General features: G+C 47.3%; 2 protein-coding genes and 2 long non-coding RNA genes across 7 annotated transcripts; all 4 read left to right on the top strand.

Annotated features, from left to right (window-relative positions):
- Positions 1 to 251: 251 nt before the first annotated feature.
- LOC144115965 (uncharacterized) lies at positions 252 to 44,415 on the top strand. 4 transcript variants are annotated; one of them, XM_077650608.1, is made up of 6 exons: positions 252 to 961; positions 9,404 to 9,664; positions 22,986 to 23,084; positions 27,009 to 27,156; positions 30,394 to 30,639; positions 42,788 to 44,415. In XM_077650608.1, the coding sequence occupies exons 2-6, from the start codon at positions 9,426 to 9,428 to the stop codon at positions 43,118 to 43,120; spliced, it is 1,065 nt and encodes a 354-aa protein (XP_077506734.1). In that variant the 5' UTR covers positions 252 to 961; positions 9,404 to 9,425; the 3' UTR covers positions 43,121 to 44,415. The 4 variants fall into 4 exon arrangements, with proteins under 4 accessions (XP_077506734.1, XP_077506736.1, XP_077506733.1 ...); XM_077650610.1 differs by lacking the exon at positions 252 to 961 and adding an exon at positions 4,768 to 5,096; XM_077650607.1 differs by lacking the exon at positions 252 to 961 and adding an exon at positions 7,282 to 7,389.
- Positions 44,416 to 48,406: 3,991 nt separating this feature from the next.
- Positions 48,407 to 49,179, top strand: LOC144115964 (uncharacterized). The gene is made up of 2 exons (XR_013311626.1): positions 48,407 to 48,574; positions 49,111 to 49,179. It is a non-coding gene; the product is annotated as an uncharacterized LOC144115964 (long non-coding RNA).
- A 5,806-nt stretch (positions 49,180 to 54,985) lies between these two features.
- On the top strand, positions 54,986 to 57,142 carry LOC144125761 (uncharacterized). The gene is made up of 4 exons (XM_077659437.1): positions 54,986 to 54,996; positions 55,046 to 55,168; positions 55,278 to 56,022; positions 56,624 to 57,142. Exons 1-4 carry the CDS (start codon positions 54,986 to 54,988, stop codon positions 57,140 to 57,142), a joined length of 1,398 nt encoding a protein of 465 aa, XP_077515563.1.
- Positions 57,143 to 58,744: 1,602 nt separating this feature from the next.
- On the top strand, positions 58,745 to 59,812 carry LOC144104340 (uncharacterized). Its single transcript, XR_013308507.1, has 3 exons — positions 58,745 to 58,960; positions 59,188 to 59,242; positions 59,793 to 59,812. It is a non-coding gene; the product is annotated as an uncharacterized LOC144104340 (long non-coding RNA).
- Positions 59,813 to 60,948: the final 1,136 nt, after the last annotated feature.

Below are 60,948 nucleotides of genomic sequence, written 5' to 3'. Positions count from 1 at the left end.
GCTGCACGGCGGCCGTTGCTTGTGCCTTTGTGCGCTTGCCCTGCTCTTCGCACCACCGCTATGCGCGAGTACCCTGTGGACCTCTCATCGTCGCTTGGTGTGCACTTCGTGAGAACCTTCGTGTGCCTGCAGCCCTATCCGCGTCACTGCTATAGCAAGGTTAAACCGCTACACGTGGTTCCTTTGTCCTTCGTACAGTTCCCTCGCTGCACGATGGATGTCGCGCGTTCACCCCTTCGCGCCACTGCTGCGCGGTGGAACCCAACTGACCCTCTGTCTCCATTTGACCTTTCTGTCGTGCAGCGACCGTCGAGCGTGCACACTTCTTCGCACCATCGATGTGAAGTCATTCCCCGGCGATCTTCCACTGCTCGCGCTACGTTTCCAGAGTGCGGCGTCCACGCGCCTCCGAGTCTATGCTATTTACCATGCTGTCCGACCTCAGGGAATTGTGGCCACCTCTACATGCGCCTCGTCGCGCACATGCCCGCCTCTAGAGATGTTGAAGCTGCTGCATCACACTGGGCTTATACGGTGTCTCCGTGCTCTGCTGCTACCTGGGCGAAGTTGGTGGCGACGACTCTACAGTGGATCGTGCTTCCTGAATGCCGCAGCGACTCTATAATGTCTATGAGGGCTGGTGTCGCTGCAGAAGATGAGGTCACCAGCTAACTGTAGCAGATACCAACAGATTTGGGCCTGGAGGCCCCTCTGCTCTTGCGGATGTCGTATGGACTTACCTGCCATTGCATGTCCCGCCGCACATTTTTAGTGTCCTGTACCAGCTGGGGTGTGCGGCGCTAAGTGTGTCATTCGACCCATCTCTCCCACATGTCCTAGATTATCACTCAGGAACCACAATCCCTCCTACCGTCTGCCTTTATACGCACCCAATCCACCCACAATCCCGTTCTCCAATCTCGAGTTGCGAGCAGTGCTCGTTTTAAAGGGCAGCAGAACTGTGAGTCTTTTTGCCCAGTATTGTCACAGCTACTCCTGCTGTCTTGTTCGCATGCATGTGTATAAGCCATGGCTTGATTCGCTTCTTTTATCAAATTAGTCTACAGAATCTGCTGTCGCTCTTGCTAAGATAATTGACTCGCCGTGCTTATGTTGTCTCCTTGCCTACGAAGGCGAGAAGACTACATAAGCACGGCGAATCAATATCCAGACAGGCGCAGAATGTGCGCACATTTTATTTAGACTGGACCAGAGCTGTGCTTAAAGCGCCATTACTTTTTTTCTCAGAGGCAAAGCTGACATGCTCTCGCCAAGCAGAGGGTGCATTAAACGTCCGAGTCAGAACAATATCGACGCATTTCTATGCGCGCGTTTCGCTTATGTTGTTGTTGTTAGTGGCTATTTATCAATAAAGTAACAACGGAAAGAAAAGATGTTGCTAGCCGCGGCACCTGCTATCGAAACCTGAAGCACCTGAGCTGCGACTAGCGGGAATAAAAGGACAGGGAGAGGGAAAGAAAGGGGGAGCGATAGTAAAAAAGGATATGGGGTAATATACACTATGTCGGAGCGCTTAACTGTTCTGTTTTTGTGCTGCAGGCTATTGGTGAATAATTTTATGGTTTATAGAAGCTATTGCGGGATGAACGAACAATCGGGGTGCCACACAGTCTGTGCAAGGAGGCGGGAAAGTTCACAATCTGCTTGTGGCTCATTATTTACTTTAGTTTTAGTTTACGGTGTTGTGCCATGGGCGATGCGGTCAGGGCCGTTTTTGTTTTTCTTGGGCTTCCCATGATCAATGGAGATAAGTCTGACCGCATATCGCATTAAAAAACGAAATGATAAAGCCGCGTGCCAGCGGTTTTGAATGCAAACGAACAAATGGTGCAAAGATTCACGGCAATATAAAACGAATTGAAATGGGAAGCTTTATGTACAAGGAGTGATCAATTGCATTAAAAATGTTTGTGCATAGTTTGTTTAAATTCTGCTAATCATGATCATGTACATGGGTTAGACAGTAGGCTTCTGCTGGGACACGAGTGGTTTAGGTTACTGATATACGAAATGCTTTACAACTGGCTACGAAGCCAAGAGCTCAGCTCCACTGTGTTTTGCATTAAAAGAGTCCTAGAGCTGAAGTGTTTCAATTGTCAGAAATCCGACCGAAGTGCAAGCAATTGGAGACTGGGGGGAAGGGGGGGGGGGCAGCACCGCCCCCTCTGGAAAAAATTCAAGGGGGCACTTTGTTGACCTAAATCGCGGTGAGGCGAAAGCCTTCAGTTCGGTGTTGCTGCTTGTGTCACTGATGTGTGGTTAAGATGTTAATTAAGTACACAATTGCATGTGAACCTTAAATGCTGGAGACACTGGAGGGCCTTTGGGAGGCATCCGTCTGATTCAACGGCTTTTCTGCAAACACTCTCCAGCATCCTAGACAAGAACTACATATACGTTGGGAGGAAGTAGCTTAGTCATTAGCACGCTCAGCTGCGGAACGGAAGGATGGTTGTTCAAATCCAATCGTGCACAGATTTTTTTTCTTATCGAGTTGAAGAGCGTAACGGACGGACGGTATGACGCCACTCCCATTGCCGTGGTTAAAGGCTTTCGCCTTAAAATGTTGGGTGGGTGACCGCCCCATTGCCCGCCCTGTTCCGGGGTCCCTGGTGCAGGTGGCATAGTGCAGGTAGCATAATGTGTTCAGAAAAGGATGAGAAGAGGTGTCGGGTGAACAATACTGAGGACACTCCGGAAATGTTAAAAATGCCAGCAAAATTAGGCTAAAATGAAGTCTGTATTGGGCTAAGAGTCGAACAGCACCAGGTCAATAGCAGATATATTGGAGCTGCTATATGTTACAAACAGGTGCGCTATCGCTTATTGCGAAGGAGTTGTTTGCATCCATCCAGAGATTGCAGCCACCTGGATTCTCAATCATGATAGCACACCAACGCAGTTATCACAGCAAGTTAGAAACTTTCTCCGCAAGAAAAATCTGGCAATGCTTTCCGCACCCATTGTAAAACCCGGACGAGGCCCCAGAGAATTTATTTGCATTGCTTAGGCTCAAGGTCAGCCTGCAAGGACATTGTATGAGGACAATTGCAAAGGTCCAATTGCCGCAACACGACCTCTGCAGTGAATCTGAGGTTAAGGTTTCCTGCATCGCTAAGAATGATGGGATATGCTACATTTGTTGTACTGATGCTCGAGGGTCCTACCTTTGAGAATATTGAATGCATTATAACTTATCGTCCACAAAACAGTTTTCCTAAAATTAGAATCCTTTCTTTTTGGAGTACATTTTCTACTGCACATGTAGCTCTCCTTGGAAAAAAAGAAAGGAATTAAATTTGCATAGTAATATATACGCCACTAGTTGGCAGTAACTGATTCTGATATAAATTAGTCTACAATAAATTACATTTTAACTGCAGTATGGGTATAATTCCCCAAACTATTTAATATGCCAACTGCCTGCCAGACCCTTTCACAGCAACTTTGTGCATGGCATCAAGACAGTATTTCACTGAACAAAACACCAGGAAACAAATTGTTTGTGTGTGACTAACAACAGAATTCTCAAAATTTCAACACAACTCCAAGAAAATCTGTTTCCTTCAGTCCAGAAAGCAGGCAGCTAGAGTTTCATGATGCATATCACATCATTCACTGTGTCATTTCAGCCCAAGTAACCCTAGAAGGGTAGTAGCAAGTGGGGACAACGCTTGGCAATTACATGATAAGGAACACCTGTTGCAACTTTTCATGTGCAAAGACGTTCAGGTCTGACTTAAGATCAAGACAGCAGCTCCAGCCACAGTGAAAGCCTTATCACGACTATTTGCATAGAGTTCCCTCAGCAAAACAGGTCCATTTTTGCACACTTTAGATGACCAAGATAATGAGCGTGCGTAATCTGCATAACAGTAATCTCGACGTGCAGATCACAAACGCATCACGGGAATCAGACGCTGTAACAGTTTTTGTTCGAAAAGTGTGAAGTGAAATTCCTTGGTGTAGCTGCCGATTTGATGGGCTCTGCTCTTTTCAAAGCTACAGTTGACGCTCTAAATCTGGTGGTTAAGAAGCCACAATTAATGACAGCTGTCAATAATTATGTGCAAGCTCGCCATAAAAGGACCGTCACGATAAAAACCAATATAAAGCACGTATCGGCACTGCCCTTTGAGAAAAGGCAAGGACAAGAGCCCATTCTATTGCACCTAAGCAAATGTGATGCAGGGCGCTGAAGGCGCAATGCAAATTCACAGGGCGATTAGAATTTTTTTCTTATCTAAACAGAGCATCCTCTACGCAGTTGATACGCACGGCGCTGCGGACGCCACAACGCGTACTCCACAGGGGATGACGCGGGTTCTTCAGGCCGCTAAAAGGCATTTCGCTGCTCGTCACGAGGAAAAATAGAGATTAGCGACTTCGGGACAGACTACAAGGGTATGCCACGACGCCGCTTCCCGACTGTAGTCGTCAGCCGGTGCAGCCAGATCAAAACTACTTCAGCGGATGTGAAGATTTTTTTTTCCTTGCGCAGTTATAAGCGCACTATGCTGATGCTTACCAGTCTCCTAATGCGGTATTTATCTGCGAGAAACCTATCGAGGCTAATTTAAATTTCCTTTTATGCTACTACGCGGATCCAACGGTGACGCAGCGGGTCAATACATATTGCTGCTTCTGCAGTGCGCAGGCATGATGCAGCCGCCGCCAATGCCGCCGCTACCACGCGAAAACTCTATGCATGCGAAAGTCGCTGCTAACATCAGCGCCACCGCATCTTCGTGACGTCGCAAGGTGAAGAAGGTTGCGGAAAATTAATTTGAAATGCCTAAGGAATCACCTCACAAAAACCAAGAACTTTTAGCTCTACTGGGGCTACTTAAAATTTTCGCCTTTGGCTGGGCTAATGTGGCTACTACGATACAGTGTAGAATATTCTAGTTCACCATAACTACGGAGCCGAATTTGGCTGCTTGTAGTTAGGGCGATATGGTAACCCTGCATGCCACTAAATTTGCGTATTTGCGTGCATGAGCGTTCGGCGTTCGGGTTCGGACTTGGTTGGTTCTCGTGCCCACGCAGGAAGTGAACTTCTAGTGCACTGTACTGTAAGTAAGCTTCTGCTGTAGCCTTCTGCTAGTCCTTTACTACAGAAGGTAAAGCTTGTCTGTCTCGAAGCGAGTGGTAACGATTGTCATTCACGCTTGTGGGCCGATGCTTGACCATGGGTTGAACAAGCCCGAAGCGCGCGAAGTCTGTGCGCGTTTACGTTAAAATTCCCGTAACAACGCTAAACAGCACGCAACGGTGAGGCTAGTGCTTGGCTCCGACGTTTCATTTTGGTACGAAGAACAGCACAGCGGTGGCTGTACCCGTGCACAGGAGCGTCGCTCTTTTACCCGTGTTACACGGGCGTTTTCAACGACAGTTCAGTTAACCGCCAGTTGAGGATTTCAACTGCCGTTGAACTCAACTGGAATCGCCAGCTGTTACACGAGCACTTCGCGTTCAGTTCAGTTAGCACTCTAAACCACATGTCCTCGCATCTAGAGCGAAGTTTAAATAAGAAAAAAAGCAGTGTGCAAGTTTTTCGGTCTGTAGGTCGCCATCTTGTCAGTTGGCCGTTCAACTGGGACCCCTGATCTCAGTCGAACTCAACTGCCGTTGAGATTTCAACGGCAGTTAGCACTGCCGTGTAACACCGCTAACGGCCGTTTAGTTCAACTGTGAATCAACTGAACTGCCGTTGAAAACGCCCGTGTAACAGGGGTATAATTACTGGATTGTCCTGGCTCAGTGTGCTTCGAACTCGCAAATTTCTGCCGCAAAGCAAAAAGTACACAAAAATAGTTGTCACTATAGTAAAGAATATATACACTACGATCATTTACAACAAGAAAAAATGCACACACTGCTTTTTTTCTTATTTAAACTTCGCTCTAGACGCGAGGACATGTGGTTTAGAGTGCTAACTGAACTGAACGCGAAGTGCTCGTGTAACAGCTGGCGATTCCAGTTGAGTTCAACGGCAGTTGAAATCCTCAACTGGCGGTTAACTGAACTGTCGTTGAAAACGCCCGTGTAACACGGTAACACGGGTATTAGCTGATTGAGCAAAGTGGCGTTGAACTTCAGATTTTTACTGACAGTGCATGTGTTTTATAGCGAGAACGAAAATTGTTTTAATTGAAACGGAGTCAGACGCTGCGATTTCAGTCGGTGCGTAATCTTAAAGGCAGAACCACAAGGCAGCGTTCCTTCGGCGTCGCATCAGCGTCTCGGCTATCATCGCCGGAGGCGAAATTTCGACGCTATTTGTATTTAATACCTTCCAAACGCCGAAATTTTGAATCCGGTGACTCCAGTAGCCGAGACGCTGAAGAAACGCGCTGCGTTAACGTCGTGAAACGCTCACGTGCACGCTGTGAGATGCAGTTCTGCCTTTTGTAGATTAGCTCATTGTGTGCTTGCAGAAAAAAAAAAGAAAGTTGTTGTTGTTGTTGACCTCACACAATGGCACATACCCACAAGGGGGATTGGCCATAACCAGGCGGGGACTATTTAAATGACCAGTTGCATGTGGCAAGCATGGGATGACCTACCAAAATTTGGATCGCACAGTTTTCGTAGCTGAGGTGGTTGCAGGAGGTTAGGGGGTTCGTACAAACTAAAATTTAGGCAAAGAAGGGGTAGGGATTACTATAAGAGGTTGTAAAAACCGAAATACAGAAGCTGATAATGGGATGGGCAGGATGAAAGCTCATGAAGGTAGACGTTTTGATTCTAGTAGATAATTTTGAACGGCAGAGCAAACATTCCCATTGGTATGGCCAAGCATAGAAGCGCCAAGAGACAGAACAACCACAGAAGACAGGCGCAAACTGAGATTCTGTATTGGAACTTCTAATAGTCGCCTCCTAATCGATGAGTAGCGACGGCAAAAAAGAAGAAAGTGCTCTATTGTTTCCGGCTCCACACAATACGGACACAATGCGGAGATCGATAGACCAGGCCTGTATAGGTAAAAATTTAGTTGCGGCACTCGGCAACGAAGCCTCGTGAAGGAAACTTCAAGATTGCGCGATCGCCAGACTGAGCTTCTCCATGGGAACAGTAGGTGCTGGAAGTCGTCCAAGGAAGTAAGCGCTGATGCGCCCAATTCGTTCATTACAGTGTACCGTCGAAAGCGTACGTACGCTTGCATATGTCGTGATAGTTATACTAGCTTCATTGTTTGTCATTGGAACGCTGAATGTTTGTGCGCTGCATAGGAACTTTTGTTTTTTCTCGCAGGTTGGGAAGGGACGAGCAACATGTGTTCATCCCTTCCTAACATCTGTGAGAAATTATTCCTGTGCGGTTCCAAGCAACGCAGGCAGCAATGAAGCGCTAGCTCATGCAGTAAGCGATTTATTTCAGTGGGTTCAGTGTTTATTGTTGAAACAAATAGAAAGGCATTGCCGAAAATGAAGTAGGAGGTTTCGAAAACGCACTGAAAACATTTTGGAAGCACTAGTTACGAACATACTTTTGGACTTTAATACGTGCAGATTGGATAATAAATGGGCCAGTGACCTGACACAGCATTCGGCATTGTGGGTGCACTTTGAGCAGGAGTCTGGCACACTGCTGTCATGTTGACTGTGCCCTCTAGGTATGGCACAGTCACTGCCTTTGTGTGTGTTTTTGACCTGTACCATGATTTCTGAAAGTCTGTTCTCGAAATTGCTGTCGTCTTTATTGCACTGCTCTGACTAGTGTGCTTCAAGAATACTTTCAGGCTGCTGTTCTGTCTTTTAAGTTTTTGTATCACTTCTGCTTGAATGAGTACATTGATGCAGGCATGGGGCCCAGAACATAAGCTGTTAAAAAAGTTAGGTACTGCACCTGTTCATATTCTTATTACACATCACCAACATAGCACATTCCCATGCTGGTGATGTGTCATCAGTACAAGTGCAAATTGTGAGGGTGCAGAATGTCCACAGCCATCAGACACTTTATTTTAAGGAATGTTATCAACATGCTGTCCATCTGTTTACTTGTCCCTTTATATTTATCTACATACTACCAGTTATCCTGTGTTTAACTATCCCAAGCAGCAGCCTTGCCAGAACTTCTTATACAAAACATGCTGACAGTAAGCGATGAAACCCTTAGCGGTCTCTACCGTTATCTCGTAGGGATTCCGATGTTGAGATTTTATGTTGCTACATGATGTTAAGTGTTGATAACTAGAGGCTCAATATGTTGAATGCAGTTGTAGTGACTCTCAAGTCAAATTTTGTAAGCACTAAATACTGGTGGTTGCTGACAACTATATTACAGCCAATATCTTGCAGATTCCTGTCCATTTAGAATGAGTCACGTGCTGCTACTTTCATTACTAGTGGGGAGAAAACCACACAGCACTGGTGAAACCAAGGTCTGAATCATTGACCTTTCCACTGCAGTGGTGGTTTTGTGGTATGAGCATTCACCTCTCATTTTGGAGGTGTGAGGGATGGAGCTTGCTTTGGATGATGGCAGTGCAATGGGCATTTATTGCACTTAAATCAATGCTATAGTTTTTACCAATGTTGTTCCTATTTCTACATCTCATTACGACATAGGCTGTTTTTTTCTTTCTGTATTTACTCAATTTTCTAATTCGAAAAATGTGGACGTGTCAGCACAGTCCTGGCATGTCCTTTCAAAAAAGTCTTTTCATCCTGGTTTTTTTCTTTGTGATGGCTGTAAACATTAGTTTCAAAGTTGGAATGCACATTTCAGGTGTCTGGAATTTCCCCAATTGTGAAGAGATAAACCTGCTTAAGATTTTGCTCCATCAGAGTTCACATTGGGTCAGTTTAGTCAAGGAGTGAGCAGTTCTTCGTGTTGGCTGCAGGGGAACAGTCATTGCCAAGGCACTGTGTGATGGCACTCTGTTTGCTTGACGGCAAGGTGAGTGACCATCTTTATTGGGAACCACAGGCAGCCTAAATTAATCTGGAGCCCTCCACTACTGAGTCCTTCATAGCCACTTTGCAACTTTGAAGTGTTTGATCCTGCCTGCTGTTGCCACGGTGGTTCAGTCGTTATGATTCTCGGCTGCTGACCCGAAAGACAAAAATTCGATCCCAGCCGTGGCGGTCGAATTTTGATGGAGGTGAAATTCTAGAGGTCTGCATACTGCACAATGTCAGTGCATATTATAGGACCCCTGGTGGTAAAAATTTCCAAAGCCCTTCACTGTGGTGTCCCTCATAGCCTAAGTTGCTTTGGGATGTTAAACCCCTATAAACCAATCCTGCATCCATACCATAACTTATCATACCATATTTATTAGGAGTGGACTTGGAAGAATATTTCAGGCTGCTTAGCCAGCTCACCCATGAGATGGCTCATCCTGGTGGTACATTGCCTTTTTCTGCAGAGCCTGTGCAACAGTGTGTGACATGATGGAGGCATCGCCTGACTCCCTGCCCCGGGTTCCTGGCACGTCTTCTGCTGAGTCACTCGCTGATGAGACCAGTATGCCCCCTTCTGAGCCAACAGCCAAGAAAGCGAAGGCATCCAGAGCGCCACGGAGGTCATTGGTACCGAGACTGCGTTCCAGCCGTGGGCGGAACTTGAAGCTGCCCGTGCGCTTCAAGAGTGAAGGCTTGAAGGATGACTATACGAATTGGACGGTCAAGTGAGTCTAGGGTGTTTCTTGCAGACTACTGCATTCTGCAGTAGCTGACCTACTCTATAAGCCTCCAATCTTTGCAGCTGTGGCTTCTTTGAAGGATATGTAATGCGATGAGCTACAGCAGTTCTTGTGTGTGAATGTTCAAATAATTGGGGAATAATACTAGCTCTTGGGTTCACATGAGACCTTACCACGCGCACTTCTACAGGTCGCTTTGATTTGGCAGCACTAACTGCACTAGTTAGTTCCATGAAGTTCTTTGGCAGTGCTGCCAGCGTGCAGCATCAGTTCAGGGAGTGCAGCTCGCACTGGTTGATTCCAAATTAAAAGGTCAAGAGCAGGCCTGGTAGTCTGTGAGCCTATGAGTCGCCACCAAATTGCAGCCAGCTGCGTGCCGCCGACATCTACTGCCTCCAAAATCCCGAACCAGGGGAATTTTCAAGCAGCAAATTACTCTGAAGTGTTGCCATGAACCAGCCGTACGAAATTGCCATTTCACTGAAAAAAAAAAGATTTAAAATGTTGTTGCATATATAATACCACGTGTGTTTCAGCGAACACATTAAAAAATTTTCAAAAGCAGGCTTTTTGCGGTAAAAATATGGCTTTTGCGGAAAAGTATTACCAGTGTTGGCGGACACCATAAAACCGGTGAATCGTCTTAAGTAGTAAGGTGGTTGACTAATTTTTAATAATTAACTTTCTAAATAGTACAGTTAGGCACCTAGCTGCAGTTAGAGATTCGTAGCCGGTTGTCAGTAATAGCCATATGAGTTTTTAGAATTTCGAAAACGAGATTACCCTTGGCGCTGTGGCGCGACAAAAATTTGGCGTTTTCACTAGTTACGTGCACTGGAGGGGTTCCTTTGCCTGCATACTTTCTAAAGCACATGTATGTTCGCACGGCGCAGCCATATTTTGTCGAGCCACAGCAGCTAGGGTAATCAAGTTTTCGAAATTCTAAAAACTGATATGTCTATTACTAACAACCGGCTACAAATATAAAATTGCAACTAGGCGTCTAACTCAACTCGTAAAAAAAATTATTAAAATTAGTTAACCAGCTTACTACTTAAAGGGCCACAAAAAGTAGGGTTTGAGCTTGGCTTTAAAATGCTTGCACTGTGTAGTGTACAGGCCACCGAGCGTCCATGCCGCGTACGAGACCTCAAAAGCGAGCGGGAAATTTACAATAAATTTTTAAAAATTCCCGCTTTCCTGCCGCGACGCGCGGTGCCGGGCTTTCGCGCGAAAACCTGGCAGACGACGTCACGTTTTGCAAATGATGTCAGCAGCCGGGGGTTATCATTGGTTCACAGCGCCAAATTCTTTCAGACGTCATGCGCTACCGCGGCTGAGGCCACTCCGCGCGCACCGCAGCCGGCGGAGGTAGGGGAGGGGCCGAGTGAGTGGGGCCGGCGGAGGAGCGCCGCCGTTTTAGCGTGTGAGAGGAGAGGGAAAGGCGCGAAGACGCGGAAGTTCAAATTTTGTCCTAATATAACTCAGCTTCCACAAAACGCATTAAAATAATTCTTGCTGGGGGATAATTATGAATTGCCATCTTTTAACATCCCAGACATATCGTACCTTTATTGAGACCCCCTTTCTGGGTCCCTTTAAGATGATCCACCGGTTCTCTGGTGTCCGCCAACACTGGTAATACTATGCCGCAAAAGCCATATTTTCACCCCAACAAGCTTATTTTAAAGAATTTTTTAAAGTGTTCACTGAAATACCCGGTGTATATATATAATGTTTTACGAATATTAAAATGCTGCCCATGGCGCTCGTCTTGACAGTTCAGGATTACAATTCTGATGCCACTAACAGTTACTCACCTCCTCCTTTCAGGAAAGTAGTCGTAATTTCGTTAAGATCGCGCGATATCTTCTCTGCTTCTCCGACCTACACTTGGGCGCAGCCATGAGGCTGCACCTACAGCTGCACTTCCGCATCCAACACTCCAAGCCAGCCACCGATTTGTGCTGCACTAGGGTGGCACTTTAGCTAAATGATGACGGGCATCCACCAGCACGTGCCCGCTGCACTGGCAAAACGAAAGCGAAAGTGGTGCACTCTTTGAACTTGGCGAGAGCTTATTTCTTGCTCTCAGTTTATGGTAGAATGTCGTAAAATTGCTCTTATTCGCTAATCCACACAGCTCTTTGTCTCATAATGTTGCTCCTTCTGTTTGCTGTCTCATAATATTACTCGTTCTGTTTGTTTGCTGACCTCAGTCTCCTCAAGGTTTTTCGTTAACTTCAAAGTTTAAACCTCTTAGCTGAGTCCTGGAGAGATAAATCAGTCATACGCTTTCTCTTTAAGAGGTATTGGTAACCTGCTGTTCATAAACTTAAGAGCATTTGCCAAATGCACTCCAGCCCGCTCATATTCTCCTGCTGATTTCACTTTCAGTTTGCATCTGTGGTAACTATGTAGCCCCTGTTAGCCATATGTGCCCAATCACTACTTCCATTACCTTTCCATTGCGAGCTGTTATTCCTTTGCTTACTATTAAATGTTACTTGTTTCCACCCTGCAGATTTTGAAGCCTGGTTTAAGCTTTTTAAGTCAAGTTTGTAGGCCTATTCTGTTGTACCCTGATGATGCCGTCATTGAACCAGAGGTTTTAGTGGTAGTGGCCTTCAACTTCTGTACTCGCGAAGCTGATAGTGTTGGGTAATCTGCCTTTTACAAAAGACACTGCACCCACTGGGGAGCGGACAAAAATTCGTCTGTTACCCTGGAAACTGCTTGAAAATAAACGCATGATTGGTCGATGCAGGCACGATGCACTTCCATCAGGTGTCAGCAGCATGTGCATGCTTGACAGCTGCTGCCACCTATCGTTAGCACTTGACCAGCATGAACTGTGCATGTGCTTAGAGCCTGGAAGTTTGTTTTCAACCAGTTGAGCTTGGGAGGGGGCAGACGAGGAGAGGTGTGAGAATAATTTTTCAGTTTTGAGTTTTTGACTGTAAAATTATCTTTGGGCATTCAGCTACAACTTCCGAAAAGATCAAGGCAAAATTCAATCGGGAAATTAGTAAAAAGTATTTTATTCAACCACGGTGGCTCGAAAAAGTGCTGTTTTTTGCGTAAATCGTCAACTTTCGTACGCCTGCATCTCAAAAATGGCGCGTTGCCCGCCATTGCAGTTTGCTGGGAGAGGTTGAGTAAGCCTTTTTCTCGTAGACAGCGCCTCCTGCAGTTTCGTATCTGGCCGAAAATAATAATAAAGAATTAATGGGGATTAGCTCAGCTAATCCAGGATATACAAAGCGAAAGATGTCGCCGTTCACTGTGTTCATTGGCGTTGGTGTTGACAATGTTCTAGACACGATGGCTTTGAGGAAAGGAAGGGCACATAAATGGCTCCCTGGATATGCAGACGCCTCATTCGTGCTTTGATACATGTGGCGGGGGTGAGAGGGAGATGTGGCCTGAATGCATTAGCGCTGACAGAGTTGTGGCTGACATGCGGCACTGCAGCAATAGCTAGGCCGCAGCATTCATTTTGGTGATCAATCTCTCGCGATCAACCATTAACTGCAAGCCACCTCCCAGTGTGGCAGGGAGGGCGTGCTCCCTATCCATTGTGCGGAACGCAATCAAAGCGGGCTTTTGCAGTTGGACACCAAGAAAGTCACGTACACGAAAGCGAGACTGAGGTCTCCACTGACCCACGGAGCCGGTTGTGTGCTTTTCTTTTCGTGAAAATGAGTGCCCTTTGCAAAGTTGTTAACACCAATGAAGTCTATGAAGTCTATGGCACAGTAACCGTCTCAAATATCTCGGTGGACACCCGAACTGCGCCATAATTGAAGGGATATAAAGGAGGGACGGAAAGAAGAAAGAGAAAACAGAAAATTGAAAGTTGGATTTTGAGGAAAGGCTCGCCGCTGCGAACACCTGTGACTCAGTGCTAGTAGTGGCGCATGCGCAGTAGTGACTAGGGAGTGAGAGAGAGAGAGAGAGAAACAGGCAACGGATTCGGCGGCGGCCACCTGCGCGGCCACCTGCGCGGCGCCTGACCTCACTCGTGCTCTGACATACGCCGGCTCGCGCGAAGCGCGGTGTTGACTAGCGTAGTGAAGCTTTTCGCTTCAAAACATTTTTTCTCGCATGCTCCAGCAGTTCTACTGATCACGTGGTGCTCTAGCGAGGCCGCCATTGGCCCGGACTGATGCGATGCTGTGGCGAAGCCTACATCCTACCTTTCCTGCTCTCGCTTAGTATGGTGTCTCGATCAAGCTCTGCGGCCTTTTAGCATTTGCTCGTTCGTGATACACAACTCGCAAAAGCGCGATTTCCGAGCTCGAAAGTCGCGAACGAACAATCCGTACCGAGGACGCCATCGCAAACCTCACCGGAAAATGGGAACGGAAAGCAGTCACCCGACGCCAGCTAGCCCTAGCCAGGCCAACAACGGGCACTCCGACGAGATCGATGCCGCGGTGGACTTAGTGAGCGCCTTGGAGAAGAAGATTGGACTCTTCAAGGAAGATAAAAGCAGCACGCAGTCAATATTCTGCGAGTGCTGTGATATGTGAAATCAGCGCGCTTACGGTGCTGGTAAGCGGTGCTGCTTGCCCTACGGGCCGCACCTGTACCCTTGCGGTAGGCAAACTGGCGGAAAAGCGAAAGGGGCTTTCAGCTTTTCTTGAGCTGCATTGTGAAAATAGTGAGTGCCCAGCATCGGTGCTTTCTGCTGTGCACACCTCGAGCCGCGTTGTGCCCAGTGAATTTGCGGATGGTTCCAGCGGAAATCAGGACTATCAGAGTGGAAGCTCTCGCGACAGCTTTGCGTTCAACGTGATACTGGTGGTGGCTACGCGCGCGATTGGCATTGGGCACGAACAGCTGTCGCGATTTTGTGCTATTCTTGGCCTGCCAAACCCACTACATCACAAGAACTTTACTGTCATCGGCAAGAAAGTTCGTGTTGCGGCCATGAAAGCCGTGGCAGAAAACATGGAGAAGGACAGGGTTTTCACGAAAGAGATGGTGGGTGACACGGATATTGCGTTATGTTAGACGGTACTTGGTGAAAACGGGGCCACAAGAGCCAAAATGGAGTTGGCACCGCTGTGTCAGTAGACAGTGGTTTGGGCCTCGATTTTGAGGTCCTGTCGAACTTCTGTCTTGCGTGCAGTCGGCACCAAGACCTTGGAAGTGAAGAGGAAGAAATCTGGCAGGCGTTCCATGGCCGTGTATGAGAAGAACACTGAATGCTCCTCTCACGCCATGGAAACAGAAGCAGCAGTGCAGATATGGAAGTGGACCCCTTCACAGGAAGCACCACTGTGCTTCACTAAATTTCTAAGTGATAAGGACAGTAAAGCTTTTAGTGCTGTATCTCAGGCAAAAGTGTATGGCGAAACCTCCATCGAGAAGGAGGATTGCACGAACCACCTGGCCAAGCGCCTAGGCAATGCACTTAGGAAGTTGACGACACCTGTTCCACGTGGTGACAAGTTGAAGGATACGCAGATCCAGAAGTTGCAAAACTACTACCGGATAGCGATCACAGGCAAGAGGGGTTATGTCCAGAAAATGTATCGTGCCATTTGGGGATCATATTTTCACTCCTGTTCTACTAATAATTCTAATAGCCACAAGTTCAGCCCCGAAGGAGTGGAATCGTGGTGCAAGCACCGACGGGCTGAAGCACTGGAACAGTCTGCACCGGACCACACCCCGCTTCTGACAAAGGCACAGGGGCTAGCTCTGCTGCCCATATACGAGCGCCTCACCGAAGAAAAGCTGCTCACCCGCTGCGTGCAGGGGAAGACACAAAACGCAGAGGAGTCCCTGAACAGCAAAATCTGGCTGCTGTGCCCGAAAACCAGGTTAGCTTCCAGGACTGCTGTGAAAACAGCAACTGCCATTACTGTTCTATGGTACAACAGGGGACATGCAAGCTTTGAAAAAGTGCTTCAGGAGCTTGGTGTGCTGCCACTAGAAGAGCTTGTTGTCTTGGGTAATTCCCGGACCAGAGGAGGGTGAAAAAAATGTCACTCCGCCAAGCCGCTGAATCCCGAGCGCATCGCCGTAATATGATGAAGAGCGCGCGCCTCACGGACTGTTCGAGAAAATATTGAGGGGTCAGCTTATGGGCAGGAGAGTTCTAATGAACTTTGCAGTGTTTGCTTTATATTTCTCTATTTTGCAATAAAGTTTCATGTGTTTTTGTGAAGTTTATGAAAAATACAGATGTTTGAAACTTTCAAATGCAGTTTTCTCCATTTGTAGTTTTCAGCAATTTTTACGTTTCGTGCAACAAATTTCAAGTACTTTCAATAGTCAGATTTGGATGAAATTTTGCACACAGCCTCTTCAAAGTATGTAGAATGTTGTTATCTATCTGATTATAAAATATCTCCAACATTTTTTGAAAAAAATTAAGAATGTGGACACATGGTGCCCAAAATATACACTTTGGTGTTCCTGAATATTTTTTTTACAATTATGGGCTAAAATGAATAAATTTGAAGTAGATTTCAACACTACTTTACCAAAGCAACACAATGAGCTATTGCAAGCTGCTCTAAACATATATTTCATTATCAAAAAAGTGTGCACAAAATGCCCTGTATTGTGCTTGTATGGACCCTTTTACATAAAAACTAATAAATGTATGCTGAGACTAAATGCATATTTGGAATCAGCATTGAAAACTCTACCAGTGGCCAGAGTTTCATAACCTTGGGTTCAATATTAAAGAAAGTGTTTTCGAGGAGCATGTCCCCTTAATAGCCACTGTGCCATTGGTAGCGTTAATCTGCCTTTTTCACACGGCCGCTGCGTACATACGTACCTCTCCTCCTCCAGTTCCATTGGTTGAAAACAAGTCGCGAGCTCCAGCTGCGCATGCGCAGTTCACATTAGCGACAGGTGCATACGATAGATGGCGGCAGCTGTGAAGTACCTTTGCCGCTTTGCAGGCGCAGTTGGTTCCATGTGCAACCGGAATTCACCTGCGTCTCCAACATCCGCTTGTTTTCAGTGAATGGCAGAAATATTTATGCCACTCTCAAGTGGGGGCCACATCTTGTGAAAAACGATCGATTTGTTGTTTGGTTGTGATAGTGATAGCAGTGGCACTTGGAAAAATACCGATGTTGTCCGTGTGAAGGCTGATGCTTCTGGAGGGTCGCAGCTTCACACTTCAAGCCATCTCCCCTCGCCATTTCTCTAGCTAGGGTTCTCTCCTCCCCCACCCTGTTTCGCAGTTTCAACCACTGTATTAAATTTATTGCAGCCTTTCATGCGAAGCCTCCTAAAGGAAAAAGTTGAGACCCGGTTTAAAATAATACACAGGGACTGCATGCACATGTGCGTATGTGAAGCCTGCACCCCCCCCCACCCACCCCCCCCCCCAGCACCCCTACCGGATCGTAGCTGATTGGGGCACACTCTTGTTCTAAAAAGTGCCATCGCTGGAGCACCCCCTACTGTAGGTGCACCTGTAGGCACCCTCTAATCTTTAATTCCTATTTATATAGATGAGTATGTCGTTTATCGTCAGAAAAATGAACCTAACGAGTCTCATCTTCTACAGGATGTTCTTAATTCATTATCCTAATGATGAGTCGTATGTTAAATGCAGAATATAGTTAACAAAACCAAGGTAATGACATTCATTATACTACATCTCAGTAATTCCTTGCAGCACTACCAAAGCTGCGTTGAGTGCACAGGCGATGTTCTGACACTGCAGATTGTTGTGCCAGTATAAAATGGGCATATGGGATAGCGTGTGCTAAGAAGATTGCATGCTTTGCGGTGTACATGTGCCAAACACTGTTTCAAGTTGAGCTTTACTGTGTGCTTGCGTTATGTACGCTATTTCCCGAGTCTTGCGTGCGTGGCTCTTGCCACTGCTCTTTCAAATGCCAAAATATTGTTTCTAAAATGGGGGTGCACTTTAAAGCAGGACTCCTAGCTTCGGACTAGATTAATCGTTCTTACTGCCGTTTTCAGTATGTTCACTGGTCATAAATGGGTGGGGCACGAGGCTTTTGTTTCATCTTATCTCGCCTATAACAAAACATATGAGAGATAAATTTGCGGTATTTTTTATTTAGACCGATGGTTCTTCCACTTCTAGGCTCTGGAGCAGCGGCAGTTTGAACCATATCCATGTACGCCGCAGGCAGGCACGCAGATGGCGAGGCACGGAGGAACATGTTTAACATACTCTCCTGATTGTTTGAGGCAGTCGCTATCTTCTGTAGGGCCGCAAGGAACTCATGAAATACAGTATACATGTTGCTACAATGTACCATTTATGATATCAAAATGCCTCTGTGTCGTGTCATGGAATCGGCACATGAAATACACCATCAGCAGGGTGAGTAGAACACTAGTACTAATTTGAAAAACTCTACATGTGGCTACACCTGGCACCAAGCTCCTGGTGTACAACATTCTAGTCAAACTGCAGCTGGAATATGCCTCCATTATTTGGAATCCTCATCAGGGTTATTTAACACAGTTACTCGAATCATTACAGTACTGTGCGATTCGTTTTATCACTAGCAACTACACATGCGACAGTATTACTCAGCTCCAAAACTCCTTGAATATTCAAACACTCCATCAGTGAAGAATCATTTCTTTACTTCAGTATTTTCAAACTCTGCAACTACAGCTTTCCAAATTGAACAGATTCGCCATTCATGTATTTCAGTACACTGACCACTGATTCAAAATATATCTACCGCAATCTAGGTATAACTTGTTCAAAATTTCACCTGCATTTAGCCACCTTTAAAACAACCAAAAGACGTTGAGTCTATTAATAATTGTGGCACATTTTGTGCTGCAATGTCTTCTGTATAGGCCTGCCATCCTGTATTCTGTGTTCTCTTTGCATTATTGTTTCCTCCCCTTTTGTAATATCCTTAGTGGGTCTTTAAGCGGATTGTAAATAAATAAAAAAGTGCACCTCCTACCTACGGCATCTTTCCACCTCCAAGCCACCCTCCAGAAGCTGATATCCACCAGAAGCCCGTGGCAGAATCAAATGGAAAGCTGCAATGCCCGCCCGGTGGCTCAGTGGTTAGGGCGCTGATCTGGAGTTTCCTGGTTTGAACCCGACTGCAGCGGCTGTGTTTCGATGGAGGCAAAACGCTAAGGCGCCTGTGTGCTGTGCGATGTCAGTGCATGTAAAGATGCCCAGGTAATCGAAATTATTGCCGAGTCCTCCACTACGGCACCTCTTTCTTCCTTTCATCTTTCACTCCCTCCTTTATTCCTTCCCTTACGGCGGCGCGGTTCAGGTGTCCATTGATATGTAAAACTGACCCCCCCCCCCCCAAGAAAAACAATTCAATGGGAAGGGGATCTGTGTAACAGCTAAATGTGCGGCCAATACTTCAACGCAGATTTGTTGCATCACATTGTATGATTGCCTATGCATTTTTTGGGGGAAACACAGTAACGGGTCTAGGTGATCAAAATTTTTTGTCGTTCCTCGTTGAAGGCCGTTTTCCTTTGGTTTGTCAGGCCAGATGTCGATTCCATTCATCACCTGGATAGGCTTCATTGGAGGGAGTTCATAAGTATCCAGTGACTATATCCATTGTCATTGTCCTTGCTGTTCGGAATCTGATTATTGCATGGGTGATGGCACTAGTGGTAAAATAGTTGCGAAGCTGGCACCACATCATTTTACTCACCAGAATTTTCATGAATGGAATATGATTCTTTCTTCTGGCATCTGAAACTTATTAAATCTGTTTCAACATGTTGGATTCTGTTAAGGATTTGTTGTACATCTGCACTGTTGTGATGACAAAATTGGTTTTCATTGCTCATTTCATGCCTTTATTTTGTTTACTATGCTGCAAACTTGCTATGACATCAGATTCATTGTGATGGAAGGAAATTTTGAGGAATGTGTGTTTGTACTTAAAGGGGTGGAGACACCAAATTTTTGGTTGCCATGTTCTTTGTTTCAAACGTTGCGTATTGCCCCAGGACGCGTGGTACACGCTGCGCAATTCATACAAGTGCGGTAAATAATTTATTATTGCATTATTTATACTGAGCGATTTCGGTTCCGGTTTTTGAGCGCCGGGGTGTGCTGCGACGTCACGATCGGGGAAGAGCAGCAACCCTGGTCACATGGGCCCCAAAAGTTTTGACGCATGTATTGCTGCGTCGTCTGCTGTCGTACACACGCTGTTCATAGCAACGCCTATCGAAATCATAAGCCGACAAACTTCGTTGGTACTGCGATGAGCTGAAAAAAAGCCAAGCGAGCGAGGAACGGCACTGTGTCCTGAAACCAAGCGGCTGGGTTCGGCCGATCTCAGTCGCCATACCGCATTTGCCAACGCGGTTTCTGCGTTGTATTTCACTTTGCCACGCCGATGCTCGGCGGATGTCTGTGTCGGTGGCCTGTAGCTGACCCTGGTCACATTACAACGACACGATGCCTCACTTTTCCTGCCGACCAATACCCGTCTCTGTCTTCACTTCGCGCAGCCGCGCTGCGAGACTGCTCAGGGTCCCTGTGGCTGCTGATCACGATATCTGCTGCTAGTTTAGCAAACAGTCCACGTATTCACTAAATGAATGCTTCCCGACAGCTGTACAGGGATCAGAATTAACCGCACGAGTACGTAACTCCTCTAGGAATGCGCTAGGACGACTGCATCTCGGCGCTACTTTTGTTTACATATCGGCATCTATACAGGCACCAATTGCGTGTTAGTTCGGCATGAATTGCAAGTTGCGTTCCACTTAGGTTAAGCAAGCTCATCTCTTTTGTGCGGTTGCGGGTTTATTTGTTTACGCAGTGCGATAACTTTGCGAGAATCGCCGAAGAATGCGAGCGCCAGCCTGGGGAATGCTTCATAGCCAGGTTGTTGACAACGCATAGGACCAGCGTTTCTGACTCGTAACTGCTTTTATGCTTCTTCCGATGTGTCCAGTACTTGAATTTAAACAGGTTTATCTAGAGGTATGTTTGGCGCCTATTTGAGATAAACAAAATGGCTTAATTTGTTGCCCTCAAGCGACGCCGACGACTGTAGCTGCCGCTGCGGTCGCCTGCAGCATTGACCGACAGACTGGGTCACACCGCCTAGCAGCGGCACTTCCCGCTGGATGTATTTCCATCCTAAGATATAAGCAATCCTCGATTTAAGGTCGCTTTTGTCAAAACTACGCTCGATGACCATATGTATCCGCTAAAACTTGTGAACTCGCTCTCCACAATCACCGACATTGCACATACGAACTCGGCAGACTCGCTAGGCCTATTCGTATTGTAGGTGAGCCGAAGGGTGAACGTATGAAATGTTGTCGCTCGTTTCGCTTATTCGTATTACGGCGAAGGTGCAAACAAGAGAGTCATCGTCTCATCAACGTGAAGGTTTCGCCCGGCTGCCGATGTAAGGTGCCGGCTGGTGCGTCAGCAACGGCATATATGCCAATCAGCACACCGACAGCTGAGTCGTCGAAGCAGCGCCGGCAGCGGCTAGCCGATGTCGCGCGTCGCCGTTCATAGTACATCACGTTACTGTGTTGTGATGTTAGTGCTATTCGCTGGTATCATTCCCAGGGCTCTACGTCACCACCCATAGCGCTAGTGATGGGCCTCCATCGTTAGAAAGAGCACTTACGGACTCTTTGGAGCTCAAATAAAATATATTTTAAGCACTTGTTGCGTCCAATACTTCGCCGTGGGTGACCTTACATACAGAGGAAGCCCATAACAAGCTTTTTGTAGCCTCAAAATTTGATGTCCCAGCCGCTTTAATAACAATGGGGCACAAGATTCCGAATTGGCATGCAAAAGCATTCAAGCCATGCCACAGGTACTGAGGCCATGTGGTGGGTTGGCTCTGTATTAACTGGCAGTTTTGCTTTGAGCTTGGACTGCAGCATGTTGACTAGTTATGAAGCAACCCCTGTCAGCTTGTCCAGAGTGGGATATCACTTTTGTGTAAAAACTCTACAGCTAAGAACTATGCACAGAACTCCGCTGTTCTGTTTTACCCGACCTCTGAAAAGAAATGTACTAGCTAGGAAACAGCCGGGAAGCGTGTGTGAGAAAAGTTGTACCATCGTTGTCTGGCCTTTTTCGGGGGGATTGAGTGGGGGGAGATTGTATTATTTTTAACTTCTAGTAAAGGCAGCAATGCTTCACTGGAATTTTCAAGGCTCTGCAGTTCTCACAGTCGTTTGCATGTACTGAATGTCCTAGATGCCCTGCGATGGCTCTGTCGTCCTGAGCAGCTTTTTGTGGAAGGCAGGTAGTAGCGAAGAGGGAGGCAGTGCAGAACAGGAAGTTTCGGCATGCATGAGCCCTTCTGCTCAATTTTCATGGCAGCCGCTTTAATCCTACAGAATCTTCATCTATTAGAACCAAGAAATTGCGTTAAGCCGCAGGCAACAATGCAAACGTGGATGACAGAGACCTGCCTTGTAGCCAAGAGCGCTGCCCACACTGCATTATCAGTTGTACAGCTTTGTTTTAACGCCTTTGGTTGTTTGAGCTGCACCGGTGATGGAACTGCTCCAGCAGCTGCAACCAGATTCGTGCTGCCTGTAAGTGTGCTCGACGGTGTTGGCATGGGTGCAGCATGGCAGAAGCCAACGAACACGGTGGCGGCCATGTGTCGATGGATTCATTAATAAAGAAGAAAGACAGGCTAGTTGATGCTTTTGATTCACTCTCTGAAACATGGTTACTAGCGCTAAAAAACACAAGCTAAACGTCAACTGAAGTTTATTAGACGTAGGTGAAAGGTGCACAATGTGCATCCATGCATGCTCGAGAAACACGGAAAAATTTTTTTGCATAACGGGATAGCACGCAATCGCTGATACACAGGAAAAACAGAACCAAAATTCACAACACATCAAAGCGCTTGCTTTTTGCCATGTAATCAAACCAGGTAAGCAGATGGAGTCTTTTCTGCTTTAGGCAGTCCGCCACCGCTGTTCCACGCTCGCTGAACGTTGTATGTCGGAATGCTGGTGCGGGTTAAAGCACTGTTGCGACGTAGCATGTGGGAATGCTGCCACAGTTGCGACATAACCGAGGAATCTGTATCGCATAGGTTTCTATTGTATTGGGGGTTAGGTGGGACTGGTTCATGAAGACATAGCAGCTGGTAAAACTGCACCCAGGAACATAACAGCAGGGTACTGCTGTATGTTGTTACTGCTGTATCTGATGCCAGCTCAGCTAAAGATGTTCAGAGATTTCTTCACTTGAAGTCTGCTTGTAAGCCTGCCTTGCAAATAAGCTGCTGGGTGCGGAAGAAGTACACGTCATTGTGCTGTGCTTCTGTCTCTGCAGTGAACGCAAGCAGCTGCTGGATGCGTTGAAGGAGCATGGAAGCAGTGACTTGGAGAAGCTGGCCCAGGCAGTACCGACGCGGTCAGCGACTGCCATCAAGTAAGTTAAAAGCTATGATGAACAAAAATGAGACATGAAAAAACTTTTTCTTCAAGCGTACAGTTTGTGAAAAATGCATGCCCAAAACAAGAATGAGTGTGTCCGAGATGATTTGCAGAAATGATGTTTCTCGTACAAAAAATGAAAAAACAGTCGTAACCAGCTGCAGGAAGCGACACAGGGCTTCTAATTGGTATGACCTAGTGATGTACATCTTTTTTTTTGCATGCGTGTTCTGCAGCTGTGTCCCACTGATCTTTTACGCACATCAGTGCTGATAAATGTAACTGTGAACTGAAAGGGCAATATGTATATTAGTTACTTAAACAAGCCTCACAAAAGTCACTGCAGGTTTTTTCTTGTGCTTGTGTGATATTATTACTCTTTGCATTTACAGTCACCAACCGACTTTTCGGACTTGAAGGGTCCCCGAAAAATGGTCCGAATAATCGAGCAGTCCAAAAAATCCGTGAAGTACAAAAAAATCACTATCGCAGTGAAATCGGCTTAAAAATGTCACTGATTTCACCTTGCAGCAAATTTCTCTTGCTGGCGAAGATTTGCGCCTTTATTTGCGCCAAAGTTGTGCTTTCACTGTGCACGCTAGACAGCAAGGTCACCGCATTTAGTTGGAATACTTCCCACGCTTCTTTGACGGACCTGGCAGCACCGGCGGGGCCATGTTGTCCACAACTCGAGTGTGCGCCACACCGCTCGTCAAACACACGCAAAGACAAGGCACTTTTCGTTCAAAGCGGTGGAACCACCGGGCGCAGTCACAAAACGACGAACGGATGTAACTTCCTAAGACGGAGCGCCACTCGGTCGACGCGGCCAGAGAAACCCAAGTGACAAAACGGCGAATGGCGAACGTATGAGACCCGCCACGGCGGCTAAGTGGTAGGGCACTCGGCTAGTGATCCGGATTACCCGTGTTCGAACCCAACCGCGGTGGCCGCGTTTCGATGGAGGCGAAACGCAAAGGCACCCTTGTGCTGTGCGATGCCAGTGCACGTTAAAGATCCCCAGGTGGTCGAAATTATTCCGGAGCCCTCCATTACGGCACCTCTTTCTTCTCTCAGTCCTTCCTTTATCCCTTCCCTTAATGCGTTGTGCAGGTGTCCGCCGAAATGTGAGATAAAAAACTACACACTTTCCCCCAACAACCAATTTTCAACATATGGGACAAGCGATAACTGCCCGCGACCGCTACGTTGGTGACAAAAAGCAAGCTGACGGCAATGACAATCTGACTGCCACCCCGAAGTGTCAGATCGCAGTGACCTCTGCTGGCAAAAATGAGGGCCGAAAGTATGTCATGCCAGTTCTACTGCAGCGTAAATCCATCTCAATCCAAGATGCCGCCTTTTGCGCCTTTTAAGACGACCGATTTTGGCCCACAGGTGTCTCAAATTAGTCCAAAAAATTGAACTTCCGATATTTTGAAGTCCGAAATATGCGTCGTGAATATGTATGCGCTTCTGTGGGGCGACTGATTGTGCCTTATCGGGGTCCGAATTACCTGTCGGCTACTGTACTATAGTAGACAGTCAATAATTCAGACTTCAAGGACCAGAGAGTTTAGTTTAAATCATCAGAACCTTGAATTTTCAGAAGTGCACCTTTACATGATGCAAGGCCAAATGTGATTTATGTCTGTGGATTTATGTGCAGACATAGCTCTTCTATGTGCAGACATAGCTATAAGCATCAGTACAATATCAAGTATTGGTGAAATGCAATGATGTGTTTATTCAACCACCAGTCTTCAAATAAAGATGGTCTTCAAATGGAGATGGGATTTTACAAAACGTTATCAATAATATACTTGTTTCCTATTAAAGTAAAATCTCACTAATTGGGACTTCAAGGAACTGAAGAAAACGCCCGAATTATCCGAAGTGCAACTATGAAATGATCCTTAAAAACACTGCGTAAAATCGTCTCGCCGCATAGTAAATCAAATTTGTAATAAAAATGCAATGGTTGTCTGCTTCTGAGTGATAACTGCATGGCAACAAGTATGTTTCGCCGCTTTGGCAATGCTTTATTGCACGCACATTGTCAGGAGTGTCGAAGCAGAACTGCTCCAAAATTGTAAGAGCCTCCGTGGCCTCTCTGATGGTGCGCTAGGGTAGTGGTACAGCCTTTCACAAGTGTCAGTGTCCATGTGCGGAGGCTGCACTGCACAGATGGATCGTGATAAACGTGCAGTTTCAGCGTACAGGAAGATCCATGCTGTCAGACGTGAGGGGGAACTCAAAGTTGGCATGCGAGGTGCTTTCTAGACAAAAATAAAAAAATGAGACAAAACCAGCTAGTCACCATTTTCCATCCTGAGCGATGTGGAGCTGGACTTGGTTGACTGATGTGCTGCTGACATCCGATGTCGCCATGGGCTGTTTGCAAAGCGCAGAAAATGAAACTCTATGGCTACAGTGGCCCTTTATTGTCATCGCACGAGCCGTTAAACACGTCTGAGCTTGAATGGGGGGCAGCAATGTGCCGCATAATTGTGGCTTGAGGAGGGATATTCAAACGATTGCCTGCTGTGTTGAGGTAAAACTGCTGAATTTTCAGCTGATGCAGTGCTGCGAATCTGACAAATTTGACCTTGGCCGCTGCTCTTTTCCGCTTCGGCAGAGTTGGAGCCAAACAAAAAGTTTGAATCAAGTGAAACTGCGGTGCAACTTTAGGGCCCTAACTAAAATTATGAAATTGTACTGCACTGCGATGCTAGTGCCAGCAGTGGATACAGGCATGTTGCTCTACAACACATTGCTGCACATATTATCTTGAGCTTAAGCCGCCGCGGTGGCTGAGTGGTTATGGCGCTCGGCTGCTGGCCCGAAAGATGCGGATTCGATCCCGACCGCGGCGGTCGAATTTCGATGGAGGCGAAATTCTAGAGGCCCCTGTGCTGTGCGATGTCAGTGCACGTTAAAGAACCCCAGGTGGTCGAAATTTCCGGAGCCCTTCACTACGGCGTCTCTCATAGCCTGAGTCGCTTTGGGACGGTAAACCCTCATAAACCATAAACCATATCTTGAGCTTATTCTGAAAAAAATCTTGCACACTTAGTGCTTAATAGAGGAAACAATAGTTTAATAAAGTAGATAGCAAAGTGAAGTACAAGTGGACACACAGCATAGAAATTTATTTTTTGTTCAGAAAAGGTGAAATTCACGCACATGTTCTGAACTTGCCTAGTGCCTTTGTGTGTTTCCTACAGGACAATCGGTTGGTGACCTCTGAGGCAACTTGTAGTGGATGGTCACAGTCTCTTTTGGTTGAAGATTCTGCCCTCCAGTCCATGTGGTGCCCCGGTCTGATTTTCTAGGCGGTGCACAATGGTCTGCTCTGATGTAATGCAGAATTCTGGTGACCAGTAAGAAATTATCAAAAGCCCCTGGCGTTATTAGAAGTATATATGCACAAACATCCTTTGAATAGTGTGAATGTTCCTTGTGTGCGCTGTGCTCTACTATTTGTGTGTTCCCAGCTTTTTCAGTACACAAAAACTCTTATTAGTTGCGACACCTCGTTTTTTTGTTTAGTCACCGATGCTGCATCCACAAATTAGTGCAGCATGCCAGTGATGTTTTACAGCTTTCAAGCAGTGTATTGTTTACAGGTTTGAAGCAGTACATATTGAGAGAATGAAGCAAAATTTACAAGAAGCTAAAACTCTGTCCAGCAGAGTCATGCCGCCAACAGTTCCTCCTGGTGATGTCAGACTAGCAGCCTTCAGAATGTAGAAACCACCCATGTCTGTTGCCTGAGCCACAGGGAGTGCAGGTGTGGTAGGTCTGATGAGAGGAAATCAGTGGCGCCAGATATGAAGCCACCAGGATTATTGATAATGCATTCTCAGGATTTTTATTAAAAGGAAATAAATATGAAATTTCGCTCTAATTCATGCAGCTATTTTCTGATGGAGCGCCGGCGCAAGAAAGATCGCATCGTGGTGGAGGGCGCAACTGGCAGACGCACGACGCAAGCTCTCCGCATCCTACGGAGGGCACTGGACGTGAACCGGCGTCGCTTTGACCGCTCGCAGGCGCTCGTGCAGGTGAGAAGGCAACGGCAGGCCGCATCCTTCTGCCACGTCCATTGTGTATTGCAAAGACATCAGTAGTGTGAGGAGTACATCGGTTGCGGCACCCGGGGCCACCTGCTGCAGTCCGAAATCGAGGCCAGGCTGAAATACAAGTGAAGACTAGATTTGTTTGAATTCTTTGTGTTGGAAAAAAACACTCAGGCGTCTTGCTCTCCCATCACGGTAAAGATGTGAATGCCAACAGCACTCGCCCCCTCATGAATGCACTCATTCCCAATGCTAGCTAGACCACATGGCTAAAAAGGGCAGCAAATTTAGTGTACTCTCCACAATGGAAAATTGACGTGACAAGCTTGGTGTGCGCACCGTTGTCGACGACACTGTGCTAATTCTACGGTACGAGTGTCGCTGTTCACTTAGCATCGAGTTCGCGCTATTGACGGATGTCTAGGAACAAAATTCAGTGACCCTACCTCGCATTTACACTGTTTGTCTGAATTTGTTATAAGCGGTAATTCGATATAAGCCACCACCCGAGAAAATCTAAAGCAGTCTAGTTTTATTTGTGCCGCAACGGCGAGGAAGTCAAAATACAATGTATTCAGTGACGCAAAACTTTACTCAGGTGCAGAAAGGCAGTGAGCTTTGGCTGGTTAAAGTTCAATTACTGAGCGCGTGCAACCCGGCCCTGCTCTAATCTGGCTAAGCATTGCACGAGGCTGCGGTCGCCGCCCATGCATTCAACCTTCAGGGTATTCGCGAAGGCAGTGGCGGCTTGTATGGGGGTATTTCGGGGTATTTCGAAGGCAGAGGCCGCTTTTATGGGGCATCTCGCTCTCCCATCAGGGTAAAGAAGTGAATGGCAACAGCACTCATCCCTCATGAATACACTCATTCCCAGGGCTAGCTAGACCACATGGCTAAAAAGGGTGGTTGCGTTGACCCGCCGTGTTGACAGCCTGACTCGCCGCTGGCGACACCGCGACGCTCGAATTTTTTTGTTTTTGGAAAGTTATCGGTTGATTTGAACTGTGAAAGGCGCAACGAAGTTAGGGGCGGTGTTTTATTGTGATGCAGGCTGATTATGACGAGCAGCAAGTAAATTTCTTGACCGGCTTCCCCAAGGTCGTCTTCCCGATTTGTTAACGTAGCTCCTCACGTCTAACACGGCAAAGGGCGTGCGACCAGCAGTCGCTCGCGACCAGGCAGCAGATCGACAACACCGTTGTTCACGCATGCAAGCGCGACCTGCAGGTCGCCTGGTTTTAAGTGAAAACTCTCGGGAGTGACGTTGTTTACGCTCTTTCAAAAGTTTCGTCTGCTTTGGCCGATGTGAAACTGTCAGGCTTAGCGACGACTACGGCAGCCAGCGAGCAGCTCAGTTTGTTGCCGAAAGCTCACTTCGCGCGTGACTGGCAAGCGTGAATGGGCCCATAATGGGAGGGACACTTCTTTTGTGCTTTTTGGCACGTTTAGCGCCAGAAATGTTCTTTAGAGTGGTAAAATTTTGCTCACAGATTACACTTTATAGAATGCTACGGCACGAGTATGCCCGCGGTCTTTTGGGTACTTTTTAGCATCCAAGAGACCGCGGTTTTCTGGCATCGCAAAGCGTCAACGAAAATTTTATTTTCGTTCGGATTCTATCACGGGGGACACCAGCGATGCGGTTGCGACCGATTCGGGCGCGCTTGTGTTCGCATCCACTGTAAACAGATGGGGCCCGGGGGCACTCGCTTGGTACTCGTTACTAGGCAGGTCATCGGTCGTAGGTTTGGTACTTTTGTAGCCTGTTCTGCGCCTGCATGAGTCTAATTCGTCGGCGGTATTAATTTGACACTGCATGCGCAAAAGGGTCGCCGCGGCGGCGATGCCTCCACTCGCCACTTCGCTCTAAGCGGGTCAAGCTCTTCGTGCGCTTCGAGTGATGCGGCTTAAAATGCATGCGTTTGGGTCGGGACTGGAAGAAATTTTGAGTAAAGCGATATTTCGAGTAAAGCGATTTCGTTATAACGAGAGATTACTGTGTCTGAAACTTCTGTGACAACTGTTGGCGAACTCCTTGTCACACCAGAAAAGATTTGGCCAGCGCTTCTCCGCCACCTCTTTTCAACACCGCTGTGTGAGCAGGAGGCACCTTGTGCTGTCTAGTGCCTTATGCGTTTTGCAGTAAAGTTGTAGGACTAATAACTGTCGTGTGCGGCTACTGCAGCAGTAATTATGCTGCTGTTTTGCATCGCCGATTCTGGCTCGAATGATGTATACGTATGACAGGAAACGCGCCTATGCCTTACAACATCTCACTTCCGAAGCGAGTGTAGTACTACACACTAAAATGCCTACATGGAACATGCCCCTTCAAAGAATCTCAGAAAAACAATGCGACACTACTTACTTGTTAATCTTGGTCTTCAGTACGCCTGTGCAAATAAGTCGTGCTCACCTGTGAAATGTGATCCGACTTTGTAGTTCCCTGTTCTAATGGTCTTTCCTCAAGCTCATGTTGATGGTACCTTCTTCGTTGCGTGGTATTTAGCACTCAAGAATGGGATGGGGACCGGATGGCGCTCCTACACAGTGGCTCCAGCTGAGGTGTCGGCTGGATCGAGGCACGGCAGCTAGCCATCCGGCGGTGTTGACGACAGTAGTCTGCCCGCTGGCATTTGCATGCCTGCAATATGCTGCACCGCGGCAGACAATAATGCGCTGAAAGGAAATGGGAATTGGGAAAGGCACGAAAGCGGTCAGTCACCACAAAGTGCGTGCTTTCACTGGCGTGTTGTCGCCAGAAAATTTTCCCAGCTGGAGAGCAGGCCAAACAGTGTCTACGAAAGGTGTTTGTTCCTAGTACTGGTTCCCGAAAGCTGTCATACTAAGGCAAAACTACAGCAACCTGTCTCGTTTCTCTGCTGCTTGTGCAGTGTGACATGTTGGAGAATGAGTTGGTTCGGCAACCTGTTAACGGCTCGCTGGCAAAAGTGTTTGGTTGATGTCAATGTTGTGTTTGTGCAATGTGACTTAGGCTCAATGAGCTGTCATTTTCTTTGCAGATGTGTCTTACTCTCTATTCATGCCCGTTTTGTGCATTCCTGAGGAAGTGCTCTGTGAGCAAGCTGCCATTGTGCCATTAGAATGAAATCGTCATTGCAGAGAGGTGGCAGTAATGTGTCAACATTGGAAGGCCTGCATTCACCCTTTATCGGCCTGCTTGCATTGATCCCTTGTTCTCTGCCTGCTGTCTTTGTGCAGGTAGTGGCATCGTGCCAGCGGCAGCCCTTCCTCGAACCCACGGAGGGTGACGGTGCGCAGGTTCCCAAATTTGAGGATATCTACCAGATGTTGCGGGACGTCATGGAGAACAAGGTGCCAGCTGCCTTGGGTCCCTGCGAGCAGTTTGTGGTGCGACGCCTGCTTGGCACCCTGGCCACCCTTGTGGACACGCTCGATCTAAACGAGGAACGTGAGGTTCTGAAGAAGCAGCTAGCCGAGGCAGCCGTGAGTCTCTGCACATTCCTGTTGGAGGAGTTGGGTTGCACTTAGTTCTAGCTCATTTCCTTCGCCAGGGGCACTGAGGATAATGTTGTACAATTTGTTTTTTGTAAAAAAAAAACTTTATCATTTGGCTCTTTGTGGTTATGACCCGCTCTGGTGGTTCGGTTGTTTGGGTGCTCGGCTATTGAGTTGGAAACGTTACCAATCACGGACATTACTGTGAAGTTTAGAGCTTTGACAATGTCTTTGCAAAACGTTGATTGCAATGGTGGTGCATGGTCACTCTTGTTTTGGCTTCTCGCCGCCATGCCATCGCTTCCAGCTGCGTTTCTGCTCTCTAGCGATGTTACTCCCCATTGGTAGCCCCCCTGATTCACCAGAGGTCCTTTCTTTTTATTCAGTCCAAAAATCATAGCAAGCCCCGGTTTTCATGGACGAGACAGTGAGGGCAAAATTGAGGTCTTTACGATTTTTTTTGCCTACAAAGTAACCTCGTGCAGAATTGTCAGTAGAGTTCCCGAAGGGTAATCATTCAGTCTAGCTTAATTGTTTTTTTTAGTGTCCCTTTAATGTGACCTCACTGTTATGCAAAATTGGTATGTCTAGGTGCCTTGCTTTTCTTGGATGCAGCTTGTATCTACACGATTGTAGGTAGACCTACTTTTAAAAATATGAAATTCATAAGTGGGGGGTGATCGATTTACATTAGAAACCAAAGCATGCCACCATAAATAAAGGCGAGACAAACGAGTTATCAGGGATGCTACATCGTGGTTGCAGTTTTGCTGCGGGGCTCTCCCTCCCTCTCCCCGCATGTGGCAGCCGATTTTTTTGCTGTCGATAAGTGGCGAGCTTGCACCCCCCTACGTGTGGTGTCGCTGTTTTGGCTTCTCGCCACCATGCCATCGTTCGACTTACATTTGTTCTCCGGGTCCGGTAAGCATCCGCCTCTTGTTCAAGATGGCTGTTATTCTTTACGCTGAAGAAACGAACAACTCCACGCCAAGCCGCAATTTCGACGTCTCTGAGCGGATGATAGAGGTATGGCGGCTGCAGGGAGGCAAAATTTTCAGCTGTTCCACGTGATTTCGTGGTGCAGCTGTTTACGAAGTGCAGGATTTCACTGGACAATGACATTAGGACGATGTGCTGTGGGACCGCAGCAGCGATCATGATGGCAGCGCTAGTGCGGACGAGTAGTCCAGTGACTAATACATTTTCGTTTTGGAATGTGTCTTTGGGCACGCCTGCTCGCGGCAGCTGATAGCGGCTGGCAATAAGCGAAGGCAGCCAGATAATGCTGTTGTGTTCTAATGCTAAGAACAGAGCTTAAGTGACCTCTAAGTCATTTTCCTGACATGAGATATGGGTGGTCTACTTACGTTTGATTCGACTTACAGATGTGTAAGTGCAGTAAAAGCTCGTTAATTCAAACTCAGTTAATTCGAACTGACACCCATGTCTTGGCATAGCCCTGTGTATTTCAGTGGGGGAGAACTTGCGATAATTTGAACACGTTGGCATCCGCAGCGGTTAAGGGGGGACGCGGGTCTTAGAATGGCAAAATATGGACAAAAAATCGGTTTTGAGAAAAACGCATTTTCGAAATGTTTGTACCTTCAAGCACCTGCTCTCAAAATATTAACGCTGAATTTGATCGGAAAATACGACAAAATCGACTTTCAAAACATCACGGGAGCCACGAAGTTCCCCGGAACAGGCAAAATTTGTTCGAACTTCCCGCGCGTGCCGCGGGCGAAGCATCCGGCCGATCGGCGCCATCTTGGGCTCGTTTTGAATCTTGTTTTTTTGTGCGCATTTTGCTGCATTTCAAAAATGACATCGGTCAATGAGAACGACCGCAGTAGCCGGTTTTCCAAAGGCCTTTTCTTGGCCACTAATTGGCTGGAGGACGCGCGCGCGAGGCGAGCCTCTCGTCCGAGGCCTACCATTGGCTGACGCGACCGGCGCGCCATTTTGTTTATATTTTTTTTTCGCCGTTGTGGTTCTCGTTTTGCAATTTTGACCGCGTCTCTATTTGTGTAGCGCTCGCTTAGCGAAGTTTCTCGAGATCTTTTTTGAGGATTCTTTTTTCCTACGTCGCATACTTTGTCAGTACAATGTAACTGATGCCGGGAGATGGCACCTTGCAAAAGGTGCCATCTTGGATTGAGGTGGATTTAAGTTGCAGTTGGATTGGCTTGACATACTTTCGGTACCTCATTGTTGCCAGTAGAGGTCCCTGTGATGTCTCATGCTTCGAGGTGCCAGCCGGATTGTCATCGCTGTCAACTTGTTTTTGTCGCCGATGTTGTCGCGGGCAGTTATTGCTTATCCCGTACGTTGAAAATTGGTTGTTGGGGGAAGGAAATTTTGGAGGAGCTATCTCGCATCTCGGCCGGAAGGAATAAAGGAGGGACTGAGAGAAGGAAGAAAGATGTGCCGTAATTGAGGGCTCCGGAATAATTTCGACCACCTGGGGATCTTTAACATCGCACAGCACACGGGCGCCTTAGCGTTTCGCCTCCATCGAAACGCGACCACTGCGGTCGGGATCCAACCAGGGTACTCCAGATCAATAGTCGAGCGTCCTAACCACTGAGCCACCACGGTGGGTCTCATACATTTGCCATTCGTCTTTTCGTCACTTGGGTTCCTCTGACCGCGTCGACCGAGTGGCGTTCAGTCTTCACGCAGTTACATTCGTTCGCCGTTTTGTGATTGCGTCCGGCGGTTCCGCCGCTTTGAACGAAAAGTGCCTTATCTTTGCGTGTGTGTGACGAGCGGTGTGGTGCACACTCGGGTTGTGGACAACATGGCCCCGCTGGGTCCGTCAAAGAAGCGCGGGAAGTATTCCAACTAAATGCGGTGACCTTGCTGTCTAGCGTGTACAGTTGTGACGTTCCTTGTGTGTGCTACGAGCCTCCGCGTTGGACGGCGCGGCGTAGACGGAGCCCCCAGTGGCGGCGAAAGCACAACCGGACCCCCTTTCCATAGTGTCGGCGCGAGTCGAACGCCGCCGCCGCCGCGGGGAGACGGGCTTTATCTTCCCCAATTGCCGTGGCCGTTCCAGGGCGGCCTCGTTTCGGCGGGCCTGACCCCGTGGCAAGACGGCGGGCATCATCAATCAACCCTTCCGAGCACATCCCAGGACAAGGGACCACTTTCCCGGCCTTTTAGTGACCTCGCGTTCCGGCCTTGAGGGGCGAGTGTCATTTGATGGAGAACGGAGGCCGGTGACCCGCGGGAACTGTCAGCGGGCCAGAGCGCGCCTTACCACAGCCGACGCTATGCGCTACCTCGACGACAACCTTCTTTCCCTCGGACTCAACACGTGAGGGGGGCGAGACCATAAGTGCGGTGGTGTGTTTGTGCGCCCAAGTGAAAGCCCTAGGCCCCCCCCCCCCCCCACTCCGGCGTGGGCGTCCTCACCCTAGGGAGTGTGGGGATAAGAGGATATAAAAATCGACAAGGAGTACCGAAGAAGGAATGCTCAGGACGACATCGTTCGCCAAGGGGGCCTTCAGCACCGAAGCCCGACGGCGTGCAGCTTCTGCCAGCAACCGTTCGAGCTCAACTCCGGAGCCCCTCCATCGTCTCCATGAAGTCGTCGGCACGTAAGCTCGGACGCCCCAGCCTCTGATGTATAATCATAATCATGTGTAATTATTGAATATATCTGTTTGTTTAAACTGAGCCATACGGTGTCTCTTTGCCTCTCCGTCCCGTGTGGACCTGCGCATTATGGGGGGTCATCACACAGTGAAAGCACAACTTTGGCGCAAATACAGGCGCAAATCGTCGCCAGCAAGAACTTTGTCGCAAGGTAAAATCAGTGACATTTTTATCCGATTTCATCTCAGTAAAGTGGTTTTTTTGTACGTCACGGATTTTTCGGACTGTTCGATTCGGACCATTTTCCGGGTCCCTTCGAGTCCGAAAAATCGGTTGGTGACTGTAGTTACTGAGCTTTTGCAGCCCTCATGTAATAACTGGCAAGACGTTAAAAAATTACCGTAAAAACCGGAATATAGGTCGAACTTTTTTAAAAAGAAACTACGAAGTCTTACAACAATGGGCAGCTGAAGTCAACAGCCTCTATCACCATCGCCATCAGCAGCAGTGCCACCATTTTGCGTTTCCGTCGGTGCAAAGCAAGAGCCGACGGCAATTTACCGTCGCCTTCAAGAAAAACGCGATTGAGTATGCGGAAGCTCATGGCAACCTGGCGGCACAGCGCGAATTTAGAGTATCCGAAAAGAGAATTCAGTGCTGGCGGAGGCAGAAGCTGTGTATTACAACTTGCAGCAACCAGAAAAAAACATCACTTCGTGGGCGGACCGCAGCATATCCAGAATTGAAAGGAAAGGTTGCGCTGCGTGCAAGATCGCTGCCTGTGACTGCCGAATGCATCCGCGTGAAAGCGATAGAGATCGCGCGTGCCTCTAGACTCATGAGGGCGCGATTCAAAGGCTTGCCATCCTGGATGCGGTGATTCATGAAGAGGAAGGGCTTTGCTCTACGGCGCCGTACTTGCGTGTGCCAGAAACAAACACGCGGGTCGATGGGTGCGCGATGTTAAAAAATTGGCCGGGTGTACATACGAGCAGCCTTTAAATGAAAATAAATACTGTCACCATTGTGCAACCTGTCGAGTCACATTTGTTTCAAGGTAAGGGTGTCTTTCGGTACTTTTTCCATTGAAAGAGATTTTTTTTCATTTTTAGAATTGGCTAGTTAGGGGGTCGACCTATATTCCTTTTCCGCAATTTCTATACACTGTGTCAGTGAAAATAGATTGTCCTCCAACCTCCTTTGTTTCCGGAACCCATTCTGTAGTTCCCCTAACACCCCCTCGTTCTCCACCCAAGCCTGCAGTCTATCCTTTATAATCTGCATCACCACCCTGTAAACCACAGATGTCACTGTTATGGGGCGATAGATACTTACGGCTGCTTTGTCCCCCTTTCCTTTTATATATCATGTTCATTCTACTTAATCGCCATTCATCGGGGACTTTCTCATCCACTATCATTTTGTTCACTACCTGTATTAATGTTTGCATGGATTTTGGTCCTAACTTCTTTATCAACATAATCGGGATACCATCTGGTCCTGTTGATGTGCCACTAGGAACCTTCTTCTCTGCCCTTTCCCACTCTCCTTGCTCAAGTGAAGCTATTGCTGTAACTGGTCTATCCTCCTTCGATAAATTATGTACCACGTGCTTTGCTGAAAATTTTTCCGTCATCCTTGTTCCTATGTGTTTTATTGCTTCATCCCCTTCTTGTCGAATACCCTCATCTGTAACAATAAACCTTTGTGCTAGCCTAGTTTTATTACTCATTGCATTTAGATGTTTCCAGAATTTTTGGGCTGCTTTTCTATCCTTTTTATTTACTTTTGACATCCATTGGGCCCCCATTCTTCTAATTTTCTCATTAATAAAATAGGATGTGTCCCTTCTACACTTTATGAAGTTATCCCATTTTCTGTCTACTTCGGGTTTTGGTTCCCCCCTCTTCTTGGAATATCTGTGTTCCCTGGACGCTTCCTTGCGCTTTTCTATTGCCCTCTTGACCTCCTCATCCCACCAACTCTTGGGTTTGCATCTTTTCCCTTTTAGCTTTACTCGCACCTTAGCTAGCTCTAGCTCCAGTAATCGAGTTAATTTGGTATAAGTCCATTCTGTTTCACTATCCTCAAAAATTGCTTTCTCGATTTGTTTGGCTGCTGCTTCCAATTGCTTTTCTGAGTAAAAATTTCCCCCTGATTGTTCATCTTGCGTCAGTCCTACATTGCTTTTTCTTCTGAAGCTCAACTTGATACGCTTGTGGTCACTACCTAGACTTCTGGAACCATCTTCATCTATGCTCATTACCCCTAATCTATTATACATCCTCTGTGACATTAGTGCATAATCTATCGTCGAGTGCAGACTCCCCGCCTCCCATGTTACGAGTCCTTCACACTTCTCGGTGCTGTTGCATACAACTAAATCATGCCTGTCACACATCTCCTGCAGCATGCTTCCTGTCGAATCCGTGTACCCATCCAGGTCTTCTATGTGTGCATTCATGTCGCCTAATATAATTATCTCGCCCTGTCCTCCTAGCTCATCAATGTCGCTTGCAATACATTCTAACATTTTCCTGTTTTCCTCTTTGGCATTAACCCCTGTCCACAGGTATACAAAGCCAAGGAGTGTTTGCTTGCCTGCCACTGTTCCTTTTAGCCATAAATGTTCCCTGCATCCCAGTCTAACCCTTTGAAAATTCATACTTTTATGAATGAATGCCCCAATTCCACCTCCCTTTCTGCTGCCCTCGGTTCTATTGCAATATTCCCATGCGTAGTCTGGGTTACAGGGTGGTTGCTCCATGTCTCTAAGATGTGTTTCCACTAAACCATGTACCATTAATTCCTCCTGTCTTAACTGTTCTTCTATTTCCTCCCATTTCAGTCTATTTCTGCCACCTTGCATGTTAATGAAACCTATATCTGAATTAACTTGGCCCTGGTGCTTGCGTCTCTTTCTTCCCCTATGGTTCCATTGTCCGTTTGATCTTAATTCTTCCTTCTCTACACTGGTTCCTTCAGAGCTCTGGGTCCCGCCAAAAAAGCTGTTGCCTGCCGACCTATCCTACTACCCACCTTCTTGCCAGTGGCACCACCGTAGTGGATGCCATCCTGTGCAAAAGGGTGGGGCCTAACCTCGTACACTTCCCTGTTGACCTCCATCACCTCGTATCTTAGTCGTCGACTCAATAGCCTAATTACCCGATTAGCCTCAACGACCCTCCTTTCCGTTTCGCGAGCCTGCCTCTGGACCTCTGGGATTGTGCATATGGTCACATGCACACTCTCAGAGGCCTCTCTAAGCCTACGCATCCCCACCTACAACTGTGTCTCAAGATTCTGGCTCCTCCCCTGCAGTACATCATTGAGACCATGCGGCAGACGCGAGCGGCAGCGGAGCCGGCTCCATCCTTACACCGTGCGCCCGACGGCCTGAGGAGAGCGTTCGCCCAGGCACATAAAGTGTAGAGGAGGCGCTCGTTCGATGTTCGCAACGGGTAATACAGGTGTGGCAGCTGCAGCGAGGAAAATTTTCAGCTGTTCCTCACGATGTCGCGATGTGGCTGTTTGCGAAGTGTGGGATTTCGCTGGACGACGACGTTTGAACGACGGGCTGTGGGACTGCAGCTGTGACCACGACAGCAGCGCTAGTGAGTACGATGGCGCAAGTGTGAACGAGTAGTCAGTGACTAATACATTTTCGTTTTGGAATGTGCCCACGGGCACGCCCGCGCGCGGCAGCCTATAGCGGCTGGCAATAAACGGCAGCCGCTGGATAATACTATCGCGTTCAACTATTCAAGGCCAGGCTTAAACAACCTCGGAAGTTTTTTTATTGTTCGGAAATGTGATTTTGGGGGTCGACTTGCATTCGAGTCCACGTGTAAATACTTGCTACATTTACTTAATGTACCGTATTTACCCACGTAATGAACCCGCCCCCCCCCCCGCCCCCCCCCCCCCCCACTTTTGTCCGTCAGAATTTACTTTTTTTTTCAGCCTTTTGGTTTTTATAGCTCGTTCCTCAGTTCTCGCGCCGTCCCCAGGGCAGACTTTGGCAGCGCTCCAAAATGCTGCCGGCGGCCGGTAACATCACTTGTTTATCTTTTGAGGAGAGCTCCTGCCAGAAGGAAAGGGGGGGGGGGGGGCACAGCGCACCTCTTGGCAGCGCCCGCTGCTGATAACATGCCGTGTCTATGTTTTGAGGAGAGCTCCTGCCAGAGGGGGAGAGCGGCGAACTTGGCAGAGCGCCAAGACGTTGTATGCTGTAAGCTAAGGCACTCATCACCGTCCTGTTTTTAACCTTGCGTAAAAAAAAAAAAAAATCGCGCTCCTGGCCTTCAGGGCCGGCGTTCAGCATGCTCCCCGTTATGGCACCGCAAAATTGCCGGATCGCGTCACCACGCTAAGCACCAGCTGCACGAACGCACGCGTCTGACCACGCACATTTGTTGATGACGATAGAGGGAAGTATGATATGAAATATCGACCCTTCCAAAAAAAGTGTTGACACTTTTTTTTCCTGGGTAATGAACGCTCTCCCCAAACAGATGTCAACTTTTCTGGAGAAGAAAGGTTCATTACGCGAGTAAATACGGTATACATTTCAAAAATTGCTTCAAAAGTAGTTCAGTGATCAGGAAGTGGCTAGGAGGGAGTAATACCCCTGTCACAAGGGCATTTCAAGGACTCTCGAACCGGTAGTCGATCAATTCAAAGGCGATCGAGCGCTGCTACAAGGGCAGTTTCAATGGCGATCAAGTCAATAGCCTGTCGAGTCAACGGAGTAGCGCAGAACTGCATAGAGATTTCGAGGGCCTTCGAGCGCTGCCCAAGGTTGCTAGCATTGCTTCGAGCGGCGCCAAGCGCACTTTTTTACACGACACATTCACGGTACAAAAGCATGGACAAACTTTATTCGCATAAAATTTAATGAAAGCAGTGTGTACAATTATTTTAAAATTATATTAGACTGGTTTTAAGCACATTAATTTTGCGTTGTGGTCTTTGCGTTGCTTGCGTACTTAGCGTTGACAACATGGCGGCGCCCTGCCCACTCGCTTCACAGGATAACAGCTTCGTCGCTAATCCCTCAAAACAACATCATGTTCTAAGCTGTTGTATTCGCCTTCGATTTGCCCATTCTACCCTTGCATAAAGTTTCAAGAGACAAATAGCTCGTTTTTCCAGATTTCCCAGGTCTTAAGCCTGACGAAGCAGCACTCGAATGCAGTTGGACTGGCTTAGTTTTGGCTCGTCTTGTATTAGTGTGGCTACAGCAGTGTCTGCATATGTCCGTTGCGTATGTGCAATTAAAAGGGTTTTGAATGACTTGCGCGTATGCGTGTATTTCAGCATTTAGTATACATTTATGAAATATTTTTGTTATTTTTGCAAAATCCAAAGTAGTGATTGTGGCGCCACACAAGCTTGGTGTCGTAAGACACGAGAACTATTTCAATGACCATTAAGATTTACTGTGTAGCGGCGACATAACTCCGAGTTCGATGGCAATTGAGAATTTCGAAAACCCTCGACTCGATGGCCATTGAAACTCGCCGTGTGACAGGGGTATAAGAGTCTTCTCAGCACCTCTTGGTGTAGCAACACTCCTGTTGTGCTATCTTGTTGCTGTCTCAGCACCATTGTCCAGGATCTGTTTGGGCCATTGAATGCATTTTGTGTTAGAAGGATGTGCACTGTTTCACATGGTGGTGGCAGCCATTTCTGAGCACAGGGTGCGTGGTGATGATGACCCAGAGGTTCCCTGCTAAGTTGTTGGTCATTAAGTGGGTTGAGGCTTTTGCTGGTGTTTCTTCACCAAAAGTGCTAGGGCTGTTTTTAGACTGATTCCCACTTTTCCACTTCTTCTTGCATTATTCCTTTCCCTTTGAAGTCTAGCTATGGCGTTCACATAGCTTCCAAGCCTTTGGAGCCTCAGTCAGGTTCACCGTAAACGCTTTCTGATCATGAAAACTGCGACGCCTTTCCCGAGAACCTCCGCTCTGAAAGCTAGCGTTCTAAAACGGCAAACACTGCTGCCATTGCCTCAGATTGCATTAGTTGCAACAAAGCTCCCATCACCTTTAGATCAAGCCCAGCCACTTGTTTCTGCTTTGGAACAGTTATGAATCTGCATTTATAGTGCGAGTTTTTGAATATTTATTTTTGCACTGCAGTTACTGATGCAATGGTTAGTATGCAGTTTCATTAGAGGTAATGCAACAGAAAAGGCAGGTTAGCTGCTGTCATGCAGCCAGTGCCTCTGACTTTGTCCCCAACCAATTGGCACAGACTGAATTTGTAAGTGTCCACCAGGTAGACATGCCTGAGTATGGGCCTAGCACATGCATGTGCTGGGTAATTGGCTGTCAAGTTCGAAGTGAATTGCCGCTCTGTGTACTTCTATGCCAGTTACTGGCTGCACACTCACACTAATGAAGCTGTGGTGGTGCCACTTATTGGTCAATTTTAGCCTGCCTGTTGCTTGTTAAAAAGAGAAACCCCCTTAGCAACTAGTAAAATCTAGTAACAAGATACGTGGTTACAAAAGACACTCAGTTATAGGAGACATTATAAAGTGGCTTGGTTGGTTTTCCAATGTTCCCATGTTAAGATCGCATAAAAGAGACAGGGTTACAAGAGACACTCTGTTACTGAGGGCAACTTTTTTCAGGTTGCTAGAGTAAATTCTTCACTATATAGGAGAGAGACAACCCAGATAAGCTCATGCAATGCGGTCGACGTCATGTCAACTTGTATGTGCTGCGCTTTTCATTCCCTTGGCTCAATTCTGTTCCGTTCCTCGGCCGGATGTCGCACATCACATGGTTGCGATTACTGTCTCACTGCACGAAAATTTCAGTCATTTTGCTTCTATAATTGCAGTCGCACTCCTGCACAGTCTGTTGAGTTGGATTTACATTGGGTTGGATCTCACTCCCAGCTTCTGCGGTGCGCTGGTCGCTTTGTACGCCGGTAGTCAGATCGGTCGGACTCCTGGGCTGTGACAAATTATCCGCGATAGTTTCACATCAGACACCAACCCAAATATCTAATGTCATGTTGAAATGAAGCCATGCGAAGTCACATTAACAATTTCCTGTTAATGTGTGTGAATGTGTTTAAATCCTGATGTGCAATAAACTGATCTTGTCAGAAGCCTCAGAGTGTTTAGAATTTTCTTTCTCGGGTTTCTTGAGTGTATCTTGTAACAAAGCTTTACTGGATTACCTTTCTTGGGGCAAAGTGATAGGGATGGCTGCATGCAACTGCGCAAAGGCGCCCACTTCTAAATCCTCGGCAGAAGATGTATTTGTGAACATAGGCGCTGTACAGTTCCGTGGTGACCAAATGACAGATAAGAAGGCTGTCCACGGGATGTTTTCACCTGTCAAACATTCAGCGATGGTGATGCAGGTAGCTGTAGAGGGTCCCGTGTACAGTTATAGATAAAAAAAAAAGTGACTCCACCAACATTACCTCATAATCGAAATGAGAGCGATAGCTACGGGAGGTTCAAGTGTTTACATCGGTGTGCTCAGCAAACGTAGAAAACGCCAAATCCACCGCGATGTTTCTTTTTTGGAAACATCCCTTCTAAGAGACAAGCAGCGCCCTCTACCTCATGGATTTTGCACTATTGCGATTTACAGCCACCTTTGCTATATCTGGCATATTTCCTCGTTATATCGGTTAATTTTGCATATGTGTGCATCACAACACGACAAATCGTTTGACACCATCCGGAACACTCTGTGACAAATGGCTCGGTTGTAATGGCCGTCTGAAGGTCCTCGGAATGCACGGTTTGGGGGTGGAAAGGTTGTCTGCGAATCTCGAACATATTATGGGCTTCATCTCAACTGGTAATTTTATCAGCGGGAACATGCCAAGCCATTTGACACCACTTCGAACAGGTGGCCACCAAATTTTATGCAAATGGTGTTCCTGGGGGGGTCTCACTTTAAGGCTGCTATACTGGCACATATATAACTGATCGAAAGTATCTGTATGAATTGAGGCAATACGTGCCCAGCATTGCTATGTGATGTAGTGTGGTCACGTGGAAACTGTTAATTTAACCTTCATTGCAGACGTGTCCTTGACAAACGTAAGCAGGAACAGGTAATGCTCTTCAAAAAAAAAATTGTGGTCTTTTTACTCACATTCTTGAAGAAAATGCCATATGGCCCAACCCCAAATATTCCAACAGGACCCTCAAATTTTGGAAGTAGGCACACACCAGAAAATGGATTAAGGTGGATTAGTGGGTGTATTAAAGTAGGTTAGTGGATGGATTAAGGTGAACATTGGGTTGGATTTGTAAAATCATTCTGGTCCTCAGATTTTCAAATTTGGCATTGCTGATGATGTGGAGACCCTTTCGACCAATTAGGACAATTTTGTTAGGGAGGAACCAGGGGTTTTTTGCAAGGTGACAACCTAAATGCTATTGCATGATGATATTAAGCTTTTGGAGAACAGGAAGAAGACATGCAACAGTGTGTTGAAAAGGAACAAACTTGACAAATATCCTCTCCCCATTCCCTTTTCTCTCTTGGCAATTCAGACGCGGCATGCGATGCCCACCATGGATGCGGGTGATGGATGCGGGGATGCAGATGCAGAGAGACCCAGATTGGAGCTTGGCGAAAAGCCTACAATGAATTTTCCCTCCATGAGCCAGCGTATGAAAAACCTTAAATCTGCGTGGAACCCACTGCAGCTGCCACCTGAAATTATTCAAAAGCCGTGGCCTGTCATCAATGAACTGATGGCTGCCAATATCTTCAGATCTGATCGCACCACGAGCCAGGGAAAGTCGGCACCACCGACCGCTGCACAGGGCGGATCTCGCCGGGAGCCTCAGTCACTGAATACATTCTCTGCATGGAAGCACTGAGCCCAGAGCCCAGCTGTGTACATGCCCGCAACTTGGATGTTTATGCTTGCTTGGAGTTTGTTTTTCTAGTTCCGTCCAGAAGTACTTGCAACTCAGCTACACAAAATTCATACAGATACTGAAAATTCATCGCTCATCTCTTAGCCCGGCAATACACTTTGACATTGGTACGTGATCTTTTGTCCCTTTTGATTTTTCTGTGGTCTGTGGTGTGGGGCTCCACCAGATGGCTTGATTTTGTTTTATTTGTTGCTTGTATCTGATACGTCTCAAGCAGTTTTGTTTCAAGTGGTTTGGAGTGAAGGCTCACCTAAACCAAAGAAAGCCGTTGCACTGCTTTTCCTTCTCTGCACATTCTTTGTAGAAGATGGAGATAAATGCTCTCAGTCCTCCAGTGCAGACTTTCAATCCTAAGCTGAGGGCATTTAGAAGAAATCTTTGGTGTAAGAAACTCCTTAGAGATGAGCTATGGTGCGAAACTGATTGCTTCTGAAAAGCAGGTGTCTCAGCTGCACCACAGGTCATCCAGATCGTTATCATACAGCATGCATGTGGCATAGCTTAGTCATCAGCTACTGTTTACATGGGTTGCAGTGCAAATCATGTGATGAATGTTTAAACCTAGTTCATGTAATCTGTACTTGTAGCACATCATTGTCTTGCTGGGCATGTTCTGTTTTGTTGTTTGAACTTGAACATCATGCCACTAGGGCTAAATTAGCTTGACATTTTCATGAACTCTAGGAATTTTATAACTGACCAACTGCATATTGATCATGGCGTGGTGTGTCAAGTAATACCACCGTCACCGTCATCAGCCGAAGGACCTCATCATGTGATCAATCGTGTCTGTTCCACACCAGCTCTGGTCACCTGATAGTAGCGTCTTATAAAATATAATGATCTGTGATATTGTATTATATATGTTATCTATGCCACATATTGTGAAGAAATGGTGCAAATATGTGCTATACACACCAGTGTCATTCTTGCACATAAGGGTTTCATGCTTTGGTGCAGTGCAACACAAGTATTTCTACAGGACTTGGTACACTGCTCAGATTGTTACTGCAAGGCAGCCTGTCTTTTAGTCTTGATAGTGCAGTGCTTGCTTGCCTCCTTTATTTTTTATTGCAATGTGTCTGAAATGGCTGACCAAAAACAGTGCTATTGGGTAGAGCCACATGTTACCTAGTACCCAACAGAGGAAGCCTGCTGCAGGAAAAGTGTGAAGGCCATTTGATTATGATTTATCATGCCCATGTAGTTGAGGAATAAAAAATAGTTCCCTATAATTGCCTCGTGTCATTTCCAGTACTGTTACTGATTTGGGATGAAAAAATCAAAAGTAGTAGTAAAACTTAATTAATTCGGAAGTCCGGATAATTCTGACAGCCGGCATTGTCGCGGCCAACACCCATGTAAGTATATGGCGTCTGACGTTCCTTAATTAGGGACATTGGTTATGTCACACAGGTTGGGTAGGCTATCGCTGCGGCCAGCGCCCATGTAAGTATACGTCTTCTAGCTGACGCTCATTAATTAGGGACATCTGGGAGGTCGCGCTGGTTAATTTGGCTGGGCTTCCTGCTGGGATGTTAGTTTTTTGTGGGGGGCTTAACGTCCCAAAGCAACTCTGGCTATGGGGGACGCCGTAGTGGAGGGCTCCGGAAATTTCGACCAGCTGGGGTTCTTTACGTGCACTGGCATCACAGAGTACACGGGCCTCTGGAATTTTTCCCCCATGGAAATTCGACCGCTGCGGCCGGGATCGAACCTGCATCTTTCCGGTCAGCTGCCGAGCGCCGTAACCACTGAGCTACTGTGGCGGCTCCTGGCGGGGACGTCTCGCCGGTGTATGATCTGATCAGCCAGACACCGTCCAAACAGCCTTCCTCAAGCTTGATTTGGATGTTTAATTGCATGTCCACCTGTGATGTGCGTGCAACGGAATATGCAGAATTCCAGCCGGAATGACTTGCTCCCGACTGATATGATTCTGCTGGCTATCCCTTTGCATCGGGAGATCAACGGCACGAAAAACAGGAGCAAACCAAGAAAGGTAAGAAAAATTAAAAATCAAACTCCTAACAAGCGTCCGTGGCACATTTTGGGCTCCCTGAGCGCTCACTTCAAGTAGCGTGACCGTGCCGTGTGCGCCACGAATGTCCCTAAATCCCTTCGGTTAGTTCAGCCAGCTTCACCCCCGAACGCCGAGCGTACGCGCGGAGGTGAAGCCTGCGGCGGCCATCTTCCCATGGGCAAAAAAGACCGTCCTGTTAGTGTTCTAGAAGGCTTTGTAGTGGCAAGAGCGAAGCTGGTTTCGATGCGAGGCGCTAAAGCAAAAAAAAAAAAAAAGATTGGCTGCGCGCGGCGCTGCCGTCGAATACTGGAGGGAAAAAGCTGGGCGTCTGCGTTGCTGCGTCACTGCTTTCAACGAGTTTGATCGTTGTCGTTGAGAAAGGGTGGCGCTTTAAGCTCTTAGGGATTAGTCACTGGAACGGGAAAAGTACCGCATTCGTTTTCGCTCGCCGCCGCGCCGGCCGGCCAGCGCGCGCGCGTTCCCGATTCGTTCTTCGCGGTGACGCGGTCATTCCCCGCCATAAATGGTCCGCTCGCTTTCTCGGGGCCGCCGGCACACAGATAATCCGGAGCATTACGTAGCACTTGCTCTTATGGGCAGAGATAAGCGTGCGCAGCAAGCGGCGCTGGACCAAATATGGCGGCTGGTTGCGGTACTTTTCCCGTTCCAGTGACTTTAGTAGGGATTATAAAAGCGGGTGAGTGCGTACCTCGGGGATATAAACATGCAAAAATTCTACAAAACGCGGGTACTACTCGCCACCCAGCCGACCGCGAACACTTCGCCTGAGTGGGGCACCCTGAGGATGCATTGCATCACCTAGAGCAAAAAACCATCAGGGCCAGAAAGTGCACTGCCAAGCAAGTAGGCGGCCAGCGAACGCGGGCAAAGTTGAACAGTTACAAGCGATGAGCAGTGAAGCTCGAGGAAGAGGTGAAGGTTGGCTAAATGAAATGGATGTGAAACCACTCGCCATTAGCACGGAACGACGCTAAAGCAAGAATGAAAGGGTGTGGACGAGTAGTAAAGGAACGAACGGAGGGGTTGGAGAAGATAAAGTGAAACGTTTGTATCGGTTTGAAGGTGCTCAACCTGGGGTTCAACCTCGTAACTTGAGTCACTATTGGGAGAAGTGACTCAGGTAACGAAGGACGCCGTAGCCACTCTGGATAATTTCGAACAACTGGGGTGCGTTCTTTTTTGAGCACTGATATCCACAGTACATGCGGGTCTTTATAGCACTTCACCTCCATCTAAATGCGACCGCTGTGGCCGGGATCGAACCCGGATCTTTCAGGTCAGCAGCCGAGCGCGCACTACAACCACTGATCGGTCATCACGGCGGCGAAAGAAAAGGGAAGCGCGAAAAAAATACAATGAAGCAAGTGTTCATTAAGCAGGAAAATGACAATAAATAAAATGCCGCCGCGGTGGCTCAGTGGTTATGGCGCTCGGCTGCTGACCCGAAAAACGCGAGTTCGATCCCGGCCGCGGCGGTCGAATTTCTGTGGAGGCGAAATTCTAGAGGCCCGTGTACTGTGCGATGTCAGTGCATGTTAATGAACCCCAGGTGGTCGAAATTTCCGGAGACCTTCACTACGGCGTCCCTAATAGCCTGTGTCGCTTTGGGACGTTAAACCGCTATAAACCAAACCCATAAATAAAACTGGGAAAAGACAGATTAGAGACCTACGCCCGCCGACGCAGACAGAAACGACATTTCCCTTTCTGTGAGAACGAGAGAGGGTTCGCTGATGCGGTAGAAGTAATTTGAACGGTTTCAGTTATTTTTTTGGTGAGGCGGCCGCTATTCGTGATCACTTAGCAGCTCTCAAAGACTGGCAGGCAGCCGCAGCCCCTGCAGTGACACCATTAAGGCGTCCGCCACGGTCCCTTTGAACCACTCTTTCCATCGCTTGAGCACCAGTACAAAGTGGTCGGGACAGTTTGCATATATGTATCATGTGAACACACCAGCTGTTATTTTATTAGCGAATGTCTTATCTGAGAATGTACGTCCAAGCCCGAAATGAATGCTGTATTAAAAGTGGACGTTATTTGCGTATGTTAACTGCATCAAAATTAGCATTTTATAATTCTAAAATTGCATTTATTTGGCTTGTGATTACGTTAATTAACTTTAAACTGAAATTTGAAAAACAGTCATTTCTAAGACCAGGCAGGAGCGACATGGAACTCAATTATAAGGTCTGCATTAATTAATTAGCAGTGAAAACCAACGCTTTGAGAAGTGAGTATTAGAAGAACCAGTAACATGGTATGGGTTGGCCATTATAATTAATGGCGCAACCAATTTAAGCAAACTTGAACAAAGAATGAGCACTGACACCATGGGTCAAAAATCGCGGACTATAAGGCGATTTGCACGAATACAGGAATGGCCTTCATTTTGAAAACAATGGACGTCGTACTCCCATGAAGCTGATGCTACATCCGCGCGTTCCATCACCCATGGAATGCCCAACTCTGGAAGGGTGACTATATAATCTCCTAGTAGCGTTTTAAGAACGCCATGAGCGCATGATATTTTAATAGCATTATAAAATTTTCACGAATAAAACTACAAACAGAATGGTGGTGAATTATTGCATAGGAAAAAAATCAAGGATCCCGTGCCTGAACCTCAACGAGTGAGCGAAGCAGTAGAAGGCACTTGCGGACTCTTCAAAACAAAATAAAAAGAACAAATTGCGGCATTGAGACAGCAATCTATTGGTTTCGCATAACGCAATGCAAAGATTAAGCCGCTTAGGTGCTTGTGAGCGAACAAAATCAATTCCTCCAGGGACAGAGGAGCGCCGGGCAAATTTTCGAGATAGCGGCCGCCATCTCTTGCCTCCCGTTGGCACCACCACTGAAACACAGCCACTGATTTCACTTTGAAAGGTTAAAAATAATTATCCATTCGTTTTGTGCATCTTCATTGACCGCTAAGCAGTGATACATTAAAAAAATCGGATATTTATGTGATAACGCCATAACAAACCGCGCCTGTCCGGTCGGCCCCTCGTATTCGCAAGTCAAGCGACCTGCAGGGTGCGCCAAAGTAGCACGGCGAAATCTGGCAACACTGCAGCAATGGCAATGGCGGACAAATACCACAGATAGGGTTACAGTGGCTGCGTTCCAATACTCCCAAGTAGACGGCTACTTAGACGTCTAGCCGGACAGCCGCCATCTTGGGACGCGTTCCATTTCTCGGCGAAGCAGTCTCATAAGGCTGCTTCGCCGAAGTCCACATCGATGCAGGCTAACTTGCTGTCTAAAGATGGCGGAGCTGATGTACGCGGATGAGCGAGGCGTGCTCTTGCGGGCGTCGGACTGTACACGGAGTATAAAAAAGGAAAAATGTGAGTCATTCCATAATGTTATTTGGTACGCAAACTAGTGGCTAATTAATCTTCGTGGACGTGCGATTCCTAGCAGTGAATCACGCAGGAGAAAATCGTGCAGTTGAGAGCTTTGCTACAGCAGCGGACGCTGTAGGTCTGTTTACGTGATCCGGACGATGCCGGATCTTAATTAGCACTTGATTTTAGAGAATACTCGTCGCTGTCGTTGGTTTCCTCGACGGGCGTTAAGACGGCTGGCGTGACGGTTAACAAATGTGTTCTTCTGTTGCTGTATTAGTTGCATCAACTCTTTCGCGTGCATTCTTTTTTATCTCTACACTCTCAGAACAAATACACCGGCATGTTGCGAATTGATTTTAGTCGTTGCAGGATTAAAGATCGCTGCTGTATTTAGGTCTCTCGCTGTCTCCGAGTGCCACGTAGGGCAGACAGCGGGTTTAATGTCACGTATGTGTTTTCCTGTTGCAGTGTATATTAGCCGTATCGTATTTCGCGCATATTAATTACAGTCTTTCGTATTCTTATGTTTACAGGACCGTCTGGACGAGCACGTTCGAGGAGCATGTACAGTTGAGCATCAATAATAAAAGAATAATCGCATATCTCTTTAGCGTCGTCTTCGGAGAGCGGTCCCGTCTGCTACAAGTAGACTGACCGATAGGCACATCCACCAGTCCGGTTTACGCGCAAATTCATTCCAGAAGAAATGTGTAAACTTGTTGAAAACACGTTTTTAATTATCTTTATTGCTCAGTTTGTGAAAAATAGTAGTACAACTGTTCATAAGCTTTAGTTACATTATTATGCCGCGAGGCGGCGTGAGCACTAGACAAGTTCCAATACATGGACATGTAGACTGCTTCCTAGACGTCACACTAGACGTCTTGTTAGACGTCTAGAGTATTGGAACGCAGCCAGTGTACTAGAATAGGGGCAGTGTGTTCAGGCGGCGGAGCGCGCCACGCACCGTCGTGAAGCCGGCAGCGTAGACAGGTCCCGGATGTATGTGGTGGCGCTGCAGTCGCACCGGCTGTACGGACGCGTTCTCCGTGTGTTGCGGCGGGTTGCAGCGTGCTTCTTGAGCTCCACCTTGCTTGTGAAGAAACGGGGTGTTTCGGCCGCACGGGCAGTGCTAGCAGTGTGATGTTTTGCTGCGGTGTTCGCGAGTGAGAGCCAATGCCTAATCGCCGACGGCAACGTCATTGCTTTGCGCCGGGGTGCGACACCGGCTACAAGTGGGCCCAAGGCGAGCAGCCTTCCCTCTTCGCCGTGCCGAAAGATGAAGGAAAAAGAAAGGTTTGGGAACGAAACCTGCATCGAAAAGATAAGGTCCTTGATGAAAGTTGCTCGGTCTGCGAGCGTCATTTCGATCCTTCTTGTATCCTACGGGATTACGTCCACATTATAGAGGGGAAAGAGGTACGCATTCCGCGAGGAAAGCCAGAGTTGCTGCCGGATGCCGTACCTACGCTCCTACCAAACACGCCGGGCTATTTATCGAAGAAGACGCCGACGCCTCGGGCGCCAAGAAAGCGGAAGAGCCCTACGGTGTGTTCTGCTGATCCCAAGAGGCCTTGTACTGAACAAAACAGTCACAATGACGCTGTAAAGGAACTCGCTTCACTTGACACGCCATATTTGCAAGGCGACGCACTTGAACCGCAGCTGTTTGAGGCAACCTCTGTGTTAGGCCTTCGCTCTCTCGATGTGCCTTCGGTGTACTGGAGTTCACACAACGTGCCGGGCCATAATGGATTTGTATACTGCAAGCTCATAATGTGCAAGTCCGAAGAAGTTGTCTGTGAAAGGGCGGTTATATTTACAGAGCACGACGGGCCTGAAGTCAAGTACACGGCGCATCTCTACGGCAGCATCGTCGAAAAGGGAACCATTCTGAGTCGTGAACAAGCAGCGGACGTTCTTTTTAGAACTGATTCGCATCGTGTCTGCCTTGGTGCCTTGCCAACGAGCCAGATGCCCAAGTCCAACTTAACAGAAGGCCTAGAGCAGCAGGTCACCATCCGTAATGGGGCATACTACAGCAAAAAATGCGCAGGAAAGGATTGCTGATGATGATTTCACATCAGCAGTTGTGCGCTTTTATGTCTTAACAAGGCTGCACTTTTACGTTAAAGGTCTTAATCAGTCAAGAGAAGCACGACGAAAAAGGAAATTGCACTTGAAAGTTAGCCGTTGTTCTTAGCAGGCTTGTGCAACACATATGCTGACGCTCCTTTGCGTTTTTTTTATCTAAATACACGGCTTTTTTTTTTGTGCATTCCAAAGCCAATTTTGTAAATATAATTCAAAAATGAATTAAGGAATTCATTTAAGCACATTAATTCCGCTGTAGGTCTCCGTTGTTTGGATTGGAATGTACTCGCTCTTTTTCTGTGTTTAATCCCTTTTACTTGGCCTCTTTCCTACCTGTTTTATTCCTTTCATTCAAATGTGTGATGTTGGTGTGTCTCAGACTCGTACATGAGCCTGACGTTGGGGAGCTCTTCATGACGTAAATAAAAGTCACGAATAAACTGTGCAAATCCAGTCATTGCGGGTAATTCGCGAAACCGGAGGATAGAACGAGGGACAAATGTTTACCATGTTTACCGCGAAAGAAGGTAAATACCAAGCAGGGAAGGCCTTTGGCTTTGGGCCGTGTACAGTTTTGTGTTTTCTACAACAGCGGCTGCATTTTTATGAGTGCGAACTGCGCAAGAAAATGCACCTGGAATCCGAGTTGCTTCAACTCAATCGAAGCCCTTTACTACGGTGCTACTTGAAGCGCGAGTGTTGCGGATATTAAACCCATTAATCAATGTTTTTTTTACGTTCGAATAACTTCTGGTTACGTTGTAGCGTGGCTCAACAGATTTAACGGCTTTACCCCACTATTTCGGTGTCTCCAAACCCTTTGCTGTCAGGTTTGTTAATAAATCCGTCTAATGAGCGTTGTGATGCGCTAAAGTACACATATAATTAATCTCTTATGTGAACGTCAGTTCCAAGCATGCATCTCCACATCCTCCGAGCATTTGCACGTCTGTTCGAGGCGGAGGATGATTACAACACTTCTAAAAACGCGCAGCGCCAGCGCTGCGCCGTTGGTTCCGTACAGCCCATGCTCCTGTAGCGCCATCTCGTGCTTTCTGCATGAAGCGCCTCAGCGGCAAGCGCTCCTGAACACACTGCCCCTATTCTAGTACACTGTAATAGGGTGGCTAGAACTGTTTCAGGTGTGAAAAGCGCGGCGCGTTTCCCTTGCCGGAAGTGGCACCGCTGCCCACCGATGCCGCCAGGGGCGCTGATGCTAAAGGCGCCGTCGCGCGGTCGCTGATCATGCACGGTGGAAAGCGCGCGGACCGCGTTTAATGGCGTGATTTGCGCGCTGTGCTTTGCTTTTGGGAGGCCGCTGATGATGAAAATGGCTTCGCGATGGTGTTTTGTACACTCGATGAAGTTATGAGCTCCGAGTTCTGAAGAATTATTCACCAAGCAGAACTGCTTTCTTGCGCAGCAGACGACAACCAGTTGCTGGAATCACTTCTCTTTTTGTTTCTAAAGCAGAATTTGCGGAGGTCTGATTTAAAGGGAACTGGAGCACTCATCAGGTTCGATTTGTGTGCTGGCATGAAAAGCTGCTGCGCATACGTTCACACGCTTTTCAAGAACGCGCTCGGCTGTTCGTTTGTAACATGAAAAGGAGTGCCAGAAGTTTGCTCCTCCCCCCTCCCTTCTTTTTCCGCGCCGCTAGAGCGGTTCGCTCGCGCTGCTTTTTGCCTTTCAGTTTTAGTAAATTCTTTTGCTTTCAGCTGGGCTTCCTTCCTCAATAATGTGTGGTATTTTTGTTTTGCGTCACCAGCCGCCGTAGTGGCTGAGTGGTTATGACAGTCAGCTGCTGACGCGAAAGACGTGGGTTCGATCCCGGCCGTGGCGGTCGAATTTCGATGGAGGCGAAATTCGAGAGGCCCCCGTACTGTGCGATGTCAGTGCACGTTAAAGAACCCCAGGTGGATGCAATTTCCGGAGCCCTTCTCTACGGCGTCCCTCATGGCATCGGTCGCTTTGGGACGTTGAAGTACGTACATGAAGTGGGAATTGAGTGTTTTGCGCCAGCACCTTCTCTTGCCTCCTGCGATGGGGTTCGTTAAGGTACGCACGTCGAGTAGCAGCGGATAACAACCGAGCGACTAGATCTGCCTCTCAAGAGCTTCGATTTGAAGCCCACACGCTCTAAACAAAGCATGTAGATTTGCGCTGCTACTGTGTGGAAAATGGTTAACATATTCGGAAAGTGTTTCATGCTTCTTTTTCTTCTGCTCCTTAGACCAATGTATGTCAAGACTACATTGTGTCGCATACACGTTCGTACAGTGAATGATTTAGTGGGTTTTTACGTGTCGAGGCCGAAAAGCAATAGTAAAAACGTAGTGGAGAGCTCCGGATTAATTTTTCGCGGCGTGGAGTTTTTACATGCGTTGCAATCTGAGCAAACGAGAATTCCCTTTTCAAAGAAACGCTCTCAAGAAGTGCAGTTCACGAAGCATAGAATTGTGACGAGGGCGCTTCCACAGTAAAACAGCACAGTAAGAAAAAGACGGGTTTCTGGAAGAACACTTATTTTCATTTGTTCATCCACGTACTATCAGCAAGAAATGAAACGCGAACAAGACAATTGAACCACGGACTGCAAGATACGCCACTCTTAGCCAGGAGGAGCTAAATACTAGTTCCTACTATTTTAATTTCGAAGGAGTGAAGACTCTTCTTCAGAAATGTTTTTCAACCTGGCTTGTAGTTCAAATCCAGGAGCTAAAATCTTCCCGTTTTTGTGTTGCCGTCTCAGTTTTCTTGTTCGCGCGTCATTCGTTGCTGATAGATACAAAACAGCATGATAAGCCCGCTAAAGAACGCATGGCTTCACGGTTTTTTTCTTTCCTTTCGTCTTCCTTTCGATTTACTCAAAAAGAGTGAACCCGTGTTATAAGCAGTAAAACTTGCCTTGAGGCACGAAACACCAACGCTTAGTTTTTTTTTGTCTTCTGCTCTTTGTGCCATTCTCAAATCTCGCGGCAGAAATAACGCATCTAGTGGTCCATGCACCTTAACTTTACCTGCTTCGGAAAGCAACAATCAGCGCGAGCGATGCTTTCTTGGTGCGCGCAATGCTCCGATGTCTCGCTCTGACGGCGCCGCGTCCTCAGCGCCCCCGGGCGGCATCGGTTGGTCTTGGGGGGCAGCTTCCGGCAGCCGCTTTGCACACCTCAAAAAGTTCTAGCCACCCTACCACAGACAAGTGTAGGGGGAAAACAACTTGGACTATGCACAAGAAGACCAGCAGCATAGACTACTGCTTAATAACACAGACCCTTCTACCTCAGCTTCAAGAGATGGTGATAGATGAAGAAGGCTCCCAAAGCATTGGAAGCGACCACAACAGTTTTGTGCTGTCATTTGGAAGGGAGGGTCATACACATGTTGACAGGGCACACCCAGAACATCGAAATGATTTTACGACAGAAATTGATGACATTGTGGCACTGCTGGAGAGCGAGGCGGAGGGTGTAGATGTGCAATCATATGAAGACTTTGAACTCTGGGTAAAAAAGGCAATAACTGCAGTAAAAGCTAGCCGGCCAATCCAGAAGTACTCCAGAAGACATAGACCTAAAGCATGGTGGGACAAAGAGGTGTCCAATGCCCTAAAGCAACGTAAAGTCGCTTGTAGAGAGCTTCGACATGCCACACCGCGGGGCACACCTGAAATAATAAATAGGCTGTGGGAGGCATACATTGAAGCGAAAAAGCATATGGCCGCTTTGGTACAACAGAAGATGCTGGCAGTTAACAGAAAGCTCCTCCATGAAATCAAATCAGCTGGCAGAGATGGCCCAGCAAAATTCTGGCGATATATCCAGACACTTCAGCCAGTGGCTAAAGCTGACTCGGTGACCCTGCGAGAACCAACCACAGGGGAGAGTACGTGGAAGCAGCCTGCCTGGGCTACATTGAAACACATATGGCCCACCAGTTCCAATCCCTGATAGGCCAGGATAGTGCAGCACTACCACCCGCAAGCCCACCTGTCGGATCGGGATGTGACACAGTCACAGAGGGGGAGCTGAAGCGAGCACTGCGACACATGGCGGGAAACTCGGCAGCAGGGCTGGATGGCCTACCTCCATTACGAATAAAAAAGATGGAGAAAAGAACACGGGAACAACTCAGGGACGCCTTGAACGATGTAATGACCACAGGCACTGTTCCGCCAGGGTGGCGGTGCTCAAGGATACGGCTGGTACTAAAGAGAGGAGGAGACAAGACCCTCTTGAAAAGCTATAGACCCATTGCGATAACATCTGCTTTGTACCGCTTGTTTTGCCACATTCTGCGAGCTCGCATACAGAGATGGGCGGAAGGTGCTCAAATTCTGGGCGAGCTGCAAAATGGCTTTCGACCCAATCGCAGACTGGAAGACAACCTTTTCGTTGTGACATCTTCAATTGAGATCGCCGCCAAAGAGAAGCGAGAGCTGATACTGGGCTTTCTGGATATAGCCCAGGCATACGACTCAGTGGAGCACAATCGACTGTGGGAGGTCCTGGAGGCACAGGCTATCCCGGAACTGCTACTACACTTGGTGAAGGCTTTATACACTGAAACCCAGGCTGTGATCCACTGGGGGGGCCTCAACCACCAGGCCAATCAGCGTGTCTAGGGGATTGCGTCAGGGCTGCCCTATGTCGCCGATCCTGTTCATGTTGTTTATCTCGGGGATGGAGCAGCGCCTTGTGGAGAGCGGAGTTGGGTTCAGCCTCACCTACATGGAGGATGGCGCCACTCGTACTCGCAGGCTGCCAGCCCTCCTGTATGCAGACGATATAGTACTGCTTGCGGACAACACGGGAGATCTCCAGAGCCTCCTAGACATATGCTCATCTCAGGGCGATGGCCTCGGGCTCCGTTTCAACGCCAAGAAGTCTGCAGCAGTCAGGTTCCCGCCGGAGGCGTCCGAGGACAGTGGACAAGAGACCCCACCCCTGCATCTTCAAAACAACAGTGTCCTTTGGTTGCCGTCCTACAGATACCTGGGAATAGAAATCTCGGCGGGCCGCAACTATGTACGGGATTTCGAGAAGCAACTCCGGACGAAGGCCATCAGACGACGGGCTTTCCTGAGCTCACGCGCCTTATGGGCTTTCAACCGTTTTGAAGTCACCCGATCGTTATGGAAGGCAGTGGCGGTGCCAGGCCTTACTTTCGGCAACGCAGTCATCTGTTTATCCTCCGTGACTCGACAAGGTTTGGAGACGCGGCAGAGAGAGGTGGGACGAATGGCCATGGGAGCTCACGGCAGTGTGCCGAACGAGGCGGTACAGGGTGATCTGGGGTGGTCCTCCTTTGAGGCACGGGAAGCCGTAGCCAAACTGAGCTACGAGCGCCGTGTTACACGGGCGTTTTCAACGACAGTTCAGTTAACCGCCAGTTGAGGATTTCAACTGCCGTTGAACTCAACTGGAATCGCCAGCTGTTACACGAGCACTTCGCGTTCAGTTCAGTTAGCACTCTAACCACATGACCTCGCGTCTAGAGCGAAGTTTAAATAAGAAAAAAGCACTGTGCATTTTTTTTCTTGTTGTAAATGATCGTAGCGTATATATTCTTTACTATAGTGACAATTATTTTTGTGTAGTTTTTGCTTTGCGGTAGAAATTTGCGGGTTCGAAGCACACTGAGCCAAGACAATCCAGTAAGAGGGCAAGTTTTTCGGTCCCTAGGTCGCCATCTTGTCAGTTGGCCGTTCAACTGGGGTCCCCGATCTCAGTCGAACTCAACTGCCGTTGAGATTTCAACGGCAGTTAGCACTGCCGTGTAACACCGCAAACTGCCGTTCAGTTCAACTGAGAATCAACTGAACTGCCGTTGAAAACGCCCGTGTAACAGGGGTATAATTAAAATGCAGGACGGCCGCTGGGCGCGGGAAGTGTTCAAGTATGTCCACCTGAGGTGTGTATGTCCACCCCCCCCCCCCCCCCCCCCCCCCCCCCCACTTCAAGTTTCCAACCCAACGGACGGCAAAAGATCCGAGAACAAGTGCGATGCGAGGAGCAGCGTCGTTGGCAGCAGACGGCCCGCGAGAAGCCAGCCCTGGCCGTTTACCAACAAGGGAAATCGAAGGTTGAAAAAGAGCCCCTATATGACAACACTAGGGGCAGTGGACTGTTGTGCGAAGCTAGGAGCGGTGTGCTTCGCACCCGATGTCTTCGAGCAAAGTACACGGAGGGTATGAGCACGATGTGTGAACTTTGCGGAGGCGCTGATGAGACCATCGAGCACATCGTATTGGAATGTGCAGGCCTACACCCGTCGGTTTCGGATGCACAGGACAATTCCTCAGTAGGCCCCATGCCACCAGACGCGATCAGCGGATCCAACAGCCTCGGGGCACTAGCGATGGCACTCGGTTTTCGCCGACCCGACGAGCCACCGCAATGGAAGCTGGTTGAGCGAACCAAGCGACGTTTGGAACATTGGTGGCGCACACGACATGGCCACGCTCCTTGAAGGCTCAGGGACCAAAACGTGCCATCAGCGTGTGTTAGGTGTTTTTTATTCTTTAATTTTTATTTTTTTTACCTTCTTGGCTTGATCCGGTTTTTAGTACCGTTGATCTCCCGATACAAAGGGATAGCCAGTATCATCATCATCATCATCATCGAGGGAGGGTCGCCCAAAATTTGGCTCTAGGGACCGTAGCGGGGTTCTTGAATTGCGATGTGACGTCCCGATGTTTCGTTGAGGGTGAACGAGTCCTCGGCGCAGGACACAATCTTAATCGGAGAAAAAAACAAAATTGATAGCTCACAGCACACAGAGATTGTCGCTTTACGAATCGGAAAAACAGCGCAATCAAAGACGAGACACAAGAGAAGCACAAAACACCAGCGCTGACTAACAACCAAATAGTTTATTGCTACAGGTGAGGCAGCATATAAATGGAATGGCACGAGTAACAACACAAAATAAGCATGAGAGAAAGATACCGCACAACCACACAACTTGACTAAAAAAATTTTTCCAGATGGTCGCTCTTTGCGTTCAGTCGTCCGGCGTGGGTTCGGACCCGCATGAGATATTGGTGCATGTGACGGGCGTTTTTCAAGAGCCTGCGGTGGTCGAGGGTACCTGTTCCTGCACAGCTAGACTTCCGGCAAAATGCAAGCACATTGCTGCAGTCCTCATCCACCTGTACAGGTAAGTAGATCGCTCTTTTTATCTTTTCGCCAGGTGTAAAACATCGGTGTGGGAACGCACGACTTACTGCTCGTCTAGTGCCATGTATGTCGAGCTGTCTCGCTGATATGAAAGGTGAATGGTTTGAAGAGTTGAGTTCATTAGATTGCGCTGATTGCACAGTGCGGCACGTGAACTCGTCTTCTCTTTCATAAATCTGTTGGCTGCACGTGCTTGGCTTTTTCGCCAAAACAAATATCGAATAGCCTGTGGTGGTAGGGGTGTACAGAAAATTTTACACACTTTTGTGCATTGATATAGCGTTTATTTCCCCTCAGGTTTGTAAGGGTTCAGTAAGCCGTAGGCTGATCTTGGAATTGCCTAGGCACAATAGAATGTGGTCGGTGGTATTAGCGGCAGATCCCGTTGTTGCAGACCGCGGCCTGTCGGCTAGACCGACGACGACGCTAGCACGACTAAACGACCGGTTATCATCGTAGTGTGACGGTTTTTCAGGCCGGCGGACAGTCGCCCGATCTCGACAGATCGGCGGTTGAGCGAAACCACACCTGTGAGGAGACGATGCGTTCGTTTCCAGAAATAAACGAAACGAACACTTCGACCCTTACCAGGGATAAACACAGCAAAACCAGTTGCTGGAAGTTTGCTTACATACATTACAGCAGCCAAATATTCAAGTTTTGTTGTAGCATGGCTGCAAGAAGTTTATCAGTATGCACTGGGCCTTTACTTGTGTCTAGCTAATATCTCTAATTTTCTACAGATATCCGTCTCATCATCAGCAGCGTGAGCCTGATGTTGCTTTAAGAGCCTGTTTTAATATGTATTCTGGCTGCTTGAATAATGTGCACTTTAACTGTTGTCAAAAATTAGTAAATCCTTTGATTCATTCAAAATATTTCTTTTAGGGTAGGGCTTCGGGCATTGCAGGTGCTGAGCTGCACAGATGTGGAATGTCATGGGGAACAAAAAAAAGAACGTGCAAGAGAAGTACGCACCAAGGCCGCTGTGGAAATTTTGCCACACAAAACTGCCCTCTCCTGCACGTCTGCTTCCCAACAACGATTGGGAGAGCATGGCTGCATTACTTTGCAGCAGTGCACTGAACTCTGAATTGGAATTCCACAGGTAAATGCTACACGCATATAGTTTGTTTTAGTGTTGGTGGGTTCAGAAGGCTGCCTTTTAGGAAATGTGAATGCCTTATCTCTTCATGATGTTTTTGAAATTATTTGTGTATGGAGTTTTTGACTAATTTCTTTTATCTCCTTTAAGTGTGGTTCCTTCTGTGCATTATACATTTCTCTGCTGAGTCTCTACCGAGGTTTCAATGTCTGTTTCATTTGCTTTTGCAGCTTTAAACAACAGTTGCGGTTTTTGATAAGCCAACATTTCTGATATAAATTGAGGGTAAGTCAACAGCAGTACTCAACTGCCATAATATAATGATGCTTGACAGTGAAATAAATAATTTGGGCAGCCCATAAGGCAGAGTAGGTTTGTTTCCTCCGAGTCAAATGTCATCATCCGTCGGCTGCAGCTGCCAAGTTTCGAGAAAATTGCAAAGCCTTCCTTTGCAGTTGTACTACTTTGGTTACATAAATACTAACATTCCACTCAATGTGAAATGCACCACTAAGGTTCTGCACAGATGTTACTGTAAGCAATAAAAGAAATGTAGAGGCAGCGTGGTTTAGCATGCTTACAGATAACAGAATGCGATGACCACAGACAAGTGAGGACACAGATGGCCCTGGGTGTTGCAACTGCTTTGCACTGTATGTTGTAATGCTTATGCACCATGATTAATCATATGGTGTGACCTTGGCGTGGTATTCAAGAAAAATGGGAATTGACTAAAAAAGCAGAAAGATATGTCTGCTTCTACACTCAAGTCTTGTTCATAGTAAGGTGCACCTCATTAATGCCAAGTGTTCAACAATATTGTATTCTTTTGCAGAAAACCCAAGCAGCAGGACAGCTGAACTCTTCAATGCCTGTTCAAGGAATAAGCAGTGAGTATTGGCAAGATGTAATAAGAAATTCTGGGATAAATATGTAATAAGCTGCCCACATAAAAAGTGTAGTAGCAGGAACTTTCATTTCGTGTAATGGTGAGCACATGCTTACAGCCAGCCTCGTATCATGTATTTTTCTACATGCCATAACTGGACTGAAGAACTTGTTCAGTGAAGTCTGTGTAGCATAGCTTCTGTTTTCATAACGGAACACGTAAGAGCACTATCATGCTATAACAGTCATCATGAGGCCATTATGGCCTGCTCATTTCAGAAGAAATGTGGCTGAATGTAAAACAAATTTCTGTTTTTGCAGTGAGGCAAAAGTGCTGCAATAGTCTGCATATTTATATAAGTATAGTAACGTTTGCCACTGTTCAGTGTCTCAGCACAGCGCTTTCAGTGGAACATTTTTTGGTGTAGTGTGCTTGTGTAGTATATCATTCGTATCATTCATAATTAGTACGTTTTTTGTCTTCCTTGGAGCTGTTTAGATGGCAAAACGGATGTCATAGCTCTTGGAGCTATTTTAAATTTGTTGTCTTGTGGCTCAGAAGCATTTTAGGAAAAGTGCTTTGCTTTGTGACATTATGAAAAGCTGAATATGCTTCTTAAAAAGTGCAAAAGACATGGACGCAGACAGAAGGGACACACACAGCACTGACTCTGCTTTTGCAGGTACTGGAATATGCTTTTGAACATGCGCTGAATATGATTTTCGCAGGTACTGTAAAAACACATGCAGAAAAAGATAGGAAAAAGCCTGGCAAACGTTAAAATAATTTCGTGTTGCTCCACTCGCTTCGTACAGATCCACTAAATGTACACCTTTCAAGTAAATCATTTAGAGCTGCCGCAAGGTGAAAGAAAAATTTCCTCATTCTGGTGCGCAACATGAAGGAAGGGAATGTTTAGAGGGTACTGTAGGTATATATATAATTTTCTACACAAAAGCTACTTATTGAATAATTGGAACCAGGGGAACACCAGTCAATGAGCGCAAAGTAAGTTGAGTGCAGAGGTGTATGTTGAGAAAACGATAGCAAGATGGTGCATAAGTGTCCTTGCTCTGTATTGTTTGATATAGATCAATGGCTG

The sequence above is a fragment of the Amblyomma americanum genome, chromosome 1 (genome assembly GCF_052857255.1).
Source record: "Amblyomma americanum isolate KBUSLIRL-KWMA chromosome 1, ASM5285725v1, whole genome shotgun sequence".
Lineage (NCBI taxonomy): Eukaryota > Metazoa > Arthropoda > Arachnida > Ixodida > Ixodidae > Amblyomma > Amblyomma americanum.
Note: the sequence above shows the minus strand (reverse complement) of the source record. Positions and strands in the feature narration are given on the sequence as shown.

What these genes read in the sequence shown, in the direction of transcription:
- LOC144115965 (XM_077650607.1), top strand. An exon ending in TATACGAATTGGACGGTCAA is followed by an intron (nt 9,665 to 22,985) that starts GTGAGTCTAGGG and finishes CTGTCTCTGCAG; the next exon opens with TGAACGCAAGCAGCTGCTGG. An exon ending in AGCAGCTAGCCGAGGCAGCC is followed by an intron (nt 30,640 to 42,787) that starts GTGAGTCTCTGC and finishes TTGGCAATTCAG; the next exon opens with ACGCGGCATGCGATGCCCAC.
- LOC144125761 (XM_077659437.1), top strand. An exon ending in TCAGTGGAGCACAATCGACT is followed by an intron (nt 55,169 to 55,277) that starts GTGGGAGGTCCT and finishes CTCAACCACCAG; the next exon opens with GCCAATCAGCGTGTCTAGGG. An exon ending in AACTGAGCTACGAGCGCCGT is followed by an intron (nt 56,023 to 56,623) that starts GTTACACGGGCG and finishes CCCCCCCCCCCC; the next exon opens with CCCACTTCAAGTTTCCAACC.